General features: G+C 46.9%; 4 protein-coding genes across 4 annotated transcripts; 2 read left to right on the forward strand and 2 right to left on the reverse strand.

Annotated features, from left to right (window-relative positions):
• Nucleotides 1–3,111: 3,111 nt before the first annotated feature.
• Nucleotides 3,112–5,851, reverse strand: LOC140213225 (uncharacterized). The gene has a single exon (XM_072284371.1). The coding sequence runs from the start codon at nucleotides 5,383–5,385 to the stop codon at nucleotides 4,273–4,275; it is 1,113 nt and encodes a 370-aa protein (XP_072140472.1). The 5' UTR covers nucleotides 5,386–5,851; the 3' UTR covers nucleotides 3,112–4,272.
• A 1,138-nt stretch (nucleotides 5,852–6,989) lies between these two features.
• On the forward strand, nucleotides 6,990–25,686 carry LOC126528371 (facilitated trehalose transporter Tret1-like). Its single transcript, XM_072284565.1, has 5 exons — nucleotides 6,990–7,222; nucleotides 13,317–13,575; nucleotides 15,712–15,900; nucleotides 22,494–22,730; nucleotides 25,675–25,686. Exons 1-5 carry the CDS (start codon nucleotides 6,990–6,992, stop codon nucleotides 25,684–25,686), a joined length of 930 nt encoding a protein of 309 aa, XP_072140666.1.
• A 19-nt stretch (nucleotides 25,687–25,705) lies between these two features.
• Nucleotides 25,706–29,880, forward strand: LOC129383925 (facilitated trehalose transporter Tret1-like). The gene is made up of 2 exons (XM_055068953.2): nucleotides 25,706–26,018; nucleotides 29,280–29,880. Exons 1-2 carry the CDS (start codon nucleotides 25,785–25,787, stop codon nucleotides 29,517–29,519), a joined length of 474 nt encoding a protein of 157 aa, XP_054924928.2. The 5' UTR covers nucleotides 25,706–25,784; the 3' UTR covers nucleotides 29,520–29,880.
• Nucleotides 29,881–51,213: 21,333 nt separating this feature from the next.
• Nucleotides 51,214–52,374, reverse strand: LOC140213328 (uncharacterized). Its single transcript, XM_072284566.1, has one exon. It carries the CDS (start codon nucleotides 52,372–52,374, stop codon nucleotides 51,214–51,216), a length of 1,161 nt encoding a protein of 386 aa, XP_072140667.1.
• Nucleotides 52,375–57,328: the final 4,954 nt, after the last annotated feature.

Raw genomic sequence — 57,328 nt, forward strand, 5'->3', positions numbered from 1 at the left:
GAGGATGATGAACGGATATCCAAGAAGTACTCGGATATCTTGGCGCACTACAGGAAGCAGAGGCGTCACTACCCGCCCGCGCATAAGACGATGAGTAGGGACCAAGCGGTAACCTGGAGAACACAACAGTCTGGAACCTACCCACACGGAACACTGCTGCACGCCATGTACCCGGGCATCTACGGGCGAGACTGCAAGTTCTGCCCGCCGGGCACGCCCAACACCTGGCGCCATATGGTGCTTGGATGCAGGAATAATCGAGAAGCACCACCATCATCATCACCACCAGGCGATAACATGCAGAAAGAGGCGGATTCAGAAGAAGAATTGGAAGACCAGTGGGAGGCTCTGCTGGTGACGCAAGACCCTGACAGCCAGCTGCGGTTGGTGAACAGGGCTCGGGCGGTGGCAGCGAGCCATGGCTATCTGGACTGAGGAGGCCACCCACCTTTGGGCTCAAGAAGCCTGGTCTCACAAAAAAGTTTATTTCTCTCTCTTACTCTTTATTTTCTGAGGACCTATTGCAGGTAGAATCTTATCGTTACCTTGGCATCACAATCAATAATAAATTAACTTGGGTTGATCATATTACAAAAATCACGGCTGACGCTTCACGTACACTTGGTTTTATTAGATCACTTCCCACTTCCCCCGCTAACAGACGAAAACTGGCATACGAAACTTTTGTCCGCAGTAGGCTTGAATATGCATCCGCGATCTGAAGTCCTCATCAATCCTACCTAATTAACATTCTTGAATCCGTCCAGAGCAGTGCAGCGCGCTTCATATCGTCGACTTACGACTTTCATTCCCTTTCAATCCCTCTCCACTTGAGCGGACCCCTCGCCTCTTGTCAGCCAATTAGATAAGACAAGTCGCTTAGCGTAGGCAATGTTATTCGTTGTTAAAGCAAACAAAAGTGGCCTCCTACAAATGAAGAGAGCGGTTCATTGGTCTGTTCAGAAAACCCTGCAGGTCACCGTCCGATGATTGCGTCGGCGGTTATGGAAATTTGACGTCAGGAGATTGGAATAAAAACATATTGGAATAGTTTTATGTTATAGGGCCCTTGCTTGGCGTTCTGTTGTTTTCGGTTTGATAATTCATGTAACTGGTGATAATTTTTATGCATGCCGTAAAAAAATTCTTTTTTTTTCTGTTTTTAATGTGCGAATGTGTTGCATTCATCCCCTGTATTGATCCCCCTATGCTTGTACCGAATGTCTATTATATTTCGCATATTCGGACCCATCCACTAGCCTGCGGCTATTGGGTCCAACATTCTTTTGCGTATGCACTGTAACACCTATTATGATAATAATAAAGAAAGAGAGAAAGAAAGTTCACTGGAATGGAAAGGGAACGGTAAAAAGCACATAAAAAAAGGCATGTCATGTATGTTCATGCTTGTGTAGCGCCAGACAATGAATGTTGTACTGGATCAAGAAAAATAAGCAGCCGATAATTGCTCGCTTAGAAGAACGATAAACATTAAGTGCGATGCAACTTGAGAAATAATTATATTGAAGCTTCCAAGACTTTATAAGAAAAAAAAATTTGAATCGTCACGACGCCGCATGACAAGTCACCGCAGGCGTCGAAGCCTAGCTATAAAGATATTATTTTTGAACAGCTCTGATAGTGAACATGTAACAATGGTTGCTTGCGCACTGTCAAACTTTCATATACTGCGGCATAAAGCTCATGGAACGGTGCGAAAACGCGCTCGCAGCGAAAGTGAAACATTATGAGCAGACATGCATGCAGACGCGCAGTCGGTCACCGCGAACCCGTGCGAGCGCTGCATTGAAGCATCATTCTGCTTTGCTCGACTTGGTTACACAGACAGCTCACTATGAGAGCACATTTCACATAGTTTTCTCTCAGCGATTGCCTACCTTTCACGCAAGAGACCGGTTCGGGGAATCGACTGCGGCGACCGCGCACAGTGTCTGCCAGCTTACTGCACGTTGTAGGTGAAGAGGTAGCGTCTGTAAACCATTCTGTGCTTCCTGTTTGTCCAAGATTATTATGTTAAAGGTAAAATACTTCTGTCACTTCGAGAGTACTTGCGGAATGTTCAAGAGGGCTCCCGCATGGTATCTTTATTTCACACACACGAAATACCTAAAAATAGAATAAAATGCCAAGATTGTTTGATTCAATTCAATTCAATTCTTTATTCAACATCGTCATGAGGATGTTGGGTGCATCGACAAAAAGCCAGAAGAAAGGCTTGACAGAGGTCGACGCACCCTACATTGACTTGGCAACAGTATCGCAGTGTATCATACAGCATGTGTAAAGCATTCGCAATAACAGCATTGACACAAATGAAACGGTATTTGAACATTACAGGCAAAAACAAAAGCAAGCACAAAGCACTATGACATAAGTGTCAGCAGTACATAAATTAACAATTCACAGCGCGTTATTTAATGTCTGTGGAAGAATGTAGCTAAGCATTTGGCGACCATAATTCGTTCGCTTTTTAGGCACAAACCACGTGAAGCCAGTGCGGGTAGCATACTTAAGTTCCTTGCATTTCAAGATTGCCAGGTCTAACATGAATGTATTATTCTGTCTTATACTTGTTTTATACCGCCTTAACAGTAAATTTTCATGCAGTTGGGGAAGGGGGGTGATGCCAAGTGACGCAAAGATCGGTGCGGTATGTTCAAATCTCGAAGCATTAGCGCCGATAGCCAAACCTATGCGGAGCGCGCCGCGTTATCCCTCAGACTACACAAGTGAGGCGCTTCCGACAGATGGCGACTCCGTAGGTCCTCGCCCCCATAGTTGTATGAAACTCTACGCTCGCCCACAATACCCACATTATTCGGTCATTCCAGCGACTATAGGCGGCGCGACGGTAAGTCAAGATGTCTGCCGAGACGGTGATAAGCCGATCTCGCAAGCGTGTGCATATCGAGCATCAAAGCACGTCATACCCTCTAGTTTCGCTGCAAACCATACTTTCTTTCTTGCTAAAGAGACGCAAGGGTGTGTAAACGAAGGCGAAGCTACGTTCAACGCCGGTCACATCATATGCTGCGGCATCAAGTCGATTGGAGACGATTTTAAAGCGAAAGCTTTACTGGCCGCGAACTTGCGATTTCGCCGTGGCGGTGCCCCGAGGAGGCACATGACGTCACAACGCGCGCCTCGCCGCGGATATTTCTCTCTCTCTCTCGCTCCCTAGTCGCTACTGCGCATGCGCCACTAGTAGCACCGAGCCACATGTGTTCCGCCGCTGCGCAGCGCCGCGCCTTTTCACTGCCGCAGTTTGGTATGACGTCACACCGCGTTACTCGTCGTTGCGCTCGACTCCGCTCGCTTCGCCAGCTGCATACACAGCTTTCACGACAACACAACTGAGCTGTCATCAATGTTTGGCAAGGAAAAGTGTTCCGGCACCGTCTGGCTATTGAGCCGTCGATAGTATATGACTAGACGATTTTCCCTATTTTTCTTTTTCACGAGTAGCACTTAGCGTATGGCGAAGATGTTTCGGTTACAATGCCATTAGCCTTGCACTCTTTGACAATTTCTTGGATTGCTTCTCTTTCCTCAGCATTAGTCGTGTACGGTTTGCAGCTGACTGGAGTGCTTTCGGAACACTCTGTGATAGTCTTCTCCAGTTGGTTACAACGCTCCTACTCTGACAAATTCAGTGCAAAGCAGTCCCTGCATTCATTCAGCATCTTCAGCAGTGCATCCACTTGTTGTTCATTGACGTCTTTCCCGACTTTCAGCATACTACTATCAATGGGCTTCAGCTGAGGCACATGTCTCACGGGGGTCAACTCTTCACCCCCTGAAAGCAGTTCAGCGTGAGCCAACAAACTTTCCTTGATCAGCTGTTGGTCTTCATCCTTGTCGTTCAACGTTGGTATCTCAACCCTATCGTGTTCGATGTGAAGTAGCATTCCCTTACCAGGTCCACTAGGTAAGGTTTCTCCAGATTTCCTTCACTCTTACTGGTCTCCACTGTCACCCAACACACGGTTCTTTTGGGCAGCAAGACGGTTTCCTTGACACGAAGTGGTTCCTTGGAAGCCTTCATCTGGGCAAGGTCTATGTTACAAAATAGAAGACCATCTTGGTAGCCAATCCTGAGTTCATCTCCCATGCGTAGGTATGCAATGTGGTTCCAGGTACAGGTCCAGGTTCAGGTCCAGGTTCTACCAAGCAGCATGTCCACGGGCAAGGCACTGTTGTTGACGACAGTCACTTTGACGTTGCCGCATACCCAATCATCGATTTCTATGTCTACCTCCGAGGTCCCGATAGAACGAACTGTAGATGTGCGGTGTTTCCAAACCCATACAACTGTTGGGCCCTGCACACAACTTGTAGGCTGCACTTTTCAGCCGCTTGAGGACGCAATATACAGTTTGAATTTCCCTGGTCAGTCATCACCGAGAGCTGGCGAGTTCCATTGATGGTCGCAGTCTTCAGGAACTTTGATGGACCACTGCCACTTGTTGGATTCTCATTCAAAACAAAGTTACCAACAGGGTTTGTTTTCGGACAGTCTCTCGCTATGTGCCCATTCCTTTCGCAACTGTAGCATTTCCGCTCCGCTTTATCACGCTTGGGAGGCTCTGGCGTTTTCTTCGGTTGTCCCCCACCACTTGTTTGGTCTGTGGCACATGCATTTGTGATCACTTGCTTACGTGGACGCGCGATAGTCCAAGATCTTGAGGTCGGAGGCTTGGCACGAGGTGTCGTGGCACCTGGATCACCACCTTGTGGCTTGGCCCCTGGTGACTTCTGCATTCTAGCTTCGCTCATTCGCTCCATTCTTTGCAAGTGTGCCAGCAATTCATCCTCATCCTTGCGTTCCTTTGCCGTCATGGAGATGCATGCGTCTCTAAACTGCAACCCCACCAAAACTTGCTCCTTGGTATCTTGCATACAGAGGCACAATCTCTTGCATAACAAGGTATTTTCGAGGAAGTATGCCGTGATGGACTTTCCCCTCATCTGGACTCTTTCCTGCATTTGCTTCCACTTTTCGGCCGTGCGTATCTGGCCCACAAATGTCTTTCTGAAGGCAATCTTGAAGTCTTTCCACGTTGTGAGGTCATCGACACGGGTCTGAAGCCAAAATCGAGCAGGTCCCTTCATGTGAAGCTTGGCGTTTTCTAGTCTGAAGCTGTCCGGCCAGCCATGCAGGACCGCCATGGAATCGGTACTCTTCAGCCACGCCCCAGATTCGTGGGATGAGCCCTCGCCGTGGAAATCGTGGACAGCTTTATTCAGGTCCGGCATAACGTGGAACGCTTCAGGTTTCCTCCCCAGGAGCCCCAGTAACCGCCGGTTTTGCTCCAGCAGAGTTTGCATCATTTGGTTTTGGTGAGTTCCGCCACCGTCTGCCATCTTCGGGCTTGTCTAGGCGTCTCCCTAGGCGTATACACAGTTTTTCGCCTCCAGCTGAGCGTCTATAGGCTTATGACGTCACAGAGAGCGTCCGCACACTCGTTTCTGAGGTGGCACAAAGACACGTTTTCGATGTCAGTACTTCACGAAGACGGTACCGTTGCGTCTCGTAGACGTCACACAGAGCGTCCGCACGCACATTTTCAAAGCAACACAAAGGGTCCCTTTTACGGTCAATACCTCACGATGACGGCACAAACGCAGCGTCCGTTGAAGAGTCAGCGAGCATCACCGTCGACGCAATCCCGCGACATCGGCTTCCAGGATCGCTTAACCACGAAGGTTTCGGTGCATCCCACTTCTGAGATGTTAGGAATTTCTTCGCAGACACACAGATTTCAAACAAGGGCGCTCTTGAAAAGACAAATAACAGAAAAAAAGAGTTCAAGACAGTGTGACGACTGCTTTCCTTCGTGGCCGCCATCTCTCTCCCTATGTTGCCAGCCTTCGCTTCCGTTTCCGCTAACAATAGATTGCACATACACTACGCAACGGCACACAAAAACATATGCCCGTGGTGTGGGAGCACACCGACATTCTACCAGATCAAATGGGAATGCACGGCTCACACTGAAGACCAAGAAGACAATAACACGAGAGTGAGGTGGGAGGCATTGCTATCCAGCTCTGCCCGCGGGGACCAACTCAGGCTGGTCTGGTGGAAAGAAAGGATAGTGAGGGGCAGCGGTGGCTTCGAAAGGGGCCTGACTACACGGTGTTGCCCCGTTTAAGGGTAACGAAGTCGGGGTTGTTGTTGTTGCCTCAAAACATGGCTTGTACCCACAGGGAGGATTAGCCACACCGGGTGGACTGTCTTTTGTGCGAATAAAGATTTCCTCTTCTTCTCCTGTGCTGGACAGAATCGAACCCGTGTCATTATATGTTCAGAAAATTTTGCCTGAATATATAATCAGACTCGCTCCTCCCTTGGATTTAGCGGCGGCACGTTGGATGGTGCAGCGTGTCCATAGGGAAGGGCGAAAGAGGAGCCCGGCTGAAGTACATGCCTCATACACGACGCGTTTCGGCGACTGCAACACGGTGTGTCATTGCATTGCTTCATTATTAATCGCATTAATGTCGACATTTATCGTGAGATGGGCTGTGTCGGAATTTTTCGTTGCGAGGCGGGGTGCATTGAAGCAAACTCTTTAGGAAGTCGCCAAACCTCTTCTGTATGAAAGAAAAGCGGCAGCAGAGTGGAAGAAGTAGCATATCCCACGGCTTGCTGAATTTCTAACGGGTTCTTAGCAACTTCAACTTCTCTTCCCCTGTAATACTTCCTCTTGTGGTGTCACTATGACACCAACCTTAAACGACTTCAAGAATAACCAGCCCGGCATTCTGCTACCTTGTGCACCACGTAGGGAAGTAAAGAAGAAGGAGAAGAAGAAGACCCTATAGCAGCCGCAGCCATTTGTTGGTCTACTGTGTAGTCTACTGGACACTTTTCTGCTACTGTAGCTGAGCACATCAGTGTCTTTGTACACGACAATAACAGCAGGAGAACGTCGTCAGCAATCTGCCACGTTGCGGCGACAGCGATGGGGGCGGAAACCGACGCCTCTGCGTTATCCCGGCCGCCATCGGGCGTGAAGAGACGTTCGACGGCGCCCACATTCGCCATGTACCGCACGCTGGCCGCAGCATGGCTGGGTTGTCTCTGCGCAGGCGCAGCTCTGGGATACGCGCCTGCCGCTCTGCGTACGCTAACGGCCGTGCCTACCGCCCAGGGCGACAACGTGTCCCCGACCATCTCCGCCGATGGCGCCATCTGGTGAGCAGTAGTGATCACCTCACACTTTCCGATGCACTAGAATAGTGTACGGCCCAGTATTCTAGGACATTGTACCGGTGGTCTGCATGGAAGAACGCTCGTCAGAGTATTGGCATCTTAGTCGCATGCTGCGAATAAGGAGGGGGAGGCGGTTTGGGGCTACAGACATTGCGGAAAGTTCGTGCTGTTGTCGTGTGACGCGGGTGGAGAGCACGCCGTTGGACAACAAAGAACGCGCCTAAGGCGGCGAATGTACAGGCACGGACGGAGGCACGAAGCGGGAGCAGGAGCTAATGTTTATTAGGCCGCACTTCAATACATCAGCACGGAAGAAGTAAAGAAAGCCTTGGGAGCTATGCAAAGGGGGAAGGCAGCTGAAGAGGATCAGGTAACAGCAGATTTGTTGAAGGATGGTGGGCAGACTGTTCTAGAGAAAGTGGCCACCCTGTATGCGCAACGCCTCATAACCTCGAGCGTACCGGAATCTTGCAAGAAGCCTAACATAATCCTAACCCATAAGAAAGGGGACGCCAAAGACTTGAAAAATTATAGAACGATCAGCTTACTGTCAGTTGCCTACAAACTATTTACTAAGGTAATCATAAATAGAATCAGGAACACCTTAGACTTCGGTTAAGCAAAGGACCAGGCAGGATTCCGTAAAGGCTACTCAACAATAGACCATAGTCACACTATCAATCAGGTGATAGAGAAATGTGCGGAATATAACTAACCTTTATATATAGTGTTCATTGATTACGAGAAAGCGTTTGATTCTGTCGAAACCTCAGCAGTCGTGGAGGCATTACGGAATCAGGGTGTAGACGAGCCGTATATAAATATACTGAAAGATATCTGCAGCGGCTCCACAGCAACCGTAATCCTCCACAAAGAAAGCAACAAAATCCCAATAAAGAAAGGCGTCAAGCAGGGACATACGATCTCTCCAATGCTATTCACAGCGTATTTACAGGAGGTATTCAGAGACCTGAATTGGGAAGAATTGGGGATAAACGTTAATGGAGAATACCTCAGTAACTTGCGATTCGCTGATGATATTGCCTTGCTTAGTAACTCAGGGTACCAATTGCAATGCATGCTCACTGACCTGGAGAGGCAAAGCAGAAGAGTGGGTCTAAAAATTAATCTGCAGAAAACTAAAGTACTGTTTAACAGTCTCGGAAGAGAACAGCAATTTACAATAGCTAGCGAGGCAGTGGAAGTGGTAAGGGAATACATCTACTTAGGGCAGGTAGTGACGGTGGATCCGGATCATGAGACGGAAATAATCAGAAGAATAAGAATGGGCTGGGGTGCTTTGGCAGGCATTCTCAGATCATGAACAGCAGGTTGCCATCATTTCTCAAGAGAAAATTGTATAATAGCTGTGTCTTACCAGTGCTCACCTACGGGGCAGAAACCTGGAGGCTTACGAAAAGGGTTTTACTTGAATTGAGGACGACGCAACGAGCTATGGAAAGAAGAATGATGGGTGTAACGTTAAGGGATAAGAAAAGAGCAGATTGGGTGAGGGAACAAACGCGATTAATGACATCTTAGTTGAAATCAAGAAATAGAAATGGGCATGGGCAGGACATGTAATAAGGAGGGAAGATAACCGATGGTCATTAAGGGTTACGGACTGGATTCCAAGGGAAGGAAGCGTAGCAGGGGGCGGCAGAAAGTTAGGTGGGCGGATGAGATTAAGAAGTTTGCAGGGACAACATGGCCACAATTAGTACATGACTGGGGTAGTTGGAGAAGTATGGGGAAGGCCTTTGCCCTGCAGTGGGCGTAACCAGGCTGATGATGATGATGACTTCAATACATTGGGTAGTGCCTGATGACTTCACATACATTCAAGGAATCGTCACTAGGGACGCACTAGGCAAAAAAATGATTTAGAACGCGAAATATTTCGTAACACCACAGCTGTCTCTCCTATATATAGAGTTTCAGAAACAGCGGACCAAAATTATTGAAATATGGGCCTTGCGCGTTGGTGGATGGAGTTTTAAGTAAGCAATACGCGAATTATGAGAGACACCGTAAGTCATTGCTCCTGACTAATTGAGACAAGCACTTTGTGGTACTTCTCCCTTCTTCTATTTTTTTTTATAACGCGCACCTAACTCTTGCACACGATAGTCTCTGCATTTCGCCTTCACCGATTTGCGAGTGCTGCTCGTATCGGGAGATCGAACTCGCGCCTTCGTTCTGTACAGTTAAACGCAATATGGGGTTTTAGGCTTCTGCGTAGCTAAAGTTAGCCGGCGCAAAGCGCGGTGCGTACAAAAGAACGCAAGCAGGGCGGGGTGTGCTTTGAGTGCGCTATTTTTAAAGCTCCCTAATTTCAACTGTACCACCGCGGCAAGTTTAGCGGCAAGTCACAGTTTCGCCTGAAAGGCCGGAGCATTGATAGCAATTAATAGCAATGCACCCGACAACTACCGGAAGTAAGGTTCGTAGTTTAATCGGCCTATAATTGGAGTCTACGTTCGCTTACTGATAAATTAACAAGCGTGGTGTCCCGCGCGCGCGCGGACACACATGAGCAGATCTCACTCCGTGTCCTCGGACACTTGCCGTCACAATGCTAACGTGAAGAGCGCAGACAGAGGATCGAGAGCGAACGGTTCTGCTGTTGTTCTCTTCAACGCGTCTCCGAAACTTGAGATTGCAGGACTTCCAACACTATAGGCTCGGCAAAACAGCGCAGCCATGCAGCCACAAGCCACACCGGCTCGATATCGAAATCGGCGCAGTGAATGCCAAGAAAACCAATTTCTCCGTTTCCATGTATTTGGGTAAACAGGTAGGGATTCCTCCGAGAGTACTGTGAGCAGGGATTTTTCTGTTCCTGATATAAAGATTCCTCTTAAAGGTTCAAGTGCGGTCCGTCATAAGGGGCAAATTGCTCTTCGACGAAGATTCTATCGAGCGTGCCTTTTCAACAAAGCGCTATAGAAACGTTCGACAAGTTGAGCTTCCGATCCGTCTTAATATGCTTAGCTGTTGAAGTCCGCTTCTTTCGACGTTGGGCAGGCGTCTGTACCATAAAACTACAACCGTTAATCTATATTGTTCATTAATAATGCTAGCTGCGCTAACTTTTATCTAGAAACACTACAAATCCGTACAAGGATGGCTCAACGGGCATGTTAATAGTGTTGCATCTTTGGTTAGCAGCGCGGCAATCTAAACGGGAAGTCAGAGAAGTGACAAGTCGGCGCTCTTTTCTGTCACCTTTCTCACTTGCCATGTAGATTGTCCCGCTCATATATATCCAAAGATATAAATCCTTGAATGTTGTTCATTCGGTTGGCCCATTTCTTTCTGAAGAAGCTAGCTAGATCCACGTACACTACATACACTCTATGATGAAGCATTAGTAAAGCTCGCGACGACGAGCCCCTGCGCAGTGGGCGAGGTGGCCTCAGAGAACATCGGCCGTGAGATGTAAGCTTCAAATTCTTTCAGGTGCGTTCCTATCAAAAGCATTGACTCACGAACGCAGACAGACAAAAGATCACTAAGTTGCATCGGCGTTATAGTGCAGGCGAAGTTTATTTTGTCAAGGTGTTTATTTGCAGGGTGCGCAGAAAGGTAGAGGTGTAACTGAGTGCGGAGGTTTTACCATGGGAGCAGCTAGAACGCTGGCAATGCGCCTGGCTGACCGGAGCTTATTCTTCGTTACAATTTATTTTCTCGTATTTTGCGCTGAAGACCGAGGTCGCGAGCATGATTAGAACAACCAAGGTCCGCTGGTGTGATTTTTGTCGTACACGAGGGCTAACACATGGGGTAAGCCTTTCGAAAAAATTAATCGCAGTTTCGCCCTAAAGGCTAAGCACATTGTAGTAGCAAATTATTAGACAGCTATGTGTAGTAAGGGATTGACTGTATGAAGTGCTGCAAGTATTTGCTTGCTAACTAAATTAACAAGCACGGTGTCACGCACGCACAGTCAAATATGAACATATCTCGCTCGATGACTGCGGACACTCGCTGTCAATATGCAAGCGGGATGATAGAGTGGCAGCAGCGATGAGAGAATTGCCCTTCGTGCTGCCTCTCGCTTCATCGCCAACTACAGGCGCGCGAGAACGCAGCGCACACGAAGCCATCAGCTACCTCGGGTCGGCTAGCCTTCGAACCCGCTGCAGATTGCCTCCAAGATAGGATGCGCGCGGTCGCTCCATGCCGTGCCGCGGCTGGAGTGCAAGCGGAGATGCGGGCTGCGCCCCCTCCCACCCCCGCGCTTTCTAACGGGCGCACATCTCCCCCTACCCTTTGTGCGCGCGAAAAGCTGCCGCGCCCCAAAATTCCGGCGGTGAAAATTCCCCTGGAGTACCCGTGTAACTGCTATCGCAATAAAAACAAAAAGCAATATATGCCCCATAACATCGAATATATGCTGGGCTCTCATATAACGACACGCTGCCCGTGTATTCCCATAAGTTATATAGAATTAGTGGACATGGGTTTATGGAGAACACGTGTTTTTTTCGATAGAGAAAATTCAAAGAGCTTTCTGTTAGTATCACTGGAAGAAGTGGGCAGCGGAGGAACAAGATTGTATTGGCCGTTTCATTTTGACTAAACTCAACCTTTCCACATTGCGCATCGCGTCGCCTTTTATTATTGCGATCGCAATTATATGGAAACTCCAGACGCGTTTTCGCCGTCGGCGTCACCGTGATGTTCCGTATAAAGTCCAAGGCCGATAACACCATCGCCGCGCGTCGCATACTCTATGTGCGAGTGAAAGCACGCAAGGGAAGCCTACGATGGGGGCGCAATCTGGCGCGCGCGTAGGAGAAAGCGGAGAGCAAACGCGCCGTTTTCAGTCGCGCGAAAGGCCGCGGGGCGATGGGAAGGAGGGAGGGGGGAATTAAAACCCCTCCATACACGTTTTCGCCGTCCAGGTTAAGTACCACCAACCTACCCTCCTCCTCCACGATCCTTCCTCGCTCACCCCCTCAGCTTCTGGCGTCAAGCGGAGCTTGCGTAGGCCCGGCTTCTCAATTACGCGGAAGCGACGTCACTTCTGCATAGAGGTGCGAGGGTAGAACAAGCGAAAATTCAGGAACCGGAAATTCCGGAAGCAGAACGACCCGAAACGGAAACCCTGGAAGCGGGAACTGTGGAAGCGAAACCGGTATGAGCGACGAACCAGGGAACAGCGGTGCACAACAAAGGTTGGCGCTACTTAGCAAAAGCGGCGTTGTGCGTGGGTTGAGGCGTTTTAGGGGGAGTCACGTTGTACTCCGGCAGCAACTGCGCATTTCGCGACCGCGCGCAAGGGGAACTCGTGTTAGCCACTCAGTTTCGTGCGCTATATATGTGCGCTATATATTGCGGAAAGCGGGGAGGCAGCGCGGAATGGAGGGGGTGAGGGTTGTTTCGACTCCGCCAACAAGTGCGTACTTTGCACGACCGCGCGCGGTCGCACGCGCCCTCTCACGAAAGCGATCTGCAGACGGCTCATACATGCGTGTGGGCTGTGTTCTCGCCGCTTTTGCGTTGAAGCGGTACCCACACGATGGTCACTTCGCTCGCTGCTGCTGCCGCGCTTCTTCCCACCAGCGTTTTGACAGCGACTGTCCGCTCTCGTCGAGTGTGAGGTGTTCATGTTTGCTTGTGCACGCTGACACCATGCATACTAATTCAGTTAGTAAGCGAATGTTTCCGAGTTGATACTGCAGATAAAGCTATTATATACTGCCCTTACTTTGTATAGCTGTATACTAATTTTCTATCGCAACCGATGCTTCGACTTTCGGGCGAAACTGCGACTTTTTTACAAACACGCTTCCGCAAGGTCTTGGATCAGTTGGTTGAAATGCTACAACCTTTACTGACGTGGATTTTCTTCAAAGAGAATAATAATATGATGATCTTTTCAAACAAGAGCTGCCGAATTATGCTGTTTTAAATTTTACATTAGGAAGAGGAAACAAGAAGCGATCATATTTGGTTTCTTTTCCTGCTGGGTTGATACTCCTATCTTTTGACTTTGATGTACAATGGATTGCGGCGCTCCCTTGGATTTACAAGCATGAACGTTGTCTATAACATTCTCGCGTCGCAGGTTTAGCTCTATGCTGCCGCTAGGCGCCGTTGTGGGCAGCATGTGTGCCGGCAATCTGTGCCAGTGGCTGGGCCGACGCAAGGCCATGGTTGGCTGCTCGCTCGGGTTCCTCCTTGCCTGGCTGTGGTTGCACTCGACCGACAGTGTGACCGGTCTGTACTCGGCTCACTTCGCAGCGGGCTTCTCCGTGGGCTTGGTGTCCCTCTGTGCTACTGCTCACAGTGTCGAGGTGGCCGCGGCTGTCAATCGAGGATTCGTGGTGCGTGTTCGGCACGAGTGAGCGCATTATAGTTCCGTAAGCAAAAACTACGACGAGAAATCACAAGACTTAATGGTCAGGCTTCGACAACAACAACGATGACGACAAGAAATTGGCGGTGCATCCATCCTTTATGTATGATTGGCGACTTCAATGCTATTATCAATCTGTCTTGTGGTTGGAAGGTAATTGTTGATGATGTGTTTACATAAGGATTATTTGAAATGCTGCACGTGCCCTGTGAGATATACCCAGTAAGCGAAGTTGGCACAAAGAGGTTCATTGAAGATTGGCACGTACCGAGTGACTCAAGTTGTCCAACGGTTGGTTTTGAACGCGGTTCCTTCAGCACAGCAGCCGCCCGACGCTCTGCCCATTTGAGCATGGATTACCCAGTGACCCACTTTGGCGGCAAAGAGGTTAGGCGCGGACATGCAGATGGAGACATGCGAGAAGCGGGCTGAATTTCCCAAGGAATACTAATAGCCTTAACAAGGTCATTATAATCACCCATCGTGAACAACAGCTACAAAAACAACAATACCAGCTTATCAGGGTGCACATTTTGAGGCGTAACCGCCAACATTAGCAAATGACGCAAACACATACCGTGCTTGCGCGCGCCCGTGGACACACATGTGCAAGTTCTATATCGTCGTCTTTACGAATGGGAAAAATAATTCAGGAATTTTATATGCCATAACCACGACCTGATCATGAGGCACGCAGTAGTGGGGGACTCCGGAAATTTGGGCCACCTGGGCTTCTTTAACGTTTACTTAAATCTTAGAGCACGGGTGTTTTCGCATTCTCCCCCATCGAAATGAGCCGCCGCAGCCGGGATTCGATCCCGTGCTCAGCAGCCCAACAGCATAGCGGGTTCGAAATGGAACATGCGAGCTCGTGGCAAATAGCCTCGTCATCGCATGTTGCCTCATGCCCCACGTGAAAACAAAATTAGAGAGTGATGCGGTTCCTTCTTATACCGCCTGCATCCGATCTTGCAAATTTCCTTCTTCCTACCTTTATATAGCATGCGAGCGAAGAAGAACGGAAGAATCTGGTAGAGTGGTCAACGCTACCGGTCATGCTCGCCATTCGTCCCAGTATTGCTTCCCTCCTAAGTGTCTACACTGTTACACTTGAATAAGCTTAATTTACAGTTTCAATTTCAAGGTTCGACAGACAGAGTGCCTGCATATAAAAATCGAATAGCTTTTGTTTGGAGGTGTGCCACAGGAAATATATATAAAAAAAAGAAAGAAATACATTGAATATGGGGGTGCGAGCAGAAGGAAAGCTCTCCTTTTTGCGTCTTTCAGTTCAAACAAAATGGGGGGTCGCTCGCTAAAACCGCATGTAACGTTCCACGTATGCAACCAGATGTAGCGAAAACGTGCAGTACTATAGCACTACTAACGTGCCTTACTTTGGTATCGTTGTGTAGAAAAGCGGAGCCATTACTCGATCATGCGTGTTTCGCCTGAACAGATGGCGCCGGTGTCGTGCCATGCAGGACGCGATCGGAGATAAATTTAGCCTCTCGCTCGGCGTTCAGATAGGCGTATACACCGGCAACACGTTTGTCGATCCCAGCGGGAGTTTTAGCGTTTGAGAGAGCTCACTCTGTCATAGTAGGGATAATGCATGAAACTCAAATCTGTACTTACCAGGAGGGATATGTAAGGCCGTAAGGCTTATGAGTCTACAATTTGTTGCAGAAATTTGACGGTTGTTAGGCTTTGGCGCCCCCGAATTGAACGCGTAGGGGTACAGAAATGGCGTGAAGAAACCCAGACAGCGAGACAGAGGGATGCCAATTGGCGACCACCAGCGTTGACCACGCTGGGACAACTACGAATTGGAAGCAAGCACATTTGTAGTATTACACCACAGGACTCCCACTATAGCTGTAGCAAAAACAAGCTTTGTCCTGCGTGAATGAATGTTACTTGCTTAATGGGTTACCTCGTTTCTGTAGCCGTAGTTCCCATACACCATGTACAACACGCACAAGCTGTTTCACGTACCTCAACAACGGTTGCGGCCACGATAAAGCCTACGTGCTTACAATTTTTTGTTATAGAGGATTTTTTGTTGTAGAGGCGTTTGACTGTACCGAGCCGCACCGCGCAGGGTGGCGGCCTATTCGTGGCAGTGACTGCGGGCATGCTCTATTCCCACTGCCTGGGCCTACTTCTGGACTGGTCTTGGCTGGCCCTGGGGTGCGCCATCCCGGCGCTGCTGTTCGCAGCCGTGGCTCCCTTCGCGGTCGAGTCACCCCGTTGGCTCTTGCTGCATGCACGGAGGGACCGCGCTGTGCAGGTGTGACGACTTATTTACTTGTGTTTAATTGCAGAGAGTGCAGAATGCGTCCTTTACTTGCTGTTTTACCTGTGTATTCATTGCGTGCTCGCTCCCTAATTATACGAGAAACTACTGGGCAGGTTGTTTTTTTTTTGTTTATTTACGATGTTCCTTTCTAAATTTATCCAGCCTGCTTTTACTTAATTGGAGCTTTATTATGAAATTTGTTTGTTTCGTATAACTCTGCTTACTTGTTTACAAATTATCAGATTGCATTGCGCCATGTTGTTCCCTTAACGTCACTTTAACTTCTATTCAGGAACCATTAGTTTTACTAAATAAGTGTAATCTTAATGTACAATTTCATTATTATGTAGAATTTCCTCTTTGCATAATTTTTAAACATTCTCTAGATGTAACTTGTTTTTAATCGAGTGGTTTTCCCGTAACAGTCCCTGATGGAGTTGGCAGTATATCCTAAATAAATCGGCAATAAAATAAAGTAAATACTGACTTTAATTTTGCAATGCTCTAAAACATGCCAAGAAAAGTTAGAACATAATCTTCACCTTTATTTCTGGCCTCGGAGAGCACGTTCGTACATAAAAAAAAAGAAGGAAAATCAAGCGGCACTTTAGTTGTAAAAATAATTAGCGGATTACCTATAAACGAGTAACATGGTTTTTGGAGCCATCAATAACTGAAACATCGCTCCAACGCACCCAAAAACGCTACCACGAGCTCTGCGTTAAGTTTCCGGCGCTGGAATCAGCATCCTGATGTGTCAAACTCTGTGTATCAAAAATGACGACAGCGGCACGCTGGTGCAGAACCTCACGTCGGCGTTTACGTAAGCCACCTCTCATCCCGAGCCACCTCGGTATTATATGCGGTGCCGTTTCGGGCTTTGTCCTGTACGTACTGGCCAGTCGTGCAAGACAGCAACTTTGTATCATTGTTTTCGTCATCCTCGTCGTCATCATCATCATTATATTTTATGCCCACCGGCGATCTGCAATTACCTTTATTCTGCGCTAACGAATTCCAAGTTATGCCTGAAAATTTTCTCATTTCATCGCACCATCTCCGGCGTCCTCGACCACGCTTGCGTTCTCTCGGCACCCATTCTGTAACTCTAACACCATTTATCTGCCCTACGCATTCATGACCTGCACTGCTCCATTTTCGCCTTTTAGTGTCAACTGGAATATCGGCTATCCCCGTTTGCTATCTAATCCACACCGCTCACTTGCTTTCTCTTAATGTAACGCCGAATATTTTTCGCTCCATCGCTCGTTTCGTGGTTCTTCTGTTGAAGCTCCTGCCCCGCACGGTAGTACCTCTAGAACGTAATGATGGTACGCTCTTCAAGGATAGCGGAAAGGCTACCAGTCATGACTTGCTGATGCCTGCCGTATGTGCTCCTTGCCATTTTTTAATCGTCTTTTATCTTTGCGCACATATCCACAAATATATCCACAGGGGTAAACGACCAACCCCAGCAGAACCCAACCACGCCGAACCCGGGAGGGCAGGCATATAAACGTTCGCTTTAGAAGGCGCAAGTTCAACGCACTGTTGGAATCTAACTAACGTGAAGCTTCTTTGAGGTACCAAGGTTGCAACAGTAGCGAATGACAGGGGCATAGCTTCGGCGCCTGTAGTTGTTACATGTCTGCGTCACGAGGACGATGATTGTCGAGGGAAGAATGTTGATGGCAAGCGTGTAGGAACAGGATTACCATAGACAAGGCGCCTAACTATACGATGCCTATATCTGACAGCCGTGTCGTACTCGTGTGCACCGCTACCAGCCGCGCATCATTTCCTTGTTCCTCTTATGCTTGCTAATTCTGCAAGCCTCCTTAAGCTATTGGAAGAGGGCGCTACAGGGCCCCCCGCGCAGACGGGACATCGAAACGGACACATGCAGACACGGCGGTGAGACAGATCCGTGATTGTTCCAGGATAAGCGAAGCGCGATATTCAGGTGTACGCGAACGCTTGAGCAATAGATTCCGCAGCGATGTCCGGTATGAGCACAGCCTCGAGCCAACGCGTAAAGGCCAGAATACATGGAGCGAATATAGTCGGCGTTCGACGCCCGGCGGCGTACGCGCGATGCGCGACGGCGGAGAAAACGTCGTTCGCCGCCGATCTAGCTGGCGCAGAAAAGTTCGTCGGGCCAGGTCGGGTGTCGACGATACCGGAAGCGGCAAACGAACGGCGCCCCAAAGCGAGCCAATCAGGTCTCACTATCCACCCGACTTCCGACTAGGCTTCCCCGCTTGTCCGTGTAGCCCGATCCCGCTCTATCGCTCACGCCGGTCTCCCGCTGTTCGTATTCATGGCATCCAAAGCGGCGCGGCTGGAATTTCACAAGTTAATCTCAGCTGTTCAGAAGCGTGCCGCGCGCGCGTTGAGCCACAGAACAGAGCCGCAGAGTTGGAGGAGCCGTAAGTTGTTTACCCGCCCAGTGCTGCCATAACGCATAGCATCGCCGCTTCCTTTAAGCTACATCGGCACATGAATGTCTCAAACTCATAAAAAACACTAGAAATCATTTCTAAACAAAATTTTACGCGTTTTTAGAGTGTTCCGCAATTCAAAAGCGATAATAGTTGTCGTTAAAGTTTTTTTTTTGTGTCATGTGTTTCACTACAGCGCATTTGCCGCGTCTAGCCCCACTGATAACGCATAGACTCGGCGGCGGCGGCCGCCGTGTCTTCGCCCCATGTAGCGCAGCCCGACGAACATACGGCGTCGCGCCGCGGCAGATTTTCTGTCGCCCGAACTTCGTCGTGAAAGTTCGCTCCATGTATTCTGGACTTGAAGCTGTGCACTATCATTATCGGATAGCTGTAACCACGTGACGAAGGAAGCGGTCGAGCCGTGTCGATGTGCGCGTGGTCTAAGTGTCGGACACGGGTGGCAGGAGAGGCTGAGCCGGGCACTTGGTGTGACGCGTCACTTTGGCGCATTGGCAGGGCATACAAGCGCGAGTCCGGTTACGCATTTTGGTGTTCAAGTGAGGCCATAAGTAGCGTAGCGTTACGCAGCAAGGCGCTGCATAGCTCGGATGCCAGGGTGGCAGATGTCGCGTAACGAGTGGAACAACAGAGCATGGCAGTAGGTCATGGATACGAAAGGCCATGGAAGGTTCGCTGATGTGCCACACCGAAGCGTTCTTGATGCACACTGATGAGGTAACGGCTGCGCTCGGAGAGATGGGGAGCTATTACGTAGCGCTTGCATTTCGGCGTCTTCAAGCTGCGGCATCTACTAGTTTTCCCAGTCTGCGGCATGCTCAGGGAAGCTAATGGCAGCTACCCGGGAGGGTGCGTCAGCAGCCTTATTGTCCGCATCCTTACTGTACCGTGTGTCGGTGGTTAATTCGGACACGTAAGACGATTGACGAAGTTTCCTAGTGACTTACTTTGAGGAATTGGTTCGCAACCCTTGGGCAAGAGGCTTGTGGTTCCTGAGAAGATGAAACTCTTGACCTTCCAAGAAGTGGTCTGAAACGTCGATTGGGATTTGTTTTTTATTTGTTTTATTTATTTACCCTCAGGGTCAAAGACATTATAGGGGGGAGTGGTCACAGATACAAGAGAAGTGGTTGTTCGTAATTATACAATAATAGCTCAACATAATAATAGCTTAATACAATACTAGCTTAAATATGAACTTACAATATATACAATAATAACACAGTGTAACCCAGCGTATAAAATCTACAGCAGTTGCAGTAAGTACAATATATGCAAAAGAGTTATAACATTACTTTTAAAGCACGCAGGAATAATTTATAATCTTTACTTTCAGTCGTTTGTGCGGGAAGGCAATTCCACTCTTTCGATGCACGCGGTATGAATGAATTAAAGAATGCGTGAGTTCTATATGACGGAATTGAAACTTTATGAATATGATCTAGTCTGTTAGAAACATATTGAGGAACAGAAATTAGTTCGTTACGCAAGTGTGGATGGTGGTAAAGCTTATGAAAAACAACTAAATGATGTATTTTACGTCGGGATGCGAAAGCAGGCAGATTAAGATTAGATTTTATAGCTGTTATACTAGCGGTGTGGTTGTATTCTAAGAAAATAAAACGAATGGAATTGTTCTGAACCGTTCCGAGTGCGTGAGACATTTTCCTGAAAAGGGCCCGATATTGATGCGGCATATTCAAATTTTGATCTAATAAATGACTTATATAGGAAAAGCTTTAAGGAAGAAGGTGATATTGAAAAATTTCGACTAACGTAGCCGAGCATACGATTTGCGTTATCTGTAATGTGTGTTATATGATCATTCCAGGTAATGTTAGACGTTATGTGTACACCAAGATACTTGTGCGATGATACAGGTTCCAGTGGTATGTTGTTTAGTTTGTAGAGAGATAGCGTTGTTTTCGATCTGGTTACGTACATAAATTTACATTGAGTTATGTTTAATTCCATTAGTCCTATCTTGCACCACAAACAGACTGCGTTAAGGTCAGGTTGCAGAACGCTTACGTCATTATCAGAAGTTACTTTCTTAAATATTACGCAATCAGCTGCAAAAAGGTGAATATTTGAGGAGACGCAAGAAGCTAGGTCGCTTATGTATTAAAAAAAAGAAGGCCAAGCACTGAACCTTGCGGAACACCAGACTTTGCAGCGCTAAATCCTGAATTAGTGTTCTTAGCTGAAACAAACTGAGAACGATTATATAGGAAACATTCAATCCAGATTAGAAGTTTAGGATCAATGCTAAGTAGAATAAGCTTATATAAAAGTAGTTCATGGCAAACTTTACCGAAGGCTTTAGAGTAGTCGAGGAAGATGCAGTAGGCTAAAGAGTTATGGAGGATAATATTTAACTTATGTACAAACGTCGGTAGTTGTGTGTCACAGGTGTACGTTTTACGAAAGCCGTGTTGCGATGTTGAAAAAAAAAACGAGTTAAATTCAAGGAAGTTTTTAATAAGCTAGAACAGGATATGTTCAAGCATTTTGCATGGTTTGCTAGTAAGGGAGATGGGTCGGTAGTTAAGGGGGGAATGCCTGTTACCTGATATATAGAGTGGAATTACCTTCCTAATTTTTCACTTTGATGGAAGAGAACCACTATCAACAGTCTGCTTAAAGATTATAGTCAATAAAACAGACCAATAGGCCGTTGTAATTTTTAAAAATTTTGGTTCGATTTGATCAGATCCTGGCGTGGAAAATGATTTTAGGGATCTAATAAGTTTTCTTGCACCGTCGAAGTTGATTATTACAGGAAACATGGCTGTGTAGTTGTAAGTATGCAAGGGTGGTACTGACGGATTTGCGTTTGAGGATAAATTATTTGAGAAGGCCTCGTTAAGAACAGCATGCGTTTTCGGGAATGGTGCAGCCTGAACGATCAGTTGGGGTGATGCAATAATCTCTGCTTGGCTTTATCGTGCGCCAGAATTTCCTTGGTTCCTTGGTTCGCAGAGTTATGTTTGAAAAGTTATCCCTAGCTTCTTTTACTGCTTTTAGGTATTGGTTAGTTGCTTTCAGGTAATCTGTGCAGCGATCATTCGCAGGCAAGTTCTTAGCAACCTTACGTTGCTAAGGGGACCACCTTACGTTACCACCTTACGTTAGGTATGTTAAAATCACCGAGTAATAGAAGAGGGAGATTGTGGTTTGAAGCAACAAAATTTAATACATCTTGTAATTCACTGATGAAACTGATGATGATTAGGAGCTCAATAGCATGCACCTAGAATAATGTTTTGATAGGCCATTTGGGTTACCGCCCAGACGGTCACTAAGCTACTGCCTACTTGTATAACGTGAGACGGTAGGTCTTCGTGTATGCCTAATAACATACAGCTACCCTGACGTCCACTACGATCATGAATATTGAAAAATGACGCGCAGCGGAAAAGATTTCACCCTCTTCAATTTCGGGACCAAGCCTTGTTTTGGTTAGTGCTATGATATCAGCATTAGATGTGTCGATTGCAGATGATAAAAGTTCGCTCTTGTTAAGGATGCTACGAATGGTGCAGATAAGAAAGGTCACATTTCGTTGCGCAGGCCCGCTTCCCCTCACTGATTCCTGTGTCGCATCTTGTGCTGCAGAGGAGCACTGAGTATTGGGTGTTGGTGGCGCACGCATGTGCCTTTGCTAAGATACAGGGTTAGATACGGGTACTGTGGGAAGTTCTTTTATAGCAGCAGTTACGGGATCGTATACGTACTGTTTCTTGTTGATCACGAGCTTTTTATAACGCAACTGATAGCTAGCTTCACAGGGTTGGTTTTCAGCAAAGATAATAAGCTCTTTGCGAGCCTAGCGTCTGGCAGGCGAGAACTCCTCACTGGCCATAATATTTCTTTTTTTTTTTATTTCTGGCGAGCGGAAAGCACTGCGTTTTTAGTGCCAACTTGACAATTATGGTGCGGCATTTGCTAGTAGCATAAGTACCGACACCTACATCTTTACCGATTTCGTCAGGCGGTAAGCTGACGGAATCAGCTTACCGCCCGACGGCACCTAAGCTGGTGCACCTAAGCTGGTGCACCTAAGCTGGTGCACCTAAGCTGGCACCTAAGCTGGCGCACGGTGGTGCTCGCTCGGTGCAGGCGCTGAAGCGGATTGGTCTCAGCGGCACCTACGCGGATCGCGAGGCGCGCCACATCGAGGAGGCGTTCACGTGCCTGCCGCCAACGGCCGTCAACGTGCTCCTGGTGTACCACGTGATGTTCGTCCAGCAGTTCTCGGGCATCGGCGCAGCGCCGCCGTACATCGCTGGCTTAGCGCAGGCCGCGGGAGTGACCGTGTCACCGGCGGCGTTCGCCGTTCTGCTGTCATCGCTGCAGGTGCGGGGCGGAGGCTGCCGACAGCCTCGCCCAAGGGGCAGCGCGGGCATCTCGCGGTGCATAGTAACGAGTTCGCACTGTGGCAATCACTCTAGTGTCCACAATTCAGGGCAAACGACGCATTTAATGTGTAACCATTATAGAGGACGGTAACTGAGGTCATGTGATGTGACGCTGTCGCCAAATTCACCCCCTCCCTTCCACGCCCCCTCAGGGAGCCGATAAATGGGGTGACTGCGCGAGCCGGATAGGCTGATATTGTATACTGAGGAGGAGTGTTGAGAGGGATTGCGCGCCGGTGCGGTGAGTGCGACGTGGCCAGTAAGGAGCTGGAGACGCCACCGGAGAGGGTGAATGGACCGCAGCTGCGTGACCTCGATGTATGGCATTGCTGCAGCGCGTGAAGGTCACGCGGAGATAATTGTAATTATTTTTTATTGTTGGAATCAAAAGGGGACGGGGACGTAGGTGCTGAGGAAGCCCGGTAAATTATTTATTGATGCTGTGAGGAGTACGCGTAATGTTCAATGAAGCGAAATTGTAAATACTAATTTCGTGAATTCCTGATATAATCAGAAATCATAATATTCGTTAAACTACTCCATGACCACTGCGAGATATTTCACCCTCACCCAGATATTTCCGATCAGTCCTGTCTGGCGTAGAGCGAGACCGTGCTATGCTTGCATATTTTCTATTTTCACCGCACCACTCAACTTTCTGGTGTCTTCGATAGCGCTTTTCTTGTCTTGGCGGCTGATCTCTATCGCGAATAGACTATCGGTTTTCTGCTGCACACAACTAAAGTCCTGCCCAACTTTACGTTATTCTTTTTCATCTCAACTAGAATGCTGAGGTGCGCGTTTGTTCTCTTTTGTACGCGTTTGTTCTCAATAATTGTACGATTGTAAAATTACTGTGTAAATCATTGGGTAAATTATTCAGTAAAAAGATAGTAATTTATTGAGTAACTATTGTAAATCTATTGTATGTATTGTAATAATATTGTAATTATTGAGTAAATTAAGATAGTAAGTTATTGAGTAAACAGTAAGTTATTGAGAACACTGCAGGCACTGAGTGCCTGCTCTGTGCGGTCCAACGCATTTTCGTTCGTCTGGTATATATTTTTTTTTTATGATCGTAATCAGTTGAATGATGTTTCTAAAACTAGCTTGTTTTTCTGGTCGATTAAAGTGATGAGTAGTGCTGATTTCATTCGAAATTACCTTTAAGAATAGTTTGTACAATGCCAACAGCAAGCTCCCGTCTAATACGTTAACATGGCGATGGCACTCTTAGAAGTCTCTGTCATGCACACGAAGTCATAAGGCTTTGCGCATAAAGTGTCAGAAGCTTCCCTCGTCAAAATTCATCAGATTGACTATCATTCCGTTCCCTTGCCGCTTTCACCGTTTCACATTTTGCAAAACTCTTCTTACCTCGTCCGTCTAGTTGTACGCAAAGCTTCAGCTTATTTGCAGCTAGTACGCCAAATCGTGGTTACCCAGCAGTTTGGGATAATTTACAACATATCATAGCACTATCTTTCGGCCCATAATGTATCATGGAAATTGCTGGGAACATTGCCACGCTTATCTTTCGCTGCACATATCTTGTGCCCGCCAATGCAGGTCTCCTTTTTGAGTATTTCATGCTTCTCCCGTTCGCCTGTCATTTGTGTAAGCGGGATACGAGTTACGTTGTTGCAGAGTGAGTCAAAATTAGTTGGTAGTTATTGGACTGTGGATGGGAATAACGACACTTGGTTGCGCCAGCCGATCGCGCAAACACGGAGTGGTCGTAGCGCGACAGGAGTGTGCTGGTGCTGAGTCATCCTCCATGCGCCTCCTCTTGGGACGATGTAGAAGGCGTCGTGGCTCACGTCCCTACAGCCGCACATTGTCAGTTCTTGTCAGTTGGCGTGGTGCATACTGACGAGCATTGAGTTCCCTACAAAAGGTACCAGACGAAAAATTCTGTCGCTGTGTACGGGTGGTTTAAAGCATGGTGATTCAGCCAGTATGGGCACGATGATCAGTGCGTGGATTTCACCCAGCTTCGTCCTTCTGGCTTCAAATGGCTTTGTGACCTTGGAAACTGATCACTTTCCATAAAACAGTGTGCCATATGTACGTGCCACAATTCACAGGGTATATCCATGTGCGCAGACTCTTATTGTCTCCTGTATTTAGAAAAATGTGATTGCTTTGAACTTTACGTCAATAAAAGCGGATAAAGCGTAGTAAACAAAGCCGTAAGAACGTCTGAAGCCACAAGCATGAATATGAGGCGAATACATGTACTAACAATCATTCCTACTGTAGCTTGACAATCGCAGCACCACAGTTCTCTCCAGTAATTTTAGTAAGGCAGCATCCGCGCCTGTCCTGTGTGTTTCCTTCTTTGTTCTTTGTTGTTTGCGCGGTTACATGATGCATTCCAATATCGACCACCAACTAGCCCGTCTCTCCCTGTTAAACTTTGTGCTAACAAGGATTCGTCTAAAGTTACGTTGTGACAGCACTCGAGGCAACATGTCAACATGAAGCAGAGTTGGCGAGTGGGCAACTTGCACTATACTGCCGTGAAGAAAAGAAAAAAAAAAGATTATGATAGGGCACACCTAGCGTTCACAAGCTAACCTCCTTTGAAGCCTCTCCCTGCACCTTTCTCCTTTCCCTCTGGTTATTCAGCGCGTTGCACACTGGGAATTTTACCTAGATGGAGAGGGAAAAAGAAACGACAGAAACGTGAAACCTATGTGAGCGTAGGCGTCAAGCATGAGAAGCGCGCGCCGATTGTAGTACCGCCACCAAACAGAGGAACCCGCGCGAGTACAGTCGGGTTCCACGTGGCCATTTTACCCGATCACGCGCTTATGATCGAATTACGGGCACCCCCTGAGATTCTCCTCTTCTATTTCTTTTGGCTGGGCTTCAAGTTTGTCACCTGAGGCTCTCACTCATATTTTCTTTATTGCATGTTTTACTGCAGTACTTTTATGAAAAGCCACCGCGGTTTCGTGGTTGGCGTCTTGCATTGCAGCTTGTGATGACCGTCGTCTCTGCGGCTGTCATGGACGTGCTGGGTCGACGCAGACTCTTCCTCGCGTCTGCGGCAGCATGTGTTTGCTCGCTGTTCGCTGTGGGCACCGTCAGCTCGTGGGGCCGCGGCAAAGAACCTCACCCGGTGGCTCTGGCCATCGAGCTGGCTCTGCTGGTAGCGTATGCGATTGGCTACTCCTTCGGTCTCGGCCCAGTCACGTGGCTTCTCGCTGCTGAGATGGTAAGGCCAATGAAATCAGCAGGTGTATTCCCGTAACACTATATGTTCGTGATCGTCGTCACGATATATGTTCGTGACCATTGAGCAACGCCGGCGGAGCTTCGGGAGCTTTAGAAACAAGGGAGCCACACTTACACCCATATTCAAAAATGCTCAATTCCTTGGAAGTCATTGCTTGACTTGGGGGTGGGGGGTAGGGGGGCGTGGAAGCAAGAGTCCACTTAGTGAGCTGTTCATTTTGACTGCTGCTGAAGTACTGATTGGCTGGGCTGGGGTAACAATGAGAAGGAGGAAAGCGGCCCGAGCCAGTATTCTTCTAACTAGCAAGGCTCCAGTCAGTCAGCGGCGGACGGAATGGGCCTCTTAAACAATGCCCTGCACGGTCAAGTCCGGCTGAAGGTAGTGAGTAACGTGGTGTAGAGGCCCACTGCATTTCCTTGGGGGCGTTCACGTCACGCGTTGTCTTGAGCAGGACTTGATCAAGCAAGGTCGTGACTTCCGGTTAAGGAGCATTTCTAAATACGGGTGTTCGTGTACACTGCCACAGTGCGTAAGAAATACCGCGAAATGACTACAAAGGAACACAAGTGGACGTTGAGCGTTTGATTAGTGTTCTAAACCGCTTGGTTAAACTATTTATAAAACTTCATATTTACTAACTTGCATTTTGCTCAGCTAAGCGGTATTTTTAGCTAGAGTGTGCCACCCTGTTTTGCCTCTGGTCTACGTTTTTCATCTCTAAAATTATTCCACTGGTGAATAATAGAAATGTAATGGGATTAAAATGATGCCTTTATGAGACATCCTTAAGCGTCATGCGTAACAGTGATAAGCCTGAGAGACTGTTCTAAACGTATGGTAACAAGCAAGTGAGTTTATGTTTTTATGGCACATTGGCTACGCTAGGCCATTATAGGCGCAGCTACGCTGCGCCTATAATGTGTATGCTGCTACTAGTCGGACGTTTTGTTAATGCGACCACAAGCATGCCAAATAGCCACCCAATGGCTACACCAAAAAATGGATTAAGTTTTTATGAGGTGTTTTACAAACCCAAAGGAGAACTAGGGTGGCTGTTCACACTTACACCACGTAACACTTAACTATCGAAATAAATAAATAATTGTGCGTGATTGTTAACTTGACTGCTCTAACTCATAAAACAAACGCAAACGCTCTCTTTATGCTCTACCTGTTTACTCAAGAGAGCACCAATCCTATGCAAGAAAAATACTGCTAGAATGCTAAAACACTTCGTATATTATTTAACTGACAAGCATAACTGTATTCATTCTTCTTCGATATTCTTCTGAGATATACTGGAAGATGACATTTTTTTCCGTTCTTCTTCTTGACATAAAGTTTGTAATTTAAATGAGCGTACGGTTTTCTCCGTATATTTGTTACTTGTTCTAATGGACACTGACAAAGAATAGGTATGAACACATGGTACAGACGCCGAACAAAATGTATTTCAACGTGGTCGTCACAGTTGGAAGGGCCTTCTCATACGCACTTTGTGCATGCCAAGCGTCCGGGATGTTAGAGTGTTGGGGTGGTGATTCGAGCAAGTTGGTTAATTCATAGTGAACTTGCTTCAGTGCGTGGTTAATTCATAGTGAACTTGTTTCAGTGCGGACCGACACCGGCACAAGAGGTGGCACAGGGCACACGAAGCGGTACTTCCAAGTAATGCTTTTGTGGAAAAAAAAAACTGTCACGTGTTAGATGGCTGTTTTTCCCAGTAATAAATCAGTTCAAAGTAGCACTTCGTGCGTCCTCTGCCCGTTCCTATGTTCATGTACGTCAGTGCTAAACTGAGTTCCCACGGATGTTAGAAAGCTGTCCTAAATTTTTATGAAAAAACTCCCGAGTTCTGACGCCCCCCTCCCCCTAGAACGTATAACCGGTTCTCCACTCACAAGCACGATTGTACCACAAGCATAGTTAAGAGTGTGTTATTTTTGTAGCTACCCCAAGGACTGTGCTTCCTTTCCATACAGAAGCAAGGTTCGAGAGAAGAAACCCTTCGCTTTCGTGGAAAGGTTATCGATAGGTCACAGGATCGATTGCGTGCGAGAGACAATATCGCGGATCCTAAAGTCAAGGTGCACTCCCACCTAAATTGTGGCAAATTCCACATTCATTGAGATGGATTGCGGTATGCAGCTTTGCAAGCATGTAACTGGAAATAACTTTCCTCGTCTAGAATTTTTGGGAAAGGACAGTTCGCTGCTCGTACTTACCCCGTCCCTGGCATGCGCAAAAGCTGAAGGTAAGGCATAATGACTGCTCCTACTGGGACACTCAGGGAACAATAAGGAAATGATTGCCTGAGGGCGCAATCTTTTCTGGCTCAGTACATTTCATGTATAGTGACCTTGAGCCTTGTCGTTATTGTAGACTCCATTAGTCGAACGGAGTGCCTGCAGCTGTCAGAATGAGCTGAAGTCCAGTGATGACGCTGCCGCCAGCTGGTGGTGGTTGCCAGTGATTTATAAGGGAAGCGCTGCCTCGACAAAACTGTGCGCCTTATTTACGATACTAAAAAATATAGGCTGCACATGGTGCGTGGTCGCAATAGACCACTTCCGCTACGCTGCGCTCCAGAACGTTTTTTACGACCACGCTGAAAGACTTGAAAGCGCATTCTTGCTATCAGATCCGCGATTTGATTTTCTTTATTTCATGCTAATATGGAATATAATTCAGTGATTTACACATCAACCGTGGTGATAACCATAACACCGTGGAGTCGTGGAGAGAGATGGCTAGAAATCAGAACTCATTTTCATCGTAACATTTATTGGATTTAGTTTTTTTTCGAAAACATCTTACCATTTGCGGATTACCGGGTTACCCAAGGAGCAAACATGACTGGCCGGGTTGGTGGCGCCACCTGGTTGCGAAGAGTTCAACCAGACAAGCGCATAGCTATCGTTGTGGTAAGGAAATGTATTTTACTTTGCTACTGATTTAAATTTTCGGCAGCGGCGTAATCACGAATACGTTGCCTTTTCAGAATTTTTTTTGGACCAGAAACCTCAGGAAGCACAAAAACGTGCACGCAAGGCATTGCAGTTAGACGAAGCATCACAAGCTGTCGCTACCAGCGTCCGGTAACCCGATATTACGCAAACGTCGTCGCGCATACCGGAATGCGAGATGTGCTAAAGCTCCGCATTTTTCATCCACTTACAACAACCGCTGTGTACAAAGAACGCGTAGGTGGCGTTCATGCCGGTATCCGGTGCTGTTCAGATCCCCTTGCAGGGTGCTGGCCTCCTGCTGAGCCTAGCGTTCGCCTTCAACTGGCTCAGCTTGTTCGCTGTGACGCTGTTCTTGGACGGGGTCCGAGATGCGCTGAGCTTCTCTGGCTGCGGCTGGTTCTTCAGCGCTGTCACACTGGCGGGCACTTCGCTGGTGTACTGGTTCGTGCCAGAGACCAATGGCCGCAGCCTCGAGCAGATACTGATGGACGTCAATGCGGAAGGCGAATAGTATCGCTCACTCATCTCGCGCCAGAACTCGCCTTTCGTGAAGCCATGATTGAGAAGCGGACCCACCATAGGGGGTCCGCGTTAGATTAGGTATGCGGTTACCAATTAAGTAACGAATCTAACAAATAACCGGTCAGATGACCTGATATGTTTTAAGTAAGCGATCTAAACTTTAAATGTATACAAGCTGCATGTCAATAAGATATTTTAAAGATAATATGTACAAATGCACGTGCGTGTGGTTCTACAATATGGGCCCCATCCGGATGCGCGCTCGCGCACTAGCACGCATGCGCGTGTAACTTCCACTAACTGCCAGTTCTACATACATGACAAGTTAATAAAGCTTTTGTTTTGTTGTATCCAGTTTTTACTACTGCCGGGTGCACCTGCTACACTCTGTTCAGCTGCCAGGACTGCCAAGCGTTTCGTTCTTATCAGGCACTCCTACGTACAATGGTCATGAATCGGGATCCATCATTAAAACAGATCAGAGTATTAACCGAGTGCCAATTGAGACGAGAGACGTTTGTAAAAACGTTCGTATCGTCAACACATGCTGGCCGTCCGCATAAGGAACTCATTCGCACGAAGATTCATGAAAACAGGCAAAAGTGCTGACGGAATGAACTCAATTGGTAGTTCTTCTGCAAGACTGATTCGCAGAGGAAGTTATGTGAAGGGCTATTCGGCCAGGTACACTGTTCAGTTTCGTACGTGTATCTCGCTCAAGCATGCGGCAACCTTTCATTTGTGCCTATTAAACACAAATTGCATTTTCTCATGCGGCCGCCGCCAAAATTGGCTAACACCTTATTGCTAAAATATACGTATTCGCTGTGGTTGTGCTCTTCACGTCTGTGGACTAGCCCAAAAAAAAGAAAATTTAAAGAAATTCCTTGGTTCTTTGTTTCATTGTGCCCTCTTCGGACACAATTATTCGGCATGAGATTTGTGAGGTCATGCCACGTAAAGCACCGTCCGCGTTGCGGACCAGTGATGTAACCCGACTTGCAAAACATCGAATGCGGCAAGACGCAAAACCAGTTTAGACCCTCGTAGGTTCTTTCTTCTCCTCTGGGAATTTCTCTTTCCCTAAGTAAAACGTGCAGGAATATTGAAGAGAAGCTAAAGAGAAATAACTTCTGGCAGAGAAATTCAAGACTGCTTATTTATTTATTTTTCTACTTTCAGGACCAGAGTGTATTACAGAGATACCAGAGAGAAGTGTTCTACCAATAAATTATTAATCGCAACTTTAAAGGCAGCAGGGTCTTCGATTGCAGCGACGGAGGAGGGAATGTTGCTCTGGTCACTGCTTGTGTGCGGCAAAAAAGAAAGAGAAAAAAGAAAAAAAAGGAAAAGAAAAACAGACATTACAAGTGTTAGTGCGACATAAAGGAATTTTAACTTTGAATTTATGATCGAAGCGTGAGGACACGTAATCGGGATGGAGGGAAAGATCGTTTTTAAGTGTGGGGTTAGTGTAAAAAAATTACGATGTAGGTTTAAGCGGAAGCATTTGCGACGTAACGCCAGTGTCGGTAGACCTAAATTAGCTTTCATTGAAGAAACGCTAGCGTAGCGAGAGTAATTAGAGAGCACATATCGGACAGCGCTGTTCTGAACGGATTCAAGGGCAGTGAATAATGCTGAGCTACATGGGTCCCAAATAGAGGAAGCATATTCTAATTTTGATCTAACTAGAGTTGCGTAAAATTTAATCTTTAAATCGGAGGGAACGGAGGAAGAATTTCGGCGTAGAAATCCAAGCATGCCATTAGCGTAGTTAATTACGTGCTCAATGTGTATTCCACGAGAGGTTGCCCTTTACATGCACGCCAAGATAGAGGTTACTAGTAACAGGCGTTGAAGCGGGGTTATTAAGAGTATAAGCAAAGTTGTCATTAACTTTATTGAGACGCGTTACTCTCATGAACTTACATTTTGAAATATTTAGCTTCATAAAGCCACTTGTCGCACCAGTTAGAAATAGCGTCAACGTCGGATTGCAAAATAGAAACGTCCTGTGAGGTATTAATTAGACGATAAAGTACACAATCATCTGCAAAAAGTTTAATGCAAGAGGTAATACCGACAGGTAAGTCGTTAATATAAATAAGAAATAGTAAAGGGCCCAAAACCGATCCTTGTGGTACGCATGAAGTAACAAGAACAGTAGGGGAGTCACAATCATTAGCGTGAACGTACTGTAAGCGGTTAGTCAGAAAGCATTGAATCCAGGCTAGGATATTAGGATCTATATTGAGCTTGCTCATTTTTAGTAGAAGGAGTTTGTGTGATACAGTATCCAACGCTTTAGCGCAATCTAAAGAGATGCAATCAGTTATCAAATTTTTGTCAAAAGCTCCAAAAAGGTCGTTAGTAAAAGAGAGTAACTGTGTCTCACAAGAGCAGTGCTTCCTGAAACCGTGTTGACAAGGAGAAAAAACACATATTTGATTCAAGGAAAGATACCAGGTTTGATTAAATGATGTGTTGGATAACTTTACAGGATACACTGGTTAAAGATATTGGCCTGTAGTTTAGGGGAGAATGGATGTTACTTTATTTTTGGATTGGAGCCACCTTACCCCCTTCCAATCATCTGGCAAAGTGGAAGTCTGTAAAGACTGCGAATAGGGTTCAGCAAGTATGATGAAACAGTAAACTTCTGTCTTTTTTAAGAACTTTGAATTTATGTTGTCATTACCTGCAGAGCTAGATAACTTTAATTTTCTGTCAAACGGCACACCCCAGCTGAATCTATAGAGATGAAATCCATTGGAACAAAACCAGAGTCGGCGATTGATGGCACAGAAAAGGCCACTAAGCCAGAAAAGCCAAAAACAAAAACATCGTTTAGCACATTGCAGCAGTCATCATTAGGAACAGCACCGCCATTGCTGTCGAGCAAGTGAATCGTGTTAGATTTGCTGCCACGACCTACATTCGAAAACTACCGAGGCTTATTTTGAAGCAGAGTGGGCAAAGTACAATTGTGGAAGAGGTCTTTGCCTGCACAGTGGAATTTTTTTACTCGTGATCAGCGCAGTTATACGCTTGTCATTGTTCGGGCGTCATTGCCACCTTCGCTCGGCGCAATATCTTTTTCTTTTTGTTTAACAAGCGCTTCAGATGGACGTTAAACTAAGGAGCTTCGGGAGAAGTAAAGGTGAATTTTTTGGGAATGTAGCGATCGCTCAAGTAGGCAAGTTTTTCTTTAAAGAGAGACCAATTTTCTTGAACGGTGCGACTGTAAAGGCTCGGCATACAGTCAGTGATGAATTCTGCAAGTTCGTTATTTATGGCAGAGAAAATCGCGGTTTTGTAATCTTTAATAAATTTTATTAAACACAGCTTCCGGGTGAACCCATCTCATGATGACCGTCGACGGTAATGCAATTAGCGTTCAAGAAGCATAGCGACATACCGCATTGATAAAAATACGTTTGTTCAGATCTGTACTGGTAATTTTAGGAGTGCCATTGCTGAGGCTTTATGCGACCCATTTTTCTCGTACCTGACCACTTCGTATGACACTCGCATGAAGTCTGCACGAAGACTCTAAGAAGACAAACGCAGTGTGGAAGAAGGAATTACGTCAAAGGAACGAAGACGAGTATGTTGACGATGGCATGACGATTCGCCATATTCGCAATGATTCGCTATGAGTTAAACATCAATGCCCGAAACGACGTCTTCAAAACCTTATTTATGCCGAACTTTATTCACCTACTAAGGGAACTGTTGTGGTAAGACGCTCTGCGAAAGCAACTTCACGGTTAAGTACGTTCCCGCGCGTTGTCTGCGGCCTAAGGATCCTTAACTCATACCAAGGCGCTGTACAAGATTTGGCAAGAGAATACGAAACTATCATGTTCCTGTATATTTTGATGAATTACCTCAAAGTATCATGCACCTTTCAACTAAATACAAATTAAGAAAAGGCACTCGAGCACTACGACAATTAGTCGCTTCACGAAGGCTTGACAGCGAGTGTTTAACGAGCACAAATGTTTGACATTAGCGCGTTGGCACGAAGATGGCTGTTCAACTACGACGCAGTGTCGACGATGAAGTGACGAAGGTGCCACGTCGATCAACACGATCGAACGACCTTGAAGGCACCGTGACAACGAGCATGTACCTAGTGTCCCTAGTTGGCAGAAATCGTGGGCCAGTCGGTAGGAGCAAGATGCTAGAAGATAGATAGATAGATAGATAGATAGATAGATAGATAGATAGATAGATAGATAGATAGATAGATAGATAGATAGATAGATAGATAGATAGATAGATAGATAGATAGATAGATAGATAGATAGATAGATAGATAGATAGATAGATAGATAGATAGGCTCGAAATCACTGAAGTGCGCAGAAAAATGCTAATCGCGTTAACAACCATATTGCACTATAGCCCTGTAAAGGGTGCATCGCTGTAGATATTAACCTGTTGAGGCAAAGCTGCCGTCTGGCACACCTTTGGGAAATAGAGCCAGCTCGCTTGGTCTAAAGGTGGCTCGCACGAACCAGTGGTATCTAAAAGGCTGAAAAGGAACGAGAATAATTCGCAAAGCAGGCTAAATGAATGGTTGGGGCACAGACCGGCACGGCAGTACTACAGCCATGCAGACGAACGTAGCATGTAACCTGCGACGACTGTTCGCTTGCAGGTACTCTCGCTGTCTGACTTCCTGCGGCGCAACGTGGAATGCTATGCTAGTACCTTAGGAACTTGTGGCGCTCTCTGTCGTCGGCCACCGAATCACGGTCCGTTGCCTGTCAACACGTCGCTCCGTGCACAGCTCAACTGTGCGTACACTGTCCAGCCTCTTTCTTGCCCCGTGGGAGTGGTTCCGGCTGACTGGAAAGTTGGAAAGCTCTTCTCACTCCCGAAAAAAGACTTTGACTTGATGTAGCAGCTATCGACCAATCTCGCTGACCAGAGGCAGTTGAAAGTCAATGAGCACGTACTTCACTCTCGTACTGTAAAATTTTTCACACCCGTCGATTAATTGAACCCGAGCAAGCATGACTTCCGTAAAGGCCTGTCATGCGATACTACACTAGCACTGTTTATCAATGATATAATCTGTAATCTTGATCTAAACATTACTGCCGACGCTTTCATTTCGGACTATGAAAAGGCGTCCCACAGCAACGGCTCCTTCTGAAACTCTCTCGTTTACACCTTAACCCACTTGTTTTAAACTGGATACATATTCTTCTGCTTAACAGACAACACTTCGTGCCCTCGCTAGCAACCAAGTTCAGTTCTTTCCGGAGACTCCCAAGACGGCGTCTTGGGGCCCTTTCTTATATTAGAGTGTTTTTGTTTGCGTTTTTACGCTCCGCTCAGCAGCTAAGTGGAGCAAAAGCGCGAATGCGCATGCGCTATCCGCTTAGCCGCAAGGAGGCTAGCGGAGCGACAAAGACAGTTCGCTCACAAGCTGCCTGAGCGGAGCGGGCTGCGCACCACTTTGGCTACTAGCGTTGGGGTCATAAAGGATTGGATTGGATGCAGAAAGCAAGCACGCTGGCTATCACGTTGCGTTACCTAAGACGGCGCTTTATATTCCACTGGACAAAATGGACCGGTAACGCATTACAAGCGCACGCCTAGATACTTCGTAGACAAATAACTTTATATATATATATATACGTTTTACTTTATAAAAGTGAGCAATGGGTATTTTTATTTTCTTTCATTACCCTGAATTTGGTCAGAGGGCGCTGCAACTATGAAAGGTCCTGTACAGGTAACTGTACAGGAAAAACATTGATTCGCAGTGGGGGAAAAGAACTAGGAAGCTTACCAGCAAGTATGCGGCCTGTAGGGTGAGCAACACAGCAACAAAGAAAGTCAAGCGGAAAGTCAGAGAGGGTGAAAGAATGTCATGGGTGGCGGCAATGGAAAAAAAAAACCTGCCATGAGTAACTACTTAAGAGGGAAGAACGAAACCAGGAAAGAAACATACGATAACTCGAAGGGAAGCTCATTACCTTTCGAAGCGAGATCAGGATGCCTTAGAACACGCACCTATAAAGCGAGATATACGACGGAAGAAGAAGCGTGCGCTTGCTGCGGTAAAGCTAGGGAAACGATGAAGCATGTTTTATTAGAATGTGAAGACTGCACAGAGGTCGATTTAGGCACCACTGGCCTCCTTGAAGCCCTTCGGTTCAGCGAGAGCAGATGAAAATAAACATGTCCGCAATAGAGATTACTAAGAGGCGACTGGAAGATTGGTGGAAGAAAAGTAGGGAAACGACAAAAAACGGAGACGTACAAAAGCAAATTTCAGAACAGGGTTGTCAGGAAAATTGGTTGTGGGAGTTCATGGTGCTTTCTTTCCTTTAATCTAGGTAGGACATTAGGCAGTATAATAGCAAGAACTCGGTGGCGCAACCCACCGCCCCTTTCCAAAGGGGACGCTCATAACATACATACATACATACATACATACATACATACATACATACATACATACATACATACATACATACATACATACATACATACATACATACATACATACATACATACATACATACATACATACATACATACATACATACATACACACACACATACATGCATGCATGCATACATACATACATACATACATACACATACATACATACATACATACATACATACATACATACATACATACATACATACATACATACATACATACATGCATACATACATACATACATACATACATACATACATACATACATACATACATACATACATACATACATACATACATACATACATACATACATACATACATACATACATACATACATACGTCCGTCCGTACGTCTGTCCGTCCATCCATCCATCCATCCGCTCCGCTCCGCTATGCTAAACGTATAACTAAAAGGTGAAAATCGGCCACCGCTCTGCTGCGGCTTAGCGGGACGATTCGGAATAGAGCGTACCGTAAAGAGGCTCAACACTCTATTGTCACGGTACTATTCCTCAAGCAGAAGGTTGGCGAAGACGACGCTTCTGATCTGGCGCATGTTCTCGACGATGTGGTTCAGTGCTTGATCGCCTTGTAAACATATTGTAAATACGTTTCTTTCTTTTGTGTCTCCTTCCACGTGACATGTTGGCGGACGTGATGGGGTCTAATACAAGACAGCAGCCACTAAGTCATTCGCCACGCTAGACTTGTCTAGCGGCGGTGACACTGCGTCAGTGGCGGCCGCCATACCGGCCGCCATCCTGGCGGCGCTCCGTGATCCTGGAACCGTTTCCGGCAATTCCTTCCGCAGGCGTCATGTCTACGTGAACTACTTGGGTGAAGGCAACTGGTAACTGAACCCACACGTGCTGCCTAAATGCGTCAAAGTGGCCTCATTCGAAAATTCCATTATGTAACGAACGAGAGCAAAGGAAACCGAGGCGCTAGACTTTTTAAACTTAAGAAGTCCACATAAAATGACAAGAAGGACAGCATACGGGAAGTTACTTGCTGTTCTTAATTGCATTAAAGAAATGATGAATAAACGGAAATGAAAGTGAATGAAGAAACAACTGGCCGCAGATGGGATACGAATCCACGTCTTCGTATTACGCGAGTGATGCTTTTAGCAATTGAGCTACCGAGGCTGTTTCCGGCATTGATGGCGACGACGTTGACGACTGCATTTAACTCTATGAGTGCGCAAGGGCACATTACAGGTGGCACCCGGCTGTTACGCTGTAGAACGTCGAAATTTACGTGAAGGGAGCTGCGAAGGCTTGCTTAGATCAGAACGAAGAGGAGCTCAACAGCTGGAACGCATGTAAGACGAAACTTCATGACTTGTTTGACCAACCTGCAGGCTGCCAGCGTGCCGCCAAGAACTTGACCCGTGTGTGCAGGTGCATACGAAGTCGTACCAGGCATACATTCAGGGTGCCGTGGCCAGGGTGCCGCAAGTACTGAATGGGATCGCGGACGAATTCGGCGTCGAAAGAAAGCCCCGTCGCCCGCACGTTTAATGCGACTGGCGCTCAGTGAACCCCAACCTATCATATCACTTAAGCAATCCGTTGCTTGTGAAGAACTGGCAAACGTGGGTCTTGAGACCATCTGTTCTTTCAACCTTCTTGGTATTTAGCCTTCAGCCAACTTCAAACTCCTCCAACGCCATTGCCCTACTCCGAGCCATCGCATTGCGAATGTATTGAGGACGCCTGACGAAAAGCCAATTTGCTTACGATGTGGATATCTAGGATACATTTCTCGCTATTGCCAAAGTCCTTGGCCTTCGCGATTTCAAACAAGCTCCTCCAGCTTCCGCTATTGACCCCGAAGTTGTGACTTAGCGCAGGACGCAGCTTTACAACCAAAATTTTACGAATGTTGCTGCTAGTTTTGTAGCTAAACAGGCAGGCTGATTCAAGTTGACCACATGTCGCGAATTGTGCAGCACATGTTCTGCGATATGGTGAACACCAGTGACGAATCTAGAATGTACAGCGCGACATGTTTCAATAGCCGACACACATGACTCGCGAGGTCAGATTTCACGACTGCGCTCGCCGGGAGTGACAGACTCCAGAAGTTCTCGCACTACTTTCTCTCTCACATTTGACTGTTAGGCTGTTCACCGTCACTACAACGTGACAGTGAACTTTGGCGATACTGAAAGTAAGAGTAAGTCGAGAAAACAATGCTTAGCTAGCGTGCAGTAAGCGTCGTACAGATCCAATTGACATATTGGAGCCTGTGTAAAGCGAGGCTTTCGAGAAGCGGTTAGTCAAATGCTATAAATTTTCCAGGTTTATACCTGCGTCATTGGCACAAAGAAAAAGGCTGAACGCACCCGCTCTACGCAATGTGACGCACGCAGCGATCATCTCAAAGAGCTTGCTGGCGATGGAATGACACAAGTACACGTGAGCTTGTTTTCTAATGAATAACGAAAACAAAAAAGTTTACAAATTAAGACAACTTGAAGAAATCTGCAAATAGAAAAAAAAAGGGGATTGTGATATAATGACCAGAGATATGGGGGGCTGTGCTGAAAGGCCGAGGTTTCAACAGGCAACACAAGTCAATTTTCTTTAAATATGAGCTGTATCGCACGACAGCAGTAGCACCCAGCAGCCACGGTCAGGAAAGCCCGGGAAAACCACAAAGAAATCTTCGCTTTAAAGATGGCAGAGTTTCAATGCCGACCATTAAAGCCGGTCGAAAGATTCCATGTGAAGCCAAAAAATTTATTTCTCAATACAGGGCGAGAATGCGCAGTTTAAGCGCCTTGTGTGCAGGGTTTATAATTGCCATACGTATTACAGTGAAAACGACCTAATGTCCGCGATAACAATACGCGATAACAATAAGCACGCCGGTCCAAACTATTGTTCGAGAGCGTCCGCTTTCGTCCTTCCTCATACGCCATACGTAGAAAGAAGGCGTTAACCTTAGGCCAGCAATGCGTAAGCCTATACCGAAAGCGGAATAGCAAGAGGTATTGTACGTCCTGCGGAACACCTCACTAGTGAGAATGGAAGGTGACTAAAAGGGACCTAAAGAGAGATGTGTCACTCGTGCATTAATTACGCATGCGTGCAGAGTCGTCCCTGCGCTTACTTTGACGGCATTAATGGGGTGGTTTTGCCGCACCGGGTATCACGCGAAGAAATTAACGGGAGGCTCTGTGAACGAAACGGTCTAAGATATGCCTAGTTGGTGGGCTGAGGAATGTCTTATAGGTGGTACTGATGTGTGCGGCGGCGGCATGCTAATACAGTATGCGTGATTTATTTGGAAAAGGGTGGAAAGTTTGTCGAGTTGTCCGGTAGCATATTTTTGGTTCATATAGTGCGAAAGAAAACAGAAGAATACTAGAAGCAGACAGGACGAGCATTGACTCTGGAGTGCGAGTGAGTGAGTGAAAAACTTTATTAGCTCTAGATTCGCTGGTTTTCTGCGGTCTTCAGATGGCTTCGTCCATCTTCTAGCACAACGGTCGGTTGCCCTTAGTCCAGGACTCCACTGGATGCTGCTGCCAGTTGTGCTCGCCAAATCAGACCTTCTTGGTCGACCCGGCGATCGCTGGAGAGCACTCCCTCCCATTGCTTCGCACTCGGGTTTGATATAATGGGTACCACGTCTATCTTCTGGCATGCCCACGTTATGTGATACAGTGTGGGTGTTTTGTGGCACCAGGGGCATTTGTCATTGTATTGTGTGGGATACATTTTGCTGAGTACGTTTAGGTTCGGGTACGAGCCCGTTTGTAGCTGCCTCCACGCGACAGAGTCCTCTCTGCTAAGGGAGATGTGCGGTGGTGGATACCGCTTTCTGCAGCCCTCGTAGTAATTTAGTATCGCCGAATAGTCTTGGGGTACAGGTTCGGTCCCCTCGAGGTCGCCTACGTTGGATGCTCGGTAATAAGTGTAGCCTCGTGCTATCCTGTCCACCTCTTTTGGTGAAACGATGAACAGACATAAGTGATTGCAAGAAAAAAGCGAAGAAAAGAAACATCACATGGCCTAAGGAATATCAGTGAACAGATAAACGTATCAGAAAGTTGCGAAACCATAAAAACTAAAGAAAAGGAACTACTTGGGATGGACGCACGTGCTGAGATATTCAAATTCGCTAACAGTGATACTGATGTATGTGGCAAGTCCAAGGTATATGTAAACTGGTAACGAAGCTTACATAGGAATCAACACGTCAAGAAAATGGCATAGTGTGGCAACTGTCGCCATCTGTGTAACGTGGGGACTATTCCCGTAAAAATATAATAAAGGAAAAAAAAACACGACGTAACGCAGGGAAACGAAAATGGCGTCGAGATGTTATGCTGCTTGGTGGGAATGTTTAAATTTATTTAGCATCCGGCATTTTGACAGCTACGCCAGTAGTTAGTTTTCTTTTGAGGCTGACGCGAGCTTGCGACGCGCCACAGCTGTAGCGCCCAAGTGTCTTTAAATATAGAAGCGGCGTATATCTTAATGTGAACATAATTATAGGCAGTTAGTAATGGAATTTGGTCCAGTAGGTTCCCTAGAAAGGTGAGCGAATAGAATAGAAATAAGTGACAGTGCCACAGGGGCTTTCAAAGCAATAACTTCCTATTTAATCGTCTATAATAATGCGACCAGTATACTGAACAAACAAAACATGTTTTAATGGATTAAAAGTAATATGGCCAGCACACAGTCGTCATGTATAGTAACATGCGCGAAACCTTTTCATGGAATTATTCGCAATTCCACGTGGCACTATGACCGCATATCCAGCAGTTATCAGAAAGACAACATTGCAACACATTATCTTTTAGGAAACATTCCACTGATTAATGTTGCTGCCTGTAGTACCCTCAGAGCGTGTGCTACGGACAGCGAAGGAACGCAGCGCGTGTTTGTTCACGGAGCACTCATCAGTTATCGTCACGATGAGACACAGCGCGCCGGATGCGAACGCGTGAACTTGCACGATGATAAAAAGTCTGCGCTCACAGCTTTCGCCAATAAATGCCCTGCGCAAGGTCACGAAAAACTTGAAGTAAAGTCGACGCCACACTTCGAACAAACACGGAAGCAAATGAAAAATTGAATATCCAATCCACCCGGTGAAGGTGGTTGACCAGCGAAGTTATGTTTGGCGACACGGCGGTTCGACTGCACGTACAACACAGAGTTACACGGAAATGTTTGCAGCAGCACAAATGCTCCGAAAACAGCCTCACCGCGTGTCGTTCCTCGGATCGTGTTCCTCTTCATTTCGGGGAGATAGTTGGCAAACCGTAGCCTGTCGCACTCCCGGAAGCTCGATCCAAAGTGACGGCCCAGAAAGTCTCCGAAACCTCGCTTTGGCAGAGGCGAAGTCGTTGTTACGGCCATCTCCTGTGCCGTCGAAGTCTCGACGCCGCCTTTTCTCCCTCGGCGTCGCAGACACGCTCTTCTTCCCGCGCAGTCGGATCGGTCCGACGTCGACGGTCACATTCCCGGCCGCTGGTCTCAGCGTCGTTTTTCCTACCTTCGCTGCCCCTCGTGTGACGAACCACTCAAGGTCCTTCCGGGCCAACGTCGGAGTGAAAATGAGCCTCTAGCTCCTTATCAGGCAGGCACTACGTCACACACGCGTGGTTCCAAACACAGCTGGCCACTACAACCGGGCTTCGATGCTTCTCTTCGTGGTTTCACGTCACAGAGAAGTGGTTTCACACAAAGTTGGCCGCTAACACAACGCTTCGATGGGACAGAAATCCCTCCTCCCTTCCCAAGTCGCGCGTCAATCGCGCACCATCCACTGATATCTCTGTCAATAGGTTCCGGCACGATTTTTGTTCCAAGCGTTACGGCATATTCAGACGGACCTTGGACACTCTATCCTAATCTTTTAATGTGGAAGGTCTGAATTATTTCGCGCGTAGTAGGACATTTCTGTCTTGAAAGGAATGTAATATCCACATACAAAGATGCAAAAGCGTGATTAAAACAATGCCGCTCTAGATACGACGTATTAGGGTTGCTAAACGAATGGTTCTGTTTATTTATTCTGGTATTCGGGCACCTGCCTCTTATTTCAATGCCAGTGCTATAAGGCAGCACTGCCATTCACAAGATTCAGTCATTGGCAAAGTTATAAGTGGTAAGAATTTATTGCTTATCAAAGAACAAAGAAATTGCCACAAAGAGGGAGAAGACGTAGGACTAAACGCCAAGATGCCCATCGCGAACGGATTACGTAGTAGACACCAGCTGTGTCGTTCAGTCAGTGCTCAATTGTTGAATCACACTACACACCCGCTGCTGTAAATTTTTCTAGGAAAGCTTTGAGCGTGTAAAGCAACGCTAAATTCTACTGGAAGAGCAATACAAGAAGTGTTGCCGTCGATCACGCCTGCTAAACATTTCCACCTCACTGAAAGCACGCGTGCATACGTACACATAGCAAACGAATGGGTTTGCTAAGCGAGCTCCACATTCACATATATGCTGTCATCATCGACAAATCCAAACAGTTCAACGTCTTTCCAGGAAACTGTACCGGTAGTATTTCCTTCATTCCAGGTGTCAGGCGCCGGCTTCTTTACCATCTCGTAATCAGACAGGCTCACTGGTAGCCGGATGTCTCTCTCGGAATCAGTCGGGTGCGTGAGGATGACTGTTACTTGTCTGGCGAACGGCCAACACAAGCGGTCAGCCCATGGCCCGTCTCCGAGAGCAACTGTAAAGCACACGCTAACTTCCCCGTTCGTGTTCATATGGACAACACACTCGAGTTGAAAAGAGTAACCACCTAGGACATCCAAATCGTCAGTTATGCTCGCCTTTTGATCTTTCGCCAGAGATTGGAGTTTCGTGTAGACTTTAGAGAATTTTACCATAGTGATGAAGACGTCCGGCTTTGAAGCTGCACGACAAGGCGTCGCGGCGAATGGTAACAGATCCATCATTGAGGCGAACTTTCCCTTTTGGCTGATACCCACCGGATCTTGTTGGCCTTTTGTGCAGTCGCGTTCAAGAAGGGTGAGCCGCTTCACTAGCAGGTTGACGCACTTGGTCACATAGTCCTTGTCAAGAACGTCGCCGGGTGCCCGCTGTATCAATGCTTCGAGATCTTCCCTGACATCTCGTACTACTCGCATCACGTCACAGGGGGCTTCGGCTGTACTCACCTCCCGTCCTGGATCAGCAGCTCCCGAGCAGAATCGTCTGTGGTCAATGGCGACGCTACTAGCGACGCTCTGGCTGCACTTCGGACACTCGAACTTTTCGCTGCTGCAGTTGAGGTGCTCCGTCAGCATGGACGAAGTACCGTTGAAGGCACTGTCCTCACTGTTGGGGCCGACAACGCTGTACTCATGTGGCTCGGCCGACTTTAAGTCCTGCCCCCCGACGTTACCCGCGAGGCAGTCCTTGCTCTCCGAAGGACCCGGTTCCTTTTCTTTGATCGGCGCTCTGCATGGCTCGCACAGGACCTGGCCGCAAGACAGGAGCAGTGAGCGGGAAGGCGCCATGCCGCAGACTCGCGTGCTCGGTAGAGGATCGACGAAGGTGACGCGTCGACGCTCTGACAAGTCGCTGAGACCAGTCAGACTGCATTCTGAGCCCGACATATTGTGGGAAGTCGTCGAATCAATGGAGGCTATGGAGGGGAATATAAAGGTAATCCCCGCACGGATGTATGCGCCGCACACGCGAAGGGCCAACGCAACACTGGCGATTGCAAACAGCAATGAGCTTTTATAAGAAGCCCGCCGTACGCTGTGCTGCTCTACCATTGGGCAGCGTGGTAAGCCGGCAAAAAGTAACTGCTCATCTTAGTTTGTGGAAGTTGTCGTACATATATGTGTTCCGTATTATTACAATATTTTTCCTCAGTTTAGTGTGGCACGAAAAGCTTTATTTATGGGATTTTTTTGTTCACCTTCCTGAATTAATTACCTTGCTTTGTTGCTTAATTTCCCCCTTGGCAACGCGATAAGTTTGGCCTTATCGCTTGTGACGTGATTGGAATATTTCCATCGGATTTTCGGGCCGTGACGCCGCATCAACAGGCAATGTTATCTACGCTACTATTTTGGCTGTGGCAGCCTTCATCGACATTTTGCTGTGATCGCCTTTTCTGCTTCCTCTGATTGTGTGGTCACGTGATGCGTATTTTCCCGAACTTTTTTTTTCGCTACGCCAGCGGGAATTCACCTTGTTTCACGAATACATGAGAAAAGAAATCTGCGATAAACAGCAGCAGCCGGTGTACGCCGCGGCAGCTTTATGGCCACGTCATCGAGCTGCTGAGTTTGAGGTCGCGGGTTCGTTTTCGGCAGCGGCGGCCGCATTTCAATGATGGCGTAAATGCAAGAACGCTCTGCCAGTATGCATAGATTTGGGTGCACGTAAAAGAAACCACGACCTGGAGGCTTACGAAAAGGGTTCTAGTTAAATTGAGGACGACGCAGCGAGCTATGGAAAGAAGAATGATAGGTGTAACGTTAAGGAATAAGAAAAGAGCAGATTGGGTGAGGGAACAAACGCGAGTTAATGATATCTTAGTTGAAATCAAGAAAAAGAAATGGACATGGGCAGGACACGTAATGAGGAGGGAAGATAACCGATGGTCATTAAGAGTTACGGAATGGATTCCAAGGGAAGGAAAGCGTAGCAAAGGGCGGCAGAAAGTTAGGTGGGCGGATGAGATTAAGAAGTTTGCAGGGACAACATGGCCGCAATTAGTGCTTGACCGGGGTAGTTGGAGAAGTATGGGAGAGGCCTTTGCCCTGCAGTGGGCATAACCAGGCTGATGATGATGATGATTGTTTGTAAATTGTGTTATTTAGTTGAGTATGTGTGGTGATTACGCGTGCAAATAACGTCCGCTTGTGTGAGTAATCTAGCTTAAGGTCTAGAATTGCGTAATCTACCACAGGCAATTTCGAAAAATTACGGAAAACTTTAAAAGTTATAACCCAGTATATGAAGTCTTTCTAAGTTCTACGTAAATTCCCGCTGAAATATATGCAAACAAAGAAAAGTATTAGAGTTTATACATAACGCCTCAGGAGAGGGGCTTTTGGTGCTCATTAATTAAATGTATTAATGGTTGCAGGATTTTCTGTTTATTTTTCCTTGAAGCAGCCGCTTGAGAACACTGGTTTAGGATGTTCTTTCCCACCATTTATTGAGTACACGCTGTCTGTATGTTCACAGTTTATGCAGAACTAGTGAATATAACAGCGATGATTTGTTTGAGAACTCTGCAGCACTTTCCTGACCGCGGCAGCTGGGTACAGCTGCTGTGCTGTCGAATAGCTCCCCATTGATGGGATCAAACCTTACTGCCCCAGCACAGGAGCTCGATGCTTCAGCCACGAGGCAACAGTCGTTTTCTTATTTCTTTATCGTCTTTACTCAATTCACGCAGGGATGGACTATAGAAACATACCAGCCCATGAAGGGATATTTAGAGAAAGAACCATAATTCTGGCATCTGTATCAGCCTATCTAACCTGTCAAGCTTTCGGGTTTTACACTTCGTTCACGTAAATCATTCTTCTTACAGATTCGCACCCGCTGTGCGAATCGCACCCGCTGTGCGCACCCACTGTGGTTTTTTAGTGGCTATTATGCTGCGCTGCTAAGTACGAGGTCGCGGGATTGAATCCCCGCCACGGCGGCCGCATTTTCATGGGGGCGAAACGCGAAAACTACACTTAAATGTGTGTGAACGTTCAAAACCCTTTTCCTGGTAGTGGGAAATGTTCATAAGTGCCCCCTCCCCCCACACACATTACTCCGAGCCTCATAATCGAATCATGGTTGTCACGTAAAACCACATAATTCTTTACAGATTCGCGAAAGTAACTTGTTATTGACCTGCCGCCATTCCTGACAACGAAATATCCTTTAGGCATAGAAGAATCATCAACCCAAATTTCATGCTTTTTACATTAGCGAAGGTATCGGATGCTGCCGTAATATATGGGGAAGTCCTTTTTCTAATTTTTTTTTGAAAAATACGCAAAAAAAAAATAACCTCCCCAAAAGTCCAGAAGTTATGCTTAATTGCCTCCGCTTTTCAACAAATAAAACAGTGATTGCATTATTGTCAAGTATTAGAGACCGTCAAGGACACCGTAGCAAAACCTTGAATGATGAAACTAAGTTTTAGTTGGCGCACCTGTGCCCACAAAAATAAATTACTCTCAGAGCACAACGACTGCGGCGAACACAGTCGGCGATCGTGAAAAACCTGATATGTAGGTCAAGCGCGGCGGCTTTTCTACATGAGTCATCGAAGGTTCCAGAGTCATGGCTTGTGCCCACATGTCTTCCAAAAAGGTCTACACAATCTGTGTCGCGCATACACGCAATCAGATTAAGCAAAGCTCAGTGACAAGAAGCAGCGGATAGAATTATCGAGAACGTTCGAGAAACTTCCTATACATGCAGGATCGTCTGGCGTTGAGCTATAATATTTTACCGTGAAGTCCATCGTATAATATTTTACCGTGAAGTCCATCGTATAATATTTACCGTGAAGTCCGTCGTCCATCGTTCGAATCCCAATCAGAAGTTCTTTTATTTTTAGAAGGCTATCAAACATGTACTATTACACTGTTATAACGATACCATATGTTAACAGGCCAAATATGCATTTATATTGCAGGTATAAGACATCACGGGACGGATAGAAGTTGTTGGGGTGCTCGCCAAACAAAGCTTACGCATTAAAGAAGGACTCAGACACTATGGCAATTGGCCGCGCGAGGGAATTACTCATTTTTAGTTGCTTTACTTTCATTAGAGATATTTATCTTTTTTCTCCCTCTGCGCTATGGGCTTTTCAAAGGTGAAAAGTATGTCAATTACAATTAATGTTAGCTCTGCTGCCTGCCAGGCGCTGCCACTGAAGCTCGGTGTGGCTTTGGCAGGCCTGGTTTGTACGCTGTTCCTTCGTAAACTTCTGCACTGAAGTATTACTATTGTATGAAGACATGGAGAGTAGACTGGCGCATTTGATCGAAGCGAAACAATCGATATTACAAAGATGGAAACATTGAGAAAGAAAGAAACGTTTTTTTTTTATTTAGAACGAGACAGAGTTAGATGTATGCAGCGGTAATAAAATTCCTAATCAATTTTATATATGCGTGACGAGTAAAGAAAACACAACAGGATTTTAGTTTACAATCAGCAATAAATACATTTTTTTTTCAGCGCCCATTGTAAGAGCGGGCTATGACACCGCTATCCACTGCACAGCAATTAATGCAGCTCTTGAAGTGTTCAGAAACGCGCGCTCCTAAAGCTCACCTGTTACAAAACGCCCCCCGTAACACGTTGCGCTTTTTTCTTGTCGACATTTCTCTGAATTTGGTGACGCGGATAGCTTCATCGTTTCTCAACCTGTCCAGTCAAAAGTAGTGAGTTACAAACGCCAGATAATTGTTTATTTAGTTGATATCGTGCGAATGCACCGAGCTTGGCGTCCGACGATAGGACCAGCATTCTCCACCTAAAGCCTTCGTCGGTTTCCAAAGAAAGTACGTTCTGCGCAGAGGTGCCATTTCGACACCCGTATGGCTGGCCTTTTCCTGCATTGCTTTGCGCGCTGAAAGCTCGAAACGCCCATCAATTCAAATGGCGGGGCATTTGAATATACAGCTCTAATGGCAGGCCAACAAAACAAGTTTCGCGTCTTCGAGAACAATATGACGTCACTATTATTTTTAACGGATGTGGCGTCAAAGTATCTTTCTTCCGCCGGAAGTGCTCCCTTGTAACACAGATGGCGCAAAGCACCATGAACCAAAGGTCACTGGGACGCCTCGCACTGGGCGCTCATAGGAACACTACAAATGAAGCTGTGCAGGGTGATATGGGCTGGACTGGTTTTGAAGTGAGAGAAGCTCAAAGTGAAATTGATTATGAAGAACGCCTGAGGAATATGGAAGAAAGTGAATGGGCTGGGAGAGTGTTGAGCTGTCTGTATAGGAAAAACATTGATTCACAGTGGAGGAAAAGAACTAGGAAGCTTACCAGGAAGTATGCAGCCTGTAGGCTGGGCAACACAGCAACAAATAACATCAAGCGGAAAGTCAGAGAGGCTGAAATAATCTCATGGGTGGCGGCATTGGAAAAGAAACCTGACCTGAGTAACTACTTAAGAGGAAAAAACGAAATCAGGAAAGAAACAACTTATGATAACACAAAGTGAAGCTCATTTCTTTTCGAAGCGAGATCAGGATGCCTTAGACCACAAACCTATAAAGCAAGATATAAAAAGGAAGAAGAAGCATGTGATTACAGTGGCAGAGCTAGGGAAACGATGGAGCATGTTTCATTAGAATGTTAAGACACCTGTCCAGCGGTCGATTTAGGCAACACTGCGGCCTGGGAAAAAAAAAAGGCAAGAGAAAAAAAAAAGCAAGAGCATTGGAAAAGTAAACATGTCCGCCATAGAGATTAGTAAGAGGCAATTGGAAGATTGGTGGAATAAAAGTAGGGAAAACACAAAAGACGGAGACATACAAAAGTAAAGTTCACAATAGGGGGTCAGGAAATTTGGTTGTGGGAGTTCATCGTGTTCTTCTTCCTCTTTTTCTATATTTTAAACCAAGGTAGGATATCAGGCAGTATAATAGCAAAAGCTTGGTGGCGCAACCTGCGCGCCGTTCCAAAGGGGACGCTGATAAGATCCATCCATCCATCCATCCATCCGTCCGTCCGCTGATGAACCACCATGTTTTGAACGTAAACTTCGCTGCCAGGTAGTACCTTGAGCAAACCACGTATACTTATCTCAGTTCCGTTCCGCCCGTGCAATGCGTAGGCCGCGTGCTGTGAGGACTGCGGAAGAATAGCGCGCCTACGAAGAACACCGTCGTGAACAGAAGCGGGAATGTGCGCGGCGACGGCGGGTGGAGCGTAATACGGACGAAGATCGCGCCGCAAACACCAAGAGTATGCACCTTTGGTTGTATCACCCCTGCCGACTCCACTTCCGTCGTAATTGTGGGTGATTTCAACATAGACGTGTCTCGGCCAGACGAAAAGTGGTCACGGCGTTGCTCTTGGAAAGGTTTGGCATTCAATGTTATACAGAGATCAGTGCGCCCACGACGCGTCATCGGTCGTGTATAGACTTCACATTGGCCAAGAACCTTTCCAGCGTCGCCACAGAGCCACTGGGCGAATATCATAGCCTTCATAGAGCGATAGTCACCTTGGTGACCAAACAATAAATCTAGAAAGCAAACAAAAGAAGCTTAAAAATGAATAAAAGAGGGAGTATGCAATTTAATAAAACAACAACCCAAATCGTGAAAAAAAAAAAATTCATTGTGGTGTATCTCTTGTTTTTATTCAACATATTTGTTATCAACAAATCATTATATATAGAGCTTCGCTCGTCATCCACGTGCACAGTGATATGGCTCTTAATTTTCCTTTTTCGATTTCCTGCTGCGTCCGTGCACGGCGAATTATAGTGGCGACAAGCTAAATGGCTGCTAGCTAACCGCCGTGTAAACAAAGATAGTTCAGCATACGAGAGCAGACAAACACATCGCGCGTACATAACAACCACTTTATAACACGCAAGACGGCGCCTCTGTACCGTACAGTACCGTCCCCTGTTTTTGGACAGAAAAGTGCGCTTACGAAATGAAGCCAGCATCAGCCGGAAGCTCATCGATCTGAGTGTTTGATAATCTATATGTATACGTTTGCCAGGGGGTTTTGTGTAGCTTGGAAGAAATCGTGGCCTTATTCGAGTTTCAGCTGGTGCTCAAACTTTGACATCTTTTCCTTATCTCTCTCGCAGGGGAGCCACCTACATTTAAGAACCATCCAGGTCACGTGTTGGCACAACATTTAAGCACAGAAAAGATGCGAGCAGCACCGGTACCACTGCCCGTTTTGAGAGATCAAGCAAGGTGAAGCCTACAAGCTGTGACGTTGCTAGCTGATTAGATTTCTTTCGAATATCCTTATTCGACACCACGTGCAAGTTTTCATTCGAAGAAATGAACGCTCGCCGATTAATCCAAGCGACAAAAAGTAACGGTTGGATAGAAATTCATGTTACATGTAATGTTTGGCCAGAGACGATCTCCCAAAAAGAACGCAAAACAACTGCGTTATTACGAGCTCCACTCTGGCACATCGAAATTGATGGGACTTTCACTCGTGGCGACGTGATCGCAACTGCTACAAAAAAATTTGTAAGTGACGGAACGTGTTGCCTTCTCCTGAAGCGTCGCTTGCACTTTACCTATATGCAAGCGGGGACAAAATAATGCGGGTTCTGCGAGCGCGTGCCAACGACGTGTTCGACGTGTGCGCGCCAATGACCGGTGACAACGCATTGCACACTGCGCCGTCCGGAAAGGAAGCGCTTTTCTAGCGCGATATCATGCTATCTCCGCGATTCCGACAGTACGCTGGCAAAGGGTGGGTGTATGGAGATAAGAGCGCGTGAAAACAAAACGCACATGCGTGACGGCGTCCTGACAAAAATAAAAGTGCTTGCTTCGCTAAAGGGAGCAAGAGTACAGTTCGATACGCGCTCGCAGATTCCATGTTATTTCGCACGCGCTGGTATGTTGGTGAAACCGAACAGCAGTGAGAAACCAAAGCCGCGGCGAACGTAGAGTGGAAAAATGGAGAATTTCTCGAGTTCCAGTTTCAACGTGCAACGCCACCCAGGCGCTCCGTCGCAAGGGTTAGAATAGCAAAGCCGTGAACTAGTCGATGACGTGTGTAAGAAAAGAAAAAAAAAAAACTGAAGTTTTTGCGAATAAAATCGCAGGCTGTTCCGTGCGAGTGTTACGATAACCACTTGTCACAGCCAAGAGACCCAGGTGGAGCCACTACGCCACCTTGAAAGAATACACAGGCACATGATGAACGAGAGCTTTTATTTTGTAGCGGAGAGAAAATGAAATATAGAATTATAGAAAAATTCACTTAGACGCCGAGGCATGCACTACGAACGGATTTCGTAGCAGATGCATGCAGTATTTGCGCGGTTAAAGCATTAAGAAATTGCTTGATCCCTACGCTAGGTTTTATCTATTTTTCCGAGAAAGCAGTGAGCCTGCACGGCAAAGGCAACGCCTTTTTTTTTTTTTGTCCTCGCTACCCATTTGAAAGATAACGTAATGCTGGGATCATAAACAGGGCAGAGAGAGAGACACAAAAGGGAATGACTCTGTTAAGTGAGCTCCACATTCGCGTATATGCTGCCACCATCCACAAATCCATTGAATTCAACATCTTCCCAGGGAATTGTTTCGGTAGTGTCCCCTTCGTTCCAAGTGCCAGGCGCGGGCTTCTTTACCATCTTGTTATCAGGCAGACACACTGGTAGCGGGATGTCTCTCTCGGAATCAGTGGGATGGGTGAGGAAGACTGTTACTTCTCTGTCGAACGGCCAAGACAAGCGGCCGTCCCATTTGCCCTCGCCGAGCGAAAACTTAAAGCCCACAGTAGATTCCCCGTCCTCGTCCTTATTGAGAACGCATTCGAGCCGGAAGGAGTAACCACCCAGCACGGATGGAGGATGCGTTATGCTGCCAGTTTTGCCGTTGTCCAACGATTCCAGTTTTCCTTGGACGTCGAAGGAGCACAGAGTGACGTGAACGCTCGGCCAGGAAGCGGCACGGTAAGGTGTCGCAGCGAACACTGACCGTTCCGCGGCTGAGGACAACGTTCGCGTTTGGCTGCTGCCCACCGGATCTTCTTCGCCTTTTGTGCAGTCGCGTTCAAGAACGGTGATCCGCTTCACTAGCGAGTTGATGTACTTGGTCACATAGTCATTGTCAAGAACGTCGCCGGGCGCCCGCTGTATCAGTGCTTCGAGACCCTTCCTGATATCTCGTACTACGCGAATGACGACACAGGGTGCCTCGGCTGTACTCGCCTCCCGTCCTGGATCAGCGGCTCCCGAGCAGCATCGTCTGTGGTCAATGGCGACGCTGCGAGCGACGCGCTGGCTGCACTTCGGACACTCTACCTTCTCGCCGGTGCAATTGACGAGGTGCTGCATAAGCGTGGACAAAGTACCGGTGAAGTCGCAGTCCTCGCTGTTGGGGCACAAAATGCTGTACTCATCCAATTCGGCCAACTTGAAGTCCTGCGGCACGACGTTACTATCGAGGCAGTCCTTGCCGTCGAAAGGGCACGGTTCCTGTTCTTCGATCTGCGCTCTGCATGGCTCGCACAAGACATGGCCGCAAGACAGCAGTAGTGAGCGGGAAGGCGCCATGCCGCAGACGCTGCAGACTCGCGTGCTCGGTAGAGGATCGACGAAGGTCACGCGTCGACGCTCCAAGAAGTCGCTGAATCCAGTCAGAGTGTACTCTGAGCTTGGCATCTTGTAAGAAATGATAGACTAAAACAAAGTCGATGAAGCAGCCTGCAAACAGGGCAACTCGGATGCGTGCGGTGGTTCCGAAGGGCAAATGCGTTTGTGGCGATATGCGATACTGCAACGTATTTTTTATAGACAGCCCGCACTTTGCCAGGTGGCTCCACCATCGGGCACCTTCATTGAGGCTCCACTGGCGCCGTGCCGCGCCGTCAGTGGGTAAGGCCAGGCCGGTCCAATAAATGTCCACCGCCGGGAATGGATATGATGACTTCGCATTTACAGCCGTAATCTCGCTAAAAAGACTAGGGGCAAAGATTTTCTGATTAGCTCTCGTAGTAGCAGTGTGACGAATCACAAAGGGCCGTAACACTGTCTGCGTCCTGCCCACTTAACACGCAGTCATCTGCTGACCAATTCCGTAGATTGCGATTAACCTTGTCTCGCGCAAACAATCCCTACGTCTTTTGAGCCTCTTCAGTCGCGGCTAAGACATTTGTATACACGACTTATTTTTGCTATGTCTGTGCAGTGGTGACCAGCAATAGACCACGAATACGAAGCTTAGGGTGAACCTAGCCTTCTGCTTGCCTAAATGCCTCCATTTTACTTGTGAGTGAAATGTATCGCTGAAATTAAATTGCGGGGTTTTACGTGCCAAAACCACAATCTGATAATGAGGCACACTGTCGTGGGGGACTCCAGGTTAATTTTGACTAACTGGGAATCTTTAACGTTTACCTAAGTCTAAGTACACCGGTGTTTTTCCATATCGCCCCCATCGAAATGTGGCCACCGTGGCCAAGTGGCCAGCTTTGGTGAAGGCACTACCGTGTTTAACGGGATGTTTGACGTTGAACGTTTGCTTAGCAATTGCGAAACATATTTTTACTCCTGACTAATGTTTGGCAGCCTAGAATTATCATTTGAGTCAAGCTGGTGATTTAATTATTTTTATAAAAAAGCTGGGGTACAATAATTGGCTATTTAATTAGTTTGCAATTATAGTCACTCACTATAAAATGTACGAAGAATCATTCTACCACCTTGACTTGCTTCAATGGAGTCTCCCGCACCTTGGCGCAAATTATCTAAATTTCGCAGATTTAGCGACAGTCGACCGTATTGCATGACTGAATGTGCTGTCAGCCGGCAACAGTCCACGCGCAGCTGATGGTGCTGCGCAGTAGGCGTCAACGCCCATCGCAATCCGCCTCTTTACCGGCACCTCGGCGCATGCGCCCTACCCTAGCGGATTAGTCGCGAAACGTTTTGGAAGGGACGCGCGCGGTTGCGCGGCCAGATATCGGGGGAAAGTACACCGAAAAAAAAAAGCGCTTGGACGCGCGCTGTTGCAAACGCTCGTGCCATGTTTACCGCGTTGAAACTCTACTGGTAGCTCGACGTCGGTGCGGTGCCGAAAACGTGCGTAAGACTGCAACTCCACTTTGAAGCAGAAAAGGGCCAGAGCTTAGTCGGCACCAGGGTCGGGACTACACCGTGAACCACGTAGTTGCCGCGTTGCATTGACGGCTGTCAAATTTATTGATAAACCCCTGCGTTAAACTTGGGCGACACTTCAAAAACACGTTGCTGACGCAGTGTTCTTGCGGCGTCGGCCCACTGTTGCTGGTGGTGGCAGCGCGTGCCTGGCTGCATGTACTGTTTTAAGGCCTGCAGTCGGTCGATACGATTATTTGTTATTTTATTGAGTTTTACGTGCCAAAACCACTTTCTGATTATGAGGCACGCCGTAGTGGGGGACTCCGGAAATTTCGACCACCTGGGGTTCTTTAACGTGCACCTAAAGCTAAGTACACGGGTGTTTTTTCGCATTTCGCCCCCATCGAAATGCGGCCGCCGTGGCCGGGATTCGATCCCGCGACCTCGGGCTCAGCAGCCTAACACCATAGCCACTGAGCAACCACGGCTCGGTCGATAAGAGACCGACAAGACTCCGACGATTGGCCGACTATTATGCACTGTGTTACTGAGACCATTTGATCGTAACAGGCCGACAACGACGCAACCAACGAGTGCGAGTTGTCATATAGCGCGACAGGCTTTCGTGTCGACAGCACCGACAAAATCAGCGTGCCGACCGTGACAGCTTGACCGAACCCTACTTGATCAGCCGTCGAACCGACAACGCGATAGCTGCAGCTCATTCACTTGAAAATACATATAATTACTCGCGCTCAAAATGCGTCAACATGCCTTCGAAGTTGAAATGCACGGGCTTCAGTCCTCTCAAGCGGTGCACGTGAAGTTTGAGTCAGTGTTGATCCTGTTAAGCGAAGTTTGGGTTAGGCCTGACCCAGACGAGTTCGTGCACCCGCTACCGATGGAGCTGGACTTAAATAATAAGCAGTCATGACGAAGGAACCTGCTCTTATAGTTAGGTTGCGGCCCTATAGCGATTTTATAACTACTCTTCATTTCGCATGGCAGGTACACAATAAGCGGCAAGCGGCGACACAGCGCTGTGCCAACATCTTGTACTTTTGTCACCGTTCGCGAACGCTGCCTGTCGCATTTCCCGCAGATGGTTGACCTGTGTGTGTTGTTATGCTGACATTTCTTAATTACAAAGCAGCATTGTTTACCTTTACGTCAAACAGAAAAGAACAGACAGTGCATTCGATACAGCAGCATAAACTCAGTTCCCAACGGTGTCAGCGATGGCATCCGCCTTTTCGCGAGAGAACTACACGGCATATAAGTGGGGACGGGATAGTTATGCCGAGCACAGCTGTCTCTAATAATATTTTATAGCACGCGCAAACTGTAAGTATGATGACGTTAAAGAAAAGCGAGAATCCGTAATAACAGCCCGTAATATATGTGTGTCTGGATCACTGTTGCAGTTGTTTAAGGAACTCGGCCGCTCATATTGACTCGTCTGTATGTTTCGCTACGTTTTGTGATTATTTGACATCAGCGATGCGCCGTTTCTACGATAACCGAAGCTAACAACGACCTGAAGCTGTAGAGGTAAACAAATGCACCGCTTTGGCAAATCCCACGTCGAAGGCTGCGCTTGAAGGCTTCTTGAATATGCGAAATGTTTAGTGAATGTGTAAAATGAATACGAAAAGCGATGTGCAATCGCAGATATCAGCGACAGCGAACTCAAGGCAGCCGCGTCGGCAGACGGAACTCAGCGTGCCTTCATCGGTCGCGCTGTTACCACAACAGCGCATTCGGTTCTGTTCACCCACTATACTGGATGGGTGAACGACATGCTACTCCGGAGAAACCATTCATAATTAATCGCGATCCACGAAACGCACAACCGACGCACACTCAACATTGGCCCCGGTACACAAATCAACCGGCGAAATCCCCGATACCATTCGAAAACGTTTCCAGCGGAGTGCGTCAGAGGGCAGCACAGGAACATGAAAAAGGCGGATTAGGCACCTCGTTTTCGCGGCAAGTTCTTTCCGTGGCTTCTCAGCAGAAATGATTGTCCAAATCTGTGCCTTTAGAGCCTTGTTATAGTGTCACACTCGATTCGCGGAGCGCTGCAACAGTGGAGCGCCTAAGAAATTCGGCGAGCATTTTTGTGCACGTGTGTATTACAAGGCGCTGGCGCGCGTTTTGCCTCGGTTACTTATCACCCGTTCTGTCAAAGGGTGCGTCATTTGCGGAACAGAGCTTGCTTTATTTCGCGATGTTCAGCTTCGTAAAACTTGACCAGAACGGCTTATTGGTGAGCCATTTGCAGCAGGCCCACGATGCGGCCGAAAGGCTCGGCCTTCCGGTTCCCACGTGGGAGCGGCCCGCTTCGTGAAGACTCACGATCTGCAGGACTTCTTTAAAGTTTCACCATACCATACCATTTGCTCACCGGCTGCGTAACCTCACATACGCCTTTTATTAAGTACGGTTTAGGACAATCGGCATCCTTTGACGAAAACACATTTCTCTCAGTGTGCATGGTGCACTTTCCTCCCGCGGTTGCAAAAATGCTATTTTGGCATAATTCGTTCCGTGCTTGACGAAACGTTGTTGTGGTTGGAAAAGCGCGAACGTGCGCGACTGAGGCGTGGGTCTCATAAATCCTATCAGAGTGGTAATTGTGCGTCGCTGCTCTTACTATAAAAAAGAGACACCGCGATGATTACGAACATACACCAACTTTCTTGCTCTTGTGTTAAGGCGAAAGCCTTTCTAGCATCATAGTGAAACTTGTGTCAGCAGACCTTACCGCCGCAGTAACCGCCGAAGCGTCATCTCGCCATATGAAGACAGATAAAAGACAGATTAAAGAATGAAAAATGTTTGATAGTGACATTTAGTGAATGATAACATGATAATAGAGATTGATAGAGGTTAATAATGACTAGTAATTACTAATAATGACTACTAATAATTCGTGATGACTACTAGTGACTCCGAAATGACCGATTTGTCTAACGACGGCTTGTTATGACCAGAGTGGATTAGAAATGTCTAGTAATGAGTAGTAATGACTAAAATGACTACTAATGACTTGTAATGACTACGAATGACTACGACATGACAAATATGTCTAACGATGGCTTGTAATGACCAAAATTGATTACAGATATCTACAAATGATTACTAGTGAGCAGTAATGACTAATAATAACTGAAAGGACTTGTGATGCCTAGTAATCCCTATGAAAAGACCAATATATCTAACGACAACTTGTAACGACTACAATTGATTGGAAATGGCTAAAAATGCTTAGTAATGACCAGTAATGACTAATTATGACTGAAATAACTCATATTTACTACTAATGGCTATGGTAAGACCAGAATGTCTAACTACGGCTTGTAATGACGACAACTAAAAGAAGAGAAAGAGAAGAGGCAAAGAGAAAGAGGCGATAGATAAGAGCAGGAAGAGTAGGCTTTCGCCGTTCACCTCTTAAACGAGATCTTAAGAGACCTTGTAATTTTTTCGTCCATGAAGTAGGACAACGCGA

Source organism: Dermacentor andersoni, chromosome 9 (genome assembly GCF_023375885.2).
Source record: "Dermacentor andersoni chromosome 9, qqDerAnde1_hic_scaffold, whole genome shotgun sequence".
NCBI lineage: Eukaryota > Metazoa > Arthropoda > Arachnida > Ixodida > Ixodidae > Dermacentor > Dermacentor andersoni.

Coding starts and splice junctions, on each gene's coding strand:
- LOC126528371 (XM_072284565.1), top strand. CDS start 6,990: ATGGGGGCGGAAACCGACGCCTCTGCGTTATCCCGGCCGCCATCGGGC. Junction 7,223..13,316: donor TCCGCCGATGGCGCCATCTG/GTGAGCAGTAGT, acceptor CTCGCGTCGCAG/GTTTAGCTCTATGCTGCCGC. Junction 15,901..22,493: donor GGAGGGACCGCGCTGTGCAG/GTGTGACGACTT, acceptor CGCTCGGTGCAG/GCGCTGAAGCGGATTGGTCT.
- LOC129383925 (XM_055068953.2), top strand. CDS start 25,785: ATGACCGTCGTCTCTGCGGCTGTCATGGACGTGCTGGGTCGACGCAGA. Junction 26,019..29,279: donor GGCTTCTCGCTGCTGAGATG/GTAAGGCCAATG, acceptor GGTGCTGTTCAG/ATCCCCTTGCAGGGTGCTGG.
- LOC140213328 (XM_072284566.1), bottom strand. CDS start 52,374: ATGCCAAGCTCAGAGTACACTCTGACTGGATTCAGCGACTTCTTGGAG.
- LOC140213225 (XM_072284371.1), bottom strand. CDS start 5,385: ATGGCAGACGGTGGCGGAACTCACCAAAACCAAATGATGCAAACTCTG.